Source organism: Oncorhynchus mykiss, chromosome 2 (genome assembly GCF_013265735.2).
Source record: "Oncorhynchus mykiss isolate Arlee chromosome 2, USDA_OmykA_1.1, whole genome shotgun sequence".
Taxonomy (NCBI): domain Eukaryota; kingdom Metazoa; phylum Chordata; class Actinopteri; order Salmoniformes; family Salmonidae; genus Oncorhynchus; species Oncorhynchus mykiss.
In genome coordinates, this window is record NC_048566.1 from 77,885,556 (window position 1) to 77,957,644 (window position 72,089).

Here is a 72,089-nt window from a genome sequence, read left to right on the forward strand (position 1 = left end):
AAATCTCAGCCACAAACCCCTCATAACCTGTCTGTCATTGAGATATCTTCTGCCACAGGACAGAAGTGCCAAAGTCGCACAGAAAATTGTAAACAGATTCTACCCAATATGCCACAGGTTTTTCCACACCCTACCCTACAGTGCTGTCATTTTGGGACATATTTTCCTAAATATTTTGCTATGCTACCTGGAATGTTAATTTGGGAGCACCAGTGCCCCTAGAAAAAAAATTGCCCAAGTAATAATTGTTGTAATTATATCTTTGCTGTCCCATAGCCTCAGTAGTATGCAAACATGGAGATGAGCTTCAGGAGATGAGCTTCAAAGTAAGCTAGGATTCATAGGACCAATGTAAGGCATCAATCTTAAAAATCTATTTTTCTGGTGCTTCTAAACCCTGCATTTTGTAATTGCTGGCAATTCTTATCATTAAAGGAGCACTCTGCAATCACAACATACATTTTGACTTATAAAGAATGATATATTGTAAATCCTTTGATGATTGAAGAGTTTAAGTTATAAGCGCCCCAGAGCTTAGTTCCACTGTCGTACCCCATCAGAAGCCAAAATATAGGGCTCTATTCAACATGTGTTGCTAATGCATTACAGGCTGCGTGATAGAAAGGTAAAGGTAATTTCAGATTGAGCCGACATATGCTGCGTTTACCGTGAAAGCTGTCTCCACTGTAATGCTGAACTTCCGTGATATGGATTGAATATAGCCCATGAGCTTGTTTTTACAATATTTGTCAACAAAGTGAATGTAAACAAACACTGTATAACCTCCAAACATTGTTCAAACTATAATCATGGATGAACAGTTCCTTGCATCCATATGTGGCTCTGTCAATGACTTTGAGTGTGGTTACATTTCTCCAGGCCCTTAACTTTTTACCGAAACAGTGGCGAGGAAAATTGCGGATTGCAGCTTTAATACCTCTAATATTTGTCATTGGGCTCCTAAATTGTTCAACTTAGGAGCAGATGTGTCTCGTAGAGCCCTGCTGTAATAACAGGTCATCTCTCTACATCCTATTGACTATAGAGGAAGTCAGCCCTGTCCATTGCAGATACCCAGTCTAAGGCCAAAGTCTGCCTCGCTCTACCTCACGCCTACCCTACCTACATAACCTCTACCCCCCCCACCCCACACACGCACACACATATGCTGTTAAATCATGTTTCTATATGCTCTAGTTTTTATTGTTAGCTTACAGTAGGCCTATCATGTAATACACAGTGCCTTCAGAAAGTATTCATACCCCTTGACTTATTCCACATTTTGTTGTTACAGCCTGAATTCAAAATGGATGAAATTGATTTGTTTTCTCACACAATACACCATGATGACGAAGTGAAAACGTTTTAGAAATGTTAGCAATGTTATTGAAAGTGAAGTACATAATGAGATCATTTACATAAGTACTCACACCCTTGAGTCAATTTCATGTTAGAATCACCTTTGGCAGTGATTACAGCTGTGAGTCTTTCTGGGTAAGTCTATAAGAGCTTTGAACACCTGGATTGTACAATATTTGACCATTATTATTTAAAAAATTCTTCAAGCTCTGTCATGTCTTGCCATACTGTAACTAGGTCACTCAGGAACATTCAATGTCGTCTTGGTAAGCTCCAGTGTAGATTTGGCCTTGTGTAGATTGGTGTAGATTTGGCCTTGTGTTTTAAGTTATTGTCCTGCTGAAAGGTGAATTCATCTCCCAATGTCTGGTGGAAAGCAGACTGAACCAGGTTTTCCTCTAGGATTTTGCCTGTGTTTATCTCCATACTTTTCTTTTTTATCCTGAAAAACTCCCCAACCCTTAACAATTACAAGTATACCCATTACATGATGCAGCCATCACTATGCTTGGAAATATTGAGAGACGTACTCAGTAATGTGTTGTATTGGATTTGCCCTAAACATAACACTTTGTATTCAGGACAAAAAGTTAATTGCTTTGCCATCTTTTTTTCTGGATTAATTTAGTGCCTTGTTGCAAACAGGATGCATGTTTTTGAATATTTTTATTCTGTACAGGTTTCCATCTTTTTACTCTGTCAATTAGGTTAATATTGTGGAGTAACTACAATGTTGTTGATCCATCTTCAGTTTTCTCCTATCACAGCCACTCTGTAACTGTTTTAAAGTTACCATTGGCTTCATGGTGAAATCCCTGAGCAGTTTCCTTTCTCTCCGGCAACTGAGTTAGGAAGGACGCCTGTATCTTTGTAGTGGCTGGGTGTATTGATACACCATTCAAAGTATATTTAATAACTTCACCATGCTCAAAGGGATATTCAATGTCTGTTTAAAAAATATATATCTACCACTAGCTGCCATTCTTGGTGAGGCATTGGAAAACCCCACTGGTCTTTGTGGTTGAATCTATGTTTGAAATCCACTGCTCGACTGAGGGACCTTACAGTTAATTGTATGTGTGGATTACATAGATGAGGTAGTCATTCCAAAATCATGTTAAATACTATTATTGCACATACATAGAGTGAGTCCATGCATATTATGTGACTTGTTAAGCAAATGTGTACTCCTGAACTCATTTAGGCTTGCCACAATAAAGGGGTTGAATTCTTTATTGACTCAAGACATTTCAGTTTTTAATTTTCAATTAATTTGTAAAAAAAATCTATAAACATAATTCTACTTTGACATTATTGGGCATTTTGTGTAAACCAGTGACACATAAAGTCAAGGGGTGTGAATTATTTCTGAAGGCGCTATATTAATTTGATTAAACAATAATAATGAGCTATTTATGGAAATTCTACTGTAATTTCTAAAGACAACTTTGTAAAATGTAGAACATGTCTGGATCAATTTCAATGGGAATCACCTGGATAAATAAAGAATAATTTTAATCGATAAAATGGATCATGTTCCAGTTGGTTGACAACATTTACTCCTCAGCTAGATTACGTCTCCTTTCCACCATCTGCACTGAACTGGCATGCATTTTCAGATAAGTGCAGATGAGGGACAGGAGACAAGGAAAGGAAACCACTATCCTACAGGTAACTGCCAAAATAAAGGAAACACACCAACATAGTGTCTTATTAGGGTGTTGGGCCACCACGTGCCACTAGAACAGCTTCAATACACCTTGGCATAGATTCTTGAACTCTATTGGAGGAATGCGACACCATTCTTCCACAAAAAAATCTATAATTTTGTGTTTTGTTTGGATAAACCTAAATCACTGTCTCAGGTGCCGCTCCAGAAACTCCCATAGTGTTCAATTGGGTTGAGATCTGGTGACTGAGACACATAACCTTTAAACCCCTTATGCTCCTTTGACTCACCTCTTTAAAAGTCACTAGGTCTTTTCTCTTCGAGCCATGGTAGCAAAAGGAATGGGCAACTGGGCATTTTTATACATGACATTATGTGCGTGAGCATTGCAAAATACATTTACACATACGTTATTCAATCATTTCATCCAAACTGCTTGAGCACGTCAACGAGCGTCTGCATAGCTGGGCGCAAAAATAGAACTTGGTCCTATTTTTGACTCGACGCACTACAAGTCCTGCTTCTCCCATCCTCATTGGTTTTTAGGAGCATATACCCACGTGGGTGATTGGAAGATGAACTGAGGTCCAAACTCCAGTCTAGCTGGTGGTGGTAATGCACCTTAAAGTTGGTTGCCAACCGCCATATAATTTTATTTATTTGACCTTTTATTTAACTAAATATATATTTAATAAATCAATATTTAAATATAAAGTCCAAAGAAGAAGAAAAAGACTGAAGGAGGAGAGATTGTTAGAAACTAACTAGGTTTATCCTTTTATCTGTGGCTTAGTAGTCGGATTAGAGGACCTTGTGCATGCTGACAAGACCTGCCCGGTCTATTCAGCATGCTTGATCAGATGTTAATTTCTTAGTTAACTTGGGAACCACAACTGTGTTGGAGGCACCTGCTTTCAATATACTTTGTATCACTTATTTAATCAAGTGTTTCCTTTATTTTGACAGTTACCTGTATGTACACGCTGATCTGAGAATAGGTACAACCAAATTCAGTAAAGAGGCTTATAGTTTATGCCCTCTGCTGGGCAGACCTTGTATAACAACTGCATTACCTTATTCTGGTGTTGCTTTCTGTCAGGCTGTGCGTAAAGAAATGTGGTAGAAAATTGAGTCTAAACCATGGTTACACCAATCACAATGCTTTGAAATTTACACAGGAGCGTGACCAGATGCAAACTTCAGGGAGAATGTGGAAAATCAGACCGCAGAACAGTAGTAAAACAGATCATTTTGAAGGAGTTTGTTTTCATATTTTTGTTTATTTCTTTACTAACGTTACAAGGGAAGCACATTTATTTATTCACTTATTTGCCTTTACAAACATCTGTATTTCTGGTCTTGTACATCCTTGAAGTAAGGGTTAAAACAAGTCAAACAAATAGCGTAGGTTTCAAATATATATCTCATAATTCAAATGATACTGTAATGACTGTCCTGATGCTAAATAGCCATGGGAAAAGGGTAATGTCCGCTCACTGACCACGTTTACATGTGCCCAGTATTCCTGATAATTAAGCAGAATATCAGCAACTAAGGTCTTACTCAGGATAAGCGGTTTACATGCACCTTGATTATCCTGCTCACGAGTATCCCTGCATTCATGAATAAACAGAATATTTCTTATGGGTTAAATGGAATAGTAACTGAAATCTGAACACTGACTGTGGGCCTATAACCTCTCACATGTATCAGAATATAATATTAACTCCTGCAGAATTATGCATTTCTTGCAGTAAAATTATACAACAAATGTTAATTTTGTCAGCATCTCTTGAGAAAATGCAAATAAACATGTCATGTGTTATCTTTGACACTGTTATGCAAGCAGCAGACAGTTTTTCAACCACACAAAACAAACTGAAGTCTTATATGAAGCTGTGCTTAATCATTTTCTCAGTTTATAACTTCCTTTAAACCAGTCAAACTGATGACATTTGGACATTTTGCACAGGACCAACCTTTCAACTGTTTTGGAGTTATTGCGTTTTATTCCCGGTCCCGAAACAGACTTTACCGGTGTTAGCGAGATCACTCATGCATTCATTACATCAATGTAAGACATTATTCTAGTGAGCACTACTTTATTTAGTTTCTGGTGTAACATGTTGTAGCATATCTAAGACAAACAAATGGCCTACCAAATGTCGGAAATTATAAACAGAAAGTTGTCTAAATTAGGGGTAAGTAGCAAATAGGCTATATGGTCCATTACCGAATATCAGCTAAATAAATTACTATGATGGATCGAATTGCTACTTTTGGAAGTGATTTGTTTGACAATGAGATGACATCATCAAATATGCTAAACAGCCTGCGCAGACCGCGGAAAACAAAAAAATGGGATAAAATGTTTACATGCCACAGTTCCCATCCAAAATCAGCATATCCCAGGCATTTTATCCGTGTTTCAAGCTTTTTCGGGTAATTGTAAACGAGATATGATGTTTACATGTGTTAACTCAAAAATATAATACTTGAGTATCCCAAATATTAACGGGATATTGGTGTGCAGGTAAACGTGGTCACTGATTTCTGCTTTCAACAAGCTTGCAACTCAGTAAACAGTGAGAGCAGACATGACCTTTTTTACTTTGTAACTTTTTGGTCTGCTTCTGTGAAAGTTGCTAATAGACAACATACTATATATATATATATATATATATAGTAAGTATGTGGACACCCATTCAAATTAGTGGATTCGGCTATTTCAGGCACACCCGTTGCTGACAAGTGTATAAAATCGAGCAAATAGCCATGCAATCTCCATAGACAAACACTGACAGTAGAATGGCCATACTGAAGAGCTCAGTAACTTTCAATGTGGCACCGTCATAGGAAGCTACCTTTCCCGAGTGGTGCAGCAGTCTAAGGCACTGCATCTCAGTGCTAGAGGCATCACTACAAACCCTGGTTCGTTCCAAGCTGTATCATTACCGATCGTGATTGAGAGTCCCATAGGGCGACGCACAGTTGGCCCAGTGTCGTCCGGGTTTGGCCGGGGTGGGCAGTCATTGTAAGAACAAATTATTAACCGACTTGCCTAGTTTAATAAAGGTTAAAAAAAAATCTAAAAGTTAGTTCGTCAAATTTCTGCATCGCTAGAGCTGCCCCGGTAAACTGTAAGTGCTGTTATTGTGAAGTGGAAACATCTAGGAGCAACAATGGCTCAGCCGCGAAGTGGTAGGCCACACAAGCTCACAGAACAGGACTGCTAAAGTGCATAGCATGTAAAAATCACCTGTCCTCGGTTGCAATACTCTAAACTGCCTCTGGAAGCAAACAAAGAACTGTTCGTCGAGAGCTTCATGATATGGGTTTTCACGGCTGAGCAGCAGCACACAAGCCTAAATTTACCATGCTCAATCCCAAACGTCGGCTGGAGTGGTGTAAAGCTTGCCGCCATTTGGCTCTGGAGCAGTGGAAACACGTTCTCTAGAGTGATGAATTACCAACGGACAAATCTGGGTTCGGCAGATGCCAGGAGAAAGAACGCAATCTTCCCAAAGGCATAGTACCAACTGTTAAGTTTGGTGGAGGAGGAATAATGGTTTGGGCTAGGCCCCTTAGCTCAAGTGAAGGGAAATCTTAATGCTTCAGCATACAATAGCATTCTAGACAATTCTGTGCTTCCAACTTTGTGGCAACAGTTTGGGGAAGGCCCTTTCCTGTTTCAGCATGACAATGCCCCCATGCACAAAGAGAGGTGCATACAGAAATGGTTTGTCGATATCGGTGTAAAAGAACTTGACCGGCCTGCACAGGGATGAATTGGAACACTGACTGCGAGCCAGACCTGATGTCCCAACATCAGCACCCGACCTCTCAAATGCTTTTGTGGCTGAATGGAAACAAGTCCCTGTAGTAATGTTCCAACATCTAGTGGAAAGCCTTCCCAGAAGAGTGTAAACTATTACAACAGCAAAGGGGGACCAACTCCATATTAATGCCCATGATTTTAGGAATGAGATGTTTGACGAGCAGGTGTCCACATACTTTTGGTCATGTAGTGAAGTTACACACTATGGCTGTGGTAACCACTACAATACACCACAGTGTATGTCTGGTGCCCATGTTATTGAGACAGAGTTATAATGCTAAACCTACAATCATAATGTATGACAATTCTAACTCCAACCATCTCAACACTAAGGCACTAAGACAGTGCATGTTTTTCAACGCAATATTATTTCAAATAAATGTAATTTTCCTGTCTCTTTGACTCTCCTGTTCTTAGTTTAATGGAGGCAAAATACAAATTACAGACAAGTAGCAACAATAGCATCAGAATGTAGGGATGAGGTGGGGGTTCAGTATGTTTTCTGTAACTTCAATCCTGAACCCTAATACGTTAAATATTAATTGTCAACATTATACATTTTACAGTTGTTGCATTTTGTGAAAAGAAAAACAAAGGGATTAACTGAATTGTGATGAAATTCTAATGTTTATGACTAGGATGTCCCCAATGAAAGAGATTGGTTTTCTTAAAGAAATACGGATGATACATCTCTTCTCATCTGACCCAAGACAAGTGGCCAGTACACTTCTGTAACAGGCTTATGTCAGTCTTATCACATGTTATGACAGTGTTTTGAAGCATTCTGACATCTGCTTAGTGCAAAGAGTCCTCGTCATTAAACCAGTAATATGCAACCAGCTCCTTCATTCTAGGACCTAGACCTTTCACTTACATCACTAGTAGCATATTGAATTGATGCACAATGTTAAGAAAATCATAAATAGATCTGTCATGTACAGAATGGACAAGATCCTCTCGTGTGGAACAGACAACCATGACCAATTTCTATATGAAACAATCAGAATGTGACCTATAGGATATTATATAACTAAGCACACAGATGAGGATAGGATATAGAATTGGGCACATTGGGATAGGTTTGGGCACATGTAGTTTACTGTGGCAGGAATGGGACACCCTGTGTAGGTTGATGAGTAGCCTCTTAATGATGACAATTGTAAGAGAGAAAAATCCTGGAGCACTCCCAATGTGCTGCTCCTGAGTTAGTGATCACACAGGCTGAAAACCAAAAACACTGTCTGCTAGCCAGTCTGAGTATGTAGGTGCACTCATCTAGCCTGGATATCAGACAGTGATTTCTGCATTTCTGCTTTAGACCAAATTTACATAAGAACAACGACAAAGGAGTTGGCTACAGCAGAAACAGCCAGACACCCAGGCTAGATGAGTCCACCTGCACACTGCACTGAGAATACAGACAGAGGGGGGTATTTTCATAAGGGAGAGGAGACAGGGATGCAACATGTCTTTGGAGGATCAGATTCAAACCAGGATAAAAAAATAAGTCAACTCAAATGAAAACAAAATGTATTTATCTGTTCACCTTTACAGGATGATAAGCTTTGAAACTAGCTTGATATAGAAGAAATAAAACTATAGATTATAATATGACTCACCACCCAGCACACTAACAAGCCCTAAACTACACATATTATAGTTTAACATAAGCAACAGGCAATAAGGACCTGGTTTGTTCCTTCCCCATGTCACTCCCTATTTCCATCCAACACGTCCCAAGGTAGCCTTCCAACCTCCCAGCCCTGCCCTGCCCCACACAACTACTACTCAATCCAACCCAACCCCTAGATCAGGACTGTCCAGTCTTATCTACAGAGGGCCAGTCGTATGGCTCCAGGCTTCTGTTTCAACCAAGCACTAACACACCTGATTCAACTAATAATAGTCTTCTATGAAGGCAGAAATCCAAACAGGAATGAAACCTGGCCATATACTGGCCCTCAGTGTGGATACGACTGGACACTGCTGACATCTAGATAGAAACCCATCCATCACACAAGGTGTCTTTTCTCTTTTTCTACAGCATATAAACTCAATGTCCTACACAACTTCACTTCTGTATCATGTCACAAGGTACCAAAGGATGCTTGGAGAATCACAAACACTTTCCTAAAACGGAGAGGAGGAAGAGGATAAATAGGAGGAAGAGGAGGGCTAAAAGGAGTGACTGGTGCATGATTATGTGAGTTTGTTTAGTGACAGACAGCTCCTGGAATGACAGTAGTTAGTCTCTGTGGTTCTCTCCTCCAGAGCGACAACAGTGTGTTGTTTCATGTTGTGTTGTGTGTTAGGGTTGTCACCGAGGATGACAAACTACTATGGCTCTAGTAGTCTGGTTCGCTTCCATTTGGGTCAGTTGGGTCTGAAAACATAAGATTGGTTCTCTCTCACACAGACACATCAGAGAACCCCTACCCTCCCTTTGTGAAAACAACAAGTAGCAAGCCTCTGAAGGAGTCACTGAGCAGAGAGGAGAAAAAAGAAAGAGAAAATAAATGATGTTCAGTCCACGTTCAACACCCCTTTCAACTCTGGTGTGAAGAGGTGTGGTAAGGTGTCTCTTGGTTGGTGAGCTGGTGCTCCTGACTACAGGGTAAAAGGCTTGTTTACAGAACAGTTTCTATGACAAACAGGGTGTGGTGGTTGGGTAGGATATACTGGCCTCTGGGGTGAGGCCTGACAGAGAGGTCAATGGCAGCCATATTGGATAGGTCTGGATGAAACCCACTAACTGATCCTTGGGAAGGAGTGATCATGTGGTGGTCCTGATGGTAGCTTCCAACCCCCAAAATGTAGAAAGTCAACAAGTGAAATTGGATCTCAAAGTGCGATTCCTTATTGTGGTAATGACTCCAGAAACAGTGGGCCGTGCACTAGAACCAGAGAGCTTCTCTGAGAGCAAGGGGAGGGTAAAAAGCTGTGCCTGTCAAAACAGTGATTCACACACTTAATCAAATATAGAACAATTCTGAGAATTAAAAATCAAACTAGAGTGGGGGGTGGCCGGGTTACTGAGTATAAACATTCCATCCCTGTCTCCGTCATGACAATGACAGTCTGACACTCTTGTCTTCCCATGGTGCACTGCTCTCTGGTCTCAACCCATCAGTTCTATCAGGGTTGGGTCAAAGGTAACCTAAAGTAGCAGGCGCATGAGCTGAGTCCCCACATCCGTTTTTAAGGGGAAACGGAAGTTCTGTTGAAAATATTGTATCCCTGAAAAACTGAAAAATCCGCTTTCTGCCTACCCCGCGGATAGTGGGTCAACGGTCGATGAGAATACGACCCAGACCACAGCAGAGGGAATTTAGGATCCGGGGAATGCTGCACTCCTTTCTGGGTAAGAGGGGGTAATATTGTGGTTGTGGTGGTGGAGGTAAAGGTGGAAGTGGTGGTAGAGGGGGACTATGACTGAGTTATAAAGAATATCTAGACAAGGGAGACATTTTAACACTTCACACCGCAGCTTCTCATACATATAATCCATAAAAATCCTTGTTTAGTAATAAAAAAATGGCCATGTTTATATGTATATAATAGTCTTTCTGCTCTTTAGGAAATTATAGTCCGTGTGTGTGAGGGGAGTGGGGGTTGTCTCCCCTTCACTACAACTCCATGTCCTGAGCCTCATCCTCGGAGAAGTCTGACATGGAACTCTCAGATGAGGAGTCGCCTCCCTCCTCCTGCTCCTTTAGAGCCTCCTCTGTCGCATACTTCTGGAGATACTCTGGAACAGAGAGAAGGAAGAGAGAGAGGGAGTCAGATGGGACATCTGGTGTGTGTGTGTGTGTGTGTGTGTGTGTGTCTCACCTTTGATCTTGTGTTTGTAGTCCTCTGGTCGGTGCAGGTACATGGCAGCAGCGTCTCCGTTGAGAGGATCGATGGGGTTGGGGTAGGCCAGCAGCTGGGGCAGGAACGCCTCAAAGATGTTGGTCAGGTCTGCAAGGGGAGGAGGGACGACCAGAGTTTTACATTTATGGAGGTGGAGAGGTGATAAAGTGCACCCTACTCAAGGCAAACACTCAATGAGCTGTACTAGGGCTATGGCAGTCGGTGATTGTCATGCAAAAATGCTAATGGTCTCATGGTAATTTACCGTGAATTAACTTAAACACATTTGGCATCTTCTGGCTTCCACACATAGCCTACAAGCCACTGATGCGGACCTTAGGAACATCTACATTTTAAAGTCTAAAACATCAATTTAAATATAGCCTACACCATTACAATAAACCCATTATTTATTTTAGACCGGTCTAAAGAAACATGATATGAAGAAAATGCAGCCAATTTCTGTATAACAGAACAGCATAGCACATTCTGAGATGTGCTTACGTTAGGCCCTGATCTGGCTATTTCAGCAGATAAGATTTGCTTAGAATTCCATGGCATTATTTTCTAGTATTAAGAATTCAACTGCTGAATAAAATAGAAAGGATATTTTCCCCAAACGATTTCAGAGGGAGTGCGCACATGCGGCTATTCTGTGTTGAGCCGTTAACAAAGAAATAGATCCTCCTCTATATGCTTAATTTAGAGTTATTTATGCAACTTTAGTTGTGATACAAAAGTTAGGCTATATGTTTAGATTTTTATACATTCCAAGGCTGCATGATGCAACTCTAATGATGACTTGAAAAAAGTTGCATGAAAGGCATGAGCTCTGCCCTGTTGCTTGCGCAGGCTGTACACATTTCATCAGTCTCTCATTCACAATTTGACAAGCACTTGATAATATTCTCACCTATCAGACTATTCGATTGATTGATTGATTATCTTTTTGGCCTTCCTGTGACATCGAGTGGTGTAGGTGTCCTGGAGGGCAGGTAGTTTGCCCCTGGTGATGCGTTGTGCAGACCTCACTACCCTCTGGAGAGCCTTACGGTTGTGGGCGAAGCAGTTGCCGTACCAGGTCGGTGATACAGCCTGACAGGATGCTCTCGATTGTGCATCTGTAAATGTTTGTGAGTGTTTTTGGTGACAAGCCACATTTCTTCAGCCCCATGAGGTTGAAGAGGCGCTGCTGCGCCTTCTTCACGATGCTGTCTGTGTGGGTGGACCATTTCAGTTTGTCCGTGATGTGTACGCCGAGGAACTTAAAACTTCCCACCTTCTCCACTACTGTTCCATCGATGTGGATAGGGGGCTGCTCCCTCTGCTGTTTCCCGAAGTCCACAATCATCTCCTTTGTTTGTTGACGTTGAGTGAGAGGTTGTTTTCCTGACACCACACCCGAGGGCCCTCACCTCCTCCCTGTAGGCCATCTCGTTGTTGTTGGTAATCAAGCCTACAACTGTAGTGTCGTCTGCAAACTTGATGATTGAGTTGGAGGTGTGCATGGCCACGCAGTCATGGGTGAACAGGGAGTACAGGAGAGGGCTGAGAACGCACCATTGTGGGGCCCCAGTGTTGAGGATCAGTGGTGTGGAGATGTTATTACCTACCCTCACCACCTGGGGGCGGCCCGTCAGGAAGTCCAGGACCCAGTTGCACAGGGTGGGGTCGAGACCCAGGGTCTCGAGCTTAATGACGAGTTTGGAGGGCACTATGGGTGTTAAATGCTGAGCTGTAGTCAATTTAACAGCATTCTTACATAGGTATTCCTCTTGTCCAGATGGGTTAGGGCAGTGTGATTGCGTCGTCTGTGGACCTATTGGGGCGGTAAGCAAATTGGAGTGGGTCTAGAGTGGAGGTGATATGGTCCTTGACTAGTCTCTCAAAGCACTTCATGATGACGGAAGTGAGTGCTACGACGCAATAGTCGTTTAGCTCAGTTACCTTAGCTTTCTTGGAAACAGGAACAATGGTGGCCCTCCTGAAGCATGTGGGAACAGCAGACTGGGATAAGGATTGATTGAATATGTCAGTAAACACACCAGCCAGCTGGTCTGCGCATGCTCCGAGGGCGCGGCTGGGGATGCCGTCTGGGCCTGCAGCCTGGCGAGGGTTAACACGTTTAAATGTTTTACTCACATCGGCTGCAGTGAAGGAGAGCCCACAGGTTTTGGTAGCGGGTCATGTCAGTGGCACTGTATTGTCCTCAAAGCGAGCAAAGAAATTGTTTAATTTGTCTGGGAGCAAGACATCGTGGTCCGCTACGGGGCTGGTTTTCCTTTTGTAGTCCGTGATTGACTGTAGACCCTGCCACATACCTCTCGTGTCTGAGCCATTGAATTGCGACTCTACTTCATCTCTATATGGACGCTTAGCTTGTTTGATTGCCTTGCAGAGGGAATAGCTACACTGTTTGTATTTGGTCATGTTTCCGGTCACCTTGCCCTGATTAAAAGCAGTGGATCGCACTTTCAGTTTTGCGTGAATGCTGCCATCAATACACGGTTTCTGGTTGGGGAATGTTTTAATAGACGCTGTGGGTACAACATCACCGATGCACTTGCTAATAAACTCGCTCACCTAATCAGTGTATTCATCAATGTTGTTGTTTGACGCTATGCGGAACATATCCCAGTCCACGTGATCGAAGCAATCTTGAAGCGTGGAATCAGATTTGGTTGGACCAGCATTGAACAGACCTGAGCACAGGTTCTTCCTGTTTTAGTGTCTGTCTATAGGCTATGAGCAACAAAATTGTGTTGTGGTCAGCTCTTCCGAAAGGGGGATGGGGGAGGGCATTATATGCGTAGCGGAAGTTAGAATAACAATGATCCAGGGTTTTGCCAGCCCAGGTCGCACAATCGATATGTTAATCAAATTTAGGGAGCCTTGTTTTCAGATTAGCCTTGTTAAAATTCCCAGCTACAATAAATGCAGCCTCAGGATATGTGGTTTCCAGTTTACATAGAGTCAAATGAAGTTCTTTCAAGGCCGTGATGTGTCTGCTTGGGGGGGGAACATACACGACTGTGATTATGATCGAAGAGAATTCTCTTGGTAGATAATGAGGTCGGCATTTAATTGTAAGGAATTCTAGGTCAGGTGAACAAAAGTACTTGAGTTCCTGTATGTTGTTATGATCACACCACGTCTCGTTAATCATAAGGCATACACCCCCGCCCTTCTTCTTACCAGAGAGATATTTGTTTCTGTCGGCGTGATGCGTGAAGAAGCCGGGTGGCTGTACCAACTCTGATGACGTATCCCGAGTGAGCCATGTTTCCGTGAAACAAAGAACGTTACAATCTCTGATGTCTCTCTGGAAGGCAACCCTTGCTCGGATTTCGTCTGCCTTGTTGTCAAGAGACTGGACATTGGCGAGTAGTATACTCGGGAGAGGTGCGCGATGTGCCCGTCTACGGAGCCTGACCAGAAGACCGCTTCGTCTGCCCCTTCTGCGGTGCCGTTGTTTTGGGTCGCCGGCTGGGATCCGATCCATTGTCCTGGGTGGTGGACCAAACAGAGGATCTGCTTCGGGATAGTCGTATTCCTGGTCGTAATGCTGGTGAGTTGACGGTGCGCTTATATTCAATAGTTCCTCCTGACTGTATGTAATAAACCCTAAGATTTCCTGGGGTATCAATGTAAGAAATAACACAAAATAATGCATAGTTTCCTAGGAACTCAAAGCGAGGCTACCATCTCTGTCGGCGCCGCTGCTCTGAAGCAGGAAATCGGGCCACAACTCAAACCACAAAGGGTGCTCTGTTCCGATCATGTTGAAACCTATTGACCCTGCTTAAAAGACAAACATACTATTCCCCGTCTGGTATGTCCCACTGACAGTCTTTATAATTGTTGAAACAGAGTACACATTACCGCAGAAAGGTCAATTGTTAGTACAGGTTTTAATGATAGGAACAAACTTCTCTTTGGCAATTAGGGCTGACGCCAATTAGTCGACTAGTTGATTGTTTGGTGGATAGGCTGTCGAGCAGTAGCATATACAGTACCACTCAAAAGTTTGGACACCTACTCATTCAGGGGTTTTTCTTTATTTTTACAATTTTCTAGAATAATAGTGAAGACATCACAACTATGAAATTACACATATGGAATCAGGTAGTAACCAAAATGTTAAACAAATCAAAATATAGTTTATATTTGAAATTCTTCAAAGTAGACAACATTTGCCTTGATGAAAGCTTTGCACACTCTTGAGCTGTGGAGCTTCTCAAAGTAATGTTTTCTTCACCTCAAACAGCAAACAAAGTCTGTTTTTGCATCCATTGAAAATGACAGTTCCTCAATATATTTGAAAATAAATTCCAGCCCTCTCCCTTTTGATAACCACTCGGCGTGGTAAATGACATGCTCTGATCCAGTGGAAAAATCATAAAATAGGCCTACCTGTGTCTGTCTTAAACTCACTGTAGAGGGAAACTGAGAGCCCAGAATTTCTTATAGAACGAGTCAAGCTTGCTAGCACAAGTTAATAGTTGGTACAATGTTTCAGGTTCATTGCAGATAGGCCATGCGTAGCCAATGTGATTTAATCAAACATTTTCTACCTGCAGGCTGCAATATTTATTTTGTCGGCTTTATGTAGGCTATTTCCACATAGTTGGCAATGGCAATAGAAGTTACTTTTTAGGATTGTATTATTTTCATTTAGATTTGGATAGAATTTTGATTACCCACATTACAATCCTTTTGAAATGCGAAGATGTTATTATAAATTACATGAAACAAATGTGCATATTAAAACCAAAACTGACACATATAGATAGAAATGGTGAGATATATTGGCATTCCACATGAGAAAGGTTGCAGACTCCTTGTGTAGCCTATTACCAGCAACTTCAGGAGAGTAACGGAAGAATCTGTGAAAGCCAGAAGGAGGAGGATGGTCGTGTCAGGTTAAGTATTATATTTTTTCTGGATATCTTGAACTCTGGCTCCCCTTTGAGTCATTTGTGTCTTATTTTGTCACACAGTGTGCTTAGACAAGCATCAGACAAGCTAAATGCATATAGTTGATTTTATTCAAACACATACGGTGTGTTTATACATACACCAGTTGTGTTTATGGAAAGATATACGTTTAAAAATGTTGACCCTTAAATTGTTCGAAAGAACAGATGACTTTCAGTTGACCAAGATTTTTGACAATAATGCTCATTTGGGAGCTACGTAAGTTTATACAGACATTCTATACCTGTTTTTCTCGTCTGTCCCTCTTATATCAGCTTGTCACAGCTGCTCCTTACAGTCAACAGTCCAGATTTGATGAGAGAAAAGGTATGTACCCATGTCATGGGAAAAAACCATTCAGTAGGTTTCAAACATTGTCAAACTGAGGTGGTACCATGTCCATTATATATCCAAGTAGACATTTTGGAACTGTTACTCACCGTACAGGGCTGTCCATGTCTGGTTGATGACATCTAGACACACTGTACCTGACCTGAAGGAGAGGGGAGATGAGAGAGAAAGAATAAAGTGATCAAAATTGTGAGAATAATTTTGTGATATAGGCTAACATCAAACAAACATCATGGATAATTGATAATATTGTCTAGGCCTATACATCAACATGCATTAATTGCTAACTACTAAAACGAACTTACGCTTCATCAATATTGGGATGAAAGATTTTATTCATGAATCCTGCGAGGAGAACAATAACAGTCAGTCTGCATAGAAAACCTGTGGCTTGAAAAGGTGTTACTGTCATAATGCTTTCACCAGTTGTGTTTATAATTGTATATTACATAGAGTGTTGTGACCGATGCATTGATACACTGTACCTATAGATGGAGACTTGAAGGGGTATTTGTCCGGTAGGTCTACTCGTACCTTCCATACACCTCCTTCATACGGTGCTAAAAACAACATTTGATTAGAAACACACACACTTGCACATGTTCACACACTGGGAGGAAGACATACAGATCTTGCATTGACACAATTACCCAGTGTGGATGTTTATGAAAACACTTACTTACTATATTAGTGGCCGTGTGGTTAGTGTCCACCCTGAGATTTGAAGGTTGTGAGTTCAATCCCTAGCTGAGTCATTCATTTTATTTAACCTTTATTTAACTAGGCAAGTCAGTTAAGAACAAATTTTTATTTACAATGATGGCCTACCAGGGAACAGTGCCTTGTTCAGGGGAAGAACGACAGATTTGTACCTCGTCAGCTCAGGATTTGATCCAGCAACCTTTCGTTTACTGGCTCAATGCTCTAACCACTAGGCTACCTACTGCCCCGGGATACTAAAGACTATAAAAAATGGGACCTGATGCATCTCTGCTTGGCCCTCAGCATTATGGGGGTATTGCCCTGCGATAGATCCGGTCCAGGGGGTGTACTTGTACATCAAGCTGCCTCGTGCTACAGAAACAGGAGACTCCTGCCCTATGAGCCGTTCTGGCTCAAGGCTACTTACTTCCTTGTGGGCCGTAGAACTTGACCACAAATTCGTTGAGTCCACTGAGGATGGTGACCTCATGCTTGCTCTCGATGCTGAGCATTTGTTAAGGAAAAGACACGACTGAAAATGAACTAACAATGAGAGGGAAACACTACAAACAAATATTGAAATGTCTGTAAACAAGCAAATTAAATGAGCTACAAATAAGATACAATTCGTTGGGAGAAATGGTACTAGTCCAAAGTAGTGCACTAAATAGTGTGACAGTGGTCTGTGTGAGTGAGTGAGTGAGAAAGAAGGGCCATCTACGCCATCAAAAGGAACACAACATTTGACATCCCAATTAAGATCTGGCAAAAAATATACTCCAAATCAGTTATAGAACCCATTGCCCTCTATAGCTGTGAGGTCTGGGGTCCACTCACCAACCAATAATTCACAAAATGGGACAAATACCCAATTGACACTCTACATGCAGAATTCTGCAAAAATATTCTGAGTACAACACAAAACCCCAAATAAGGCATGCAGAGCAGAATTAGGACTATACTCACTAATGATCAAAATCCAGAAGTGACGTTAAATTCCACGACCACCTAAAGGAAAGTGATGCCCAAACCTTCCATCAAAAAGCCCTAACCTGCAAGATGAACCTAGAGAAGAGTCCCCTCAGCCAGTTGGTTATGGGGCTCTTTTCACAAACAGACCCCCGGACAGCAACACAATTTAGACCCAACCAAATGATATATAGATATATATATATAAAAAGAGAACTACTTGACGCATTGGAAAGAATCAAGCAAAAAACTGAGCAAACTGGAATGCTATCTGTCCCTAAACAGAGAGTACACAGTGGCAGAACACCTGAATAATAGCGATGATATTGAGCGAGGTCGCCATAGGCAGATCTGCCTCTCAAGAGTAGACAGAATACTGCCCACAAAATGAGGTGGAAACCAAGCTGCACTTTCTAACCTCCTGCCAAATGTACAACCATATAAGAGACACATATCCCTCAAATTACACAAACCCCAAAGAATTCAAACAAATCACATTGACAAACTCCTGTATGTTAGGCGAAATACTGCAGTGTGCAATCCCAGCAGCAAAATGCGTGACCTGCTGTCAGAAGAAAAGGTCAACCAGTGGATCAGAAACACCAAATATAAATATAACCTAACCAGAACTAACACCCACGACAACCTCAGACTCTACCCAGAACTAACTGCAGCTATAAGCGTCTCTTCTGGGAAGAATAGGAACCAAAACAATAAGAAATGACCAGTGTCCCATCAACTAGGGCTCTGGGAGACCAGGTTCTGGACTGATGAGGATCCCTGCCCTGATGCTACATGCTGGGCATCAATCACTGGGGTTCTGGGGTTTGAGGTAGCCTCTCCAGCCTTATGGATGGAATGACCTTCCACATTCTGACACCTGTGTCCTGGTATTGTTTAGACCAATGAATTGTTACAGCTCAGTTGGCCAATGTTCTAGTTCACCGGGGTTAAGAGATGGCTCAGGGAGGGGAAATAATGGGAAAGAAGAAAAGAAAGAAAGAGAAATAGGAAAACTGAGAATTTGAAAGAGGAGCTGGAGAGGAGGAAGAGCGTTTGACATACAGCAGCAGCTGAACCTCAGAGAGAGAAAGATAGTGAGACGATCAGGATAGAAAGGTTTCCCTTCAGCATCAGAGACATGGCTGACACATGGTTGTGTGTGTGTGTGTGTAGCATCCACTATTGTCCAGTGTGACTACACAGTACAGTATGATCCAGATATTTCCATGTGAAAAAATCTGTCATTCAGACCAAGGGGACTGGAAACAACATGAGAAGGTTCTTCCACTGCCCACCGGTGGTGGTTGGGAGGGAGGTGCTACTGTAGGGAGGATGTGTCATGATTACAGGATGTGTTGGTGACCGAGCAGGAGAATCCAGGGACATGTTGAGTGTGTGACATGAATCCAGACCTTAGTGTGTCTGTTACTCTCACCTGACACACACACACACACACACACACACACACCAGTAGCAACAGCTATTCCCTGTTTCATCATCCTGTCACTTCCTTCCCAATGAAAAAAATGACACGATCTTCTAAACTTCCCTTCTCAATAAGGCAGTCATAGAGCCTATTCCAGCTCACTAGAAGGCAAAAATGCTAGCTTGTTGTGTACTGTAAATGAGTTGATGTATTTTACCTCATGTGCATTACACTCCTCGTGGGGATCTCAAGTCTAATCCAGCTCAAACAGGCTGAAAAGCAAGTTGAAGCAGGAAAGGATTCATCCAACATTCACCTCAGCTGCCGACTTGCCCCTAGGATCTGAAATCTGCCGCTCACACCTGTACTTCTACAGTGGCAAGATAAAGTGTGTGAACCCTTAGGAATTACCTGGATTTCTGCCTAAATTGGTCATTAAATTTGATCTTCATCTAAGTCACAACAATAGACAAACATAGTGTGCTTAAACTAAAAACACACAAATTATTGTATTTCTATTGTCTATATTCAATACATAATTTAAACATTCACATTGTAGGTTGCAAAAAGTATGTGAACCCCTAGGCTAATAACTTCTCTTAAAGCTAATTGGAGTCAAAAGTTAGATAACCTGGAGTCCAATTAACAAGACGAGATTGGAGATGTTGATTAGAGCTGCCTTGCCCTATATAAAAAAACTCACAAAAGTTGAGTTTACTATTCACAAGAAGCATTGCCTGATGTGAACCATGCCTCGAACAGAAAAGAGATCTCAGATCTAAGATGAAGAATGGTTGACTTGCATAAAGCTGGAAAGGGTTACAAAAGTATCTCTAAAAGCCTTGATGTTCATCAGTCCAGGGTAAGACAAATTGTCTATAAATTGAGAAAGTTCAGCACTGTTGCTACTCTACCTAAGAGTGGCCATCCTGCAAAGATGACTGCAAGAGCACAGCGTAGAATGCTCAATGAGGTTAAGAAGAATCCTTGAGTGTCAGCTAAAGACTTGCAGAAATCTCTGGAACATGCTAGCATCTCTGATGAGTCTACGATACGTAAAACACTAAACAAGAATGGTGTTCATGGGAGGACACCAAGGAAGAAGCCACTGCTGTCCAAAAAAAACATGCTGCACATCTGAAGTTTACTAAAGTCTACCTGAATGTTCCACAGCGCTACTGGCAAAATATTCTGTGGATAGATGAAACTACAGTTGAGTTGTTTGGAAGGAGAACACATCACTATTTGTGGAGAAAGAAAGGTACAGCACACCAACATCAAAACCTCATGCCAACTGTAAAGTAAGGTGGAGGGAGCATCGTGGTTTGGGGGCTGCTTTGCTGCCCCAAGGCCTGTACAGCTTGCTCTCGTTGACGGAAAAAGGAAATCAAGTTTATCAAGATATATTGCAGGAGAATGTAAGGCTATCTGTCCGCCAATTGAAGATCAACAGAAGTTGGGTGATGCAACAGGACAACAACCCAAAACACAGAAGTAAATCAACAACAGAATGGCTTCAACAGAAGAAAATACGCCTTCTGGAGTGGCCCAGTCAGAGTCCTGACCTCAACCCGATTGAGATGCTGTGGCATGACCTCAAGAGAGCAGTTCACACCAGAAATCCCAAGAATATTGCTGAACTGAAACAGTTTTGTAAAGAGGAATGGTCCAAAATTACTCCTGACCGCTGTGCAGGTCTGATCCGCAACGACAGAAAACATTTGGTTGAGGTTATTGCTGCCAAAGGAGGGTCAACCAATTATTAAATCCAAGTGTCCACATACTTTTCCCACCCTGCACTGTGAATGTTTACACTGTGTGTTCAATAAGGACATGAAAACTGATAATTATTTGTGTGTTATTAGTATAAGTAGACTGTGTTTGTCTGTTGTTGTGACCTAGAATGAAGATCAGCTAAAATTTTATGACCAATTTATGCAGAAATCCAGGTATTCACATACTTTTTCTTGCCACTGTATATATAAACCTGATAGCTAACTGCCACAGACCTTCTACTGACCTCACTGTTATGGTAATCAGATGCAAACATGAACCCTGAGCCATACTCAGACCTGGAATAACCTGTCTGTTAAACACAGACTCCACCTACAACCAGAGCAGAGGGCCTGGTGAAATAGGTTTACCAAAATGGTGTCTTTTCATGTCAATCAGGAGGACCCACAGTTGGGTTTTACTTAGCTTGTCTTGAGTTGCAGCTAGACTAACACTTAGGTTGTGTGTCTGTGGGTCTAAAGGAAATGTTTATTTTATTGGGTTTAGGAAATTCTAACCTAGAGGATAGGGCAGATGCCACTGATTAGTTGAATCAGGTGGTGTGTTAGTGTTGGGCTGAAACAAAAGCCTGCACACCCTGTGGTCCCTAGAAGCCAGGTTAAAGAACAATGGCCTAGAATAAAGGACAGAGGCAAGGCAGGCAGCGGTGACTGTGACCTACAACAGACAGGACCTATAAATAAGCCTGGTTACAATGATGCAGTTTGGAACGGTGCATCTCGGTCTTGTCTTTCCACAGGGGGTTGCCCTAATAGACCTAGGGTCCAACCTGTTGTGCACACAACACAGGAAGATGCTGAGAGGATGGCTCATAATAAAAGTCCAAAACAGAGCAAATGGAATGGCATCAAACACCTGGAAACACCTGGAAATGTGTTTGATATTTGATACCATTCCACTAATTCTGCTCGATCCATTTCCATGAGCCCAGCATCCACAATTAAGGTGCCACCAGCCTCCTGTGGTGCACCCACAGACATAAGCAAACACTGAAATAACCAGAAGGTGCAAAGGAAGAGACTAGAGCCTGACAAACACAGTCATGTTCTACATTGAGCACATTCTACATTCACAGGTCTTCTGCTGCCTGGAGTAAACACCAGCCAGTCCTCACACTGGGTGGCTGATATCAATGACATGCCACATTTCTCCACTAGTGCTGGGTTAAAAACACTCCATTTACTGTGTGCAGGCTTTTCTACCAGGCTCATCAGATAAGAGAGCTGAGGGCTCAGAGACTAACATACAAGTCCTAATGACTGAGTAAAGGCAACAGACAATGCTGGTTTGGCAAAAAGAAAGGAAGGATTTACCACAATACCCAGACCCCACCTGCTGCTAAGCTTCAGGAACACCCACAAGTGCATAAACATGCATGAAGACACACAAAAACACAGAAAACACAAAATATCCAAATGGCAAAAAACAAACATGCTCAAATATCAAGATGAGAGTATACAGTATCTCCCTTTCCAACAGTCAAAAGTGCTGTGTGTGTGAACCTGCTCCCAGGCATCACAGCGATGGCAGCAAGCTCAGCTCAGGGAGCCCCAGCTGCCTGTTAGATCAGCCAGTCTCCTGCATCTCCAGACAGACCCCTCAGACAGACCCCTGCCCCACTCAATAGGCCACTGCTCATTTAGTTGATACAGCCCAAATCCATCCTTTATTTATCCAACCGATCCAATTGAGATGATTGTCTTGAGAGAACTGCCTGGGAAGGCAGCTAATTACTCATGATATCCATGCATTGATTTCAAACCAGACAGTATACAGTGCATTCAGAAAGTATTCCGACCGCTTCACTTTTTCCACATATTGTTATGTTACAGCCGTATTATAAAATTCAATAAATGTTTTTTCCCCCTCATCAATCTACACACAATAACAAAGATGACAAAGAAAAAACAGGTTATCATTTATAAAACATAAATATCACATTTACATAAGTATTCAGACCCTTTACTCAATACTTTGTTGAAGCACCTTTGGCAGGGATTTACAGCCTCGAGTCTTCTTGGTTATGACGCTACAAGCTTGGCACACCTGTATTTGGGGAGTTTCTCCCATTCTTCTTCGCAGATCCTCTCAAGCTCTGTCAGGTTGGATGGGGAGCGTCACTGCACAGCTATTTTCAGGTCTCTCCAGAGATGTTCGATTGGGTTCAAGTCCGGGCTCTGGCTGGGCCACTCAAGGACATTCACACTTGCGTGTGAATACTTACAGTACCATCGAATGTTTGGACACACCTACTCATTCCAGAGTTGTTCTTTATTTTTTACTATTTTCTACATTGTAGAATAATAATGAAAACATAAACTATGAAATAACAAATATGGAATCATATAGTAACCAAAAAATATATTTGAGATTCTTCAAAGTAGCCACCCTTTGCCTTGATGACAGCTTTGATTCAGACCCTTTGCTTTGAGACTCGAAATTATAGTCAGGTGCATCCTGTTTCCATTGATCATCCTTGAGACGTTTCTAGACCTTGATTGGAGTCCACCTGTTGTAAATTCAATTGATTGGACATGATTTGGAAAGGCCCACACCTGTCTCTATAAGGTCTCACAGTTTACAGTGCATGTCAGAGCAAAAACCAAGCCATGAGGTTGAAGGAATTTCCATAGAGCTCTGAGACAGGATTGTGTCGCGGCACAGATCTGTGGAAGGGTACCAACAACTTTCTGCAGCATTGAAGGTCCCCAAGAACACAGTGGCTTCCATCAATCTTGAATGGAAGAAGTTTGGAACCACCAAGACTCTTCCTAGAGCTGGTCGCCCGGCCAAACTGAGCAATCAGGGGAGAAGGGTCTAGGTCAGGGAGGTGTCCTAGAACCTGATGGTCACACTGACAGAGCTCCAGAGTTCCTCTGTGGAGATGGAAGAACCTTCCAAAAGGAGAACCATCTCTGCAGCACGCCACCAGGCCTTTATGGTAGAGTGGCCAAACAGAAGCCACTCCTCAGTAAAAGACACATGACAGCCCGCCTGGAGTTTGCCAAAAGGCACCTGAAGGACTCTCAGACCATAAGAAACAAGATTGAACAAATTTGCCTGAATGCCAAGCATCACATCTGGAGGAAACCTGGCACCAGAAAATGTGTAAGAATTGAAGGTGCCAACAAATGTGATAGTCATCATAAGAATGTTTTACCATCATATACAGCGGTTGCTCCACTAAAGGTTTTGCGATTATGCTGCGGTACTTAAGAGGTAATTTGTGGTTTAGTATTTTGTGGTTCACTATTTCATTGCTCCAGACCAGCGCAAGGGGGAGATGGATCCAAAAGCATAATCAGTGCTCTTACCGTGTCTCTAACTGACAATGAATGGGCGACATAAACCTAAATAGAAACTGATAAGTGCACAACTATAATAAAAGTTTTTTTTATTATTTTAATGTTAGGATTATTTTGCTCTTACTGTAGTACTGTAGCCCACTCCCGACCAGTCACATTGTACAGTACCTGAGTGGCGCAATGGTCTAAGACACTGCATAGCAGTACAAGCTGTGTTGCTACAGATTTTGTTGCTACAGATGCTGGTTCAATACCTGTGCCGGCCCCAACTGGGAGACTGTAGGTTTTTGGTTTCTCTCCCTCTAAAAACAGAAAGAAACAATTATAGGTAACAAACTGGCTTTATTTACAAATTAGTAATAATGTCTCACCCCATGTTCAGGAATAGCCTTGTTCTCGCTCATTTTACATTATTTGAAAACAAAATCTCCAAAAAACTGTTATTTTTTTAACAAAGCGATTATTATTATTATTAATTTATAATTATATAAAAGCCCCTTGGATATTCTCAGATATATTATTAACCCTGTTAGTAGCAGAACAATATATTTTGGTCATGGCTCCCGAGTGGCGCACAATGGGATTGCCTTGCAGTTCTCCAGCTGTATCTACTGAAAGCTCGCGAAGCTCAATGCACAGAGGGCAGGGGGCACGGGATGGGCCATAGAGCCGCACGACAGAAGACAGACTTAGCCCATGGGGAACGGAGGAGGGAGGGAGTTTGACCCCCACTCCGCCACACTGGGTAGCACAGAGCAACACTAAGGGGCATTGCACTAATAATGGTGCTGACTAAGGAAACGTTCCCGCGGTTGTAGCAGGTAGCTGGACAATAGACTTGCCTAGATGGAGGGTAGGGGGAGAATTATATCATAGCACCGTTTTAGCAATGTTTCACGCTGCTCTGACACAAGCATTGGGACTCGTCTTGATAAATCAATTACATTTTTATTTTGACTGAATCTCCATTTGGGTATTGGTTAGACTAAAAGTATGGAGTAGAAATGTCTAGGCAAGTCAGTTAAGAACAAATTCTTATTTACAAGGACAGCCTACTCCTTCCTCCCTGTTGGGGAATTGAACCCCGGTATCCCGTGTACGACACAGGGATTCTTTAGCTAAATAGCCCAGTACTGTGTAGCCTACTCCCGACCGTCACTTTGTACAGCGCCATATTTTCCATTCCATTCCTAACAGAAACCCAGAGGGTTTTTCGTTTAACTTGGAATATAAATACCATAATATTAATCCAATGAATCCCAAACTCTAAAAGTAATTGGAAAGGTAGATACAAATGATTTGTAACATTGTGGTTACAATAAAGAATGTAAACAAGATGTAAACAATATGCTGTGCTTTTATTTACAGTAGTGATGAACATCTTGCATTTTGAAAATAGGTTTTCAAACACTTGTAGCCCAATTATCAGGACAATAGACTCTTCATAGCCCGGCTAATTTTGGTGTGAACATCACCCTACCTGCAATGTATTCAATGCTTAAGTACTCTGAAGTGTTACATTTCTAACTGAAAACAGTGGTACAGTATTTCTTCATCAACATCTTTATTTTTTCGTTAATAAAATAACTAGAGAAAAGACACTCAAAATGCAGATGGTTATTTAAACTACATTTTAGTTGCAGTTCCACCCTGCTCCACGACCACGGTTAAAACCTTGCTGAGATGATCAATGTATTTTTTTTTTGTAGTATCGTCTCGAATGCCTCAAACGTTTGGACACACCTACTCATTTCAGAGTTTTTCCTTTTCATTTGACTATTTTCTACATTGTAGAACTATAGTTATGACTTCCCAACTATGAAATAACACATGGAATCAGTTAAAAAAAACTTCTTAAGGATATGTGTCTTATATCAGCTGAAAGCTTAAACTGAAAGCTTATATCAGCTGAATGCAGTTATATTAACAAGAATTTAAGCTTTGTCCAATTTACACTAGCTATTACTGCGAAAAAAATGATATGCTATTGTTTAAGGATAGCTCCTAACAACAAAACACTTTTAACACAATAGGTTAGACAAATTCACCTCTGAAGTTGAAATGTGTACTTACATTCTGAAATCTTGCTCTGATTTATCATCCAAAGGGTCCCAGAGATTTTATTAGATAAAATCCTTTTTTCATATCCTAAAAAGATCCCTATAGCATGCACGATCGATTTTGTATTTCCACTCGTTCAATTTCCAAAGAAAGGAATCTGTGAAAATCTAACCCTAAACGTTGTTTGAACGAGTCAAATCATGTTCATATATATTCCTCCGAGATCCTAGAAGGTAACAAGACTTCACTATATCATTAGGGGTGTAGTATATCCTATAGGATACCATATTTGGTCAGAGAGCGCCGCCTTCATGGCACGCCGGTGAACGAATGTATCTTTGTCAAATAAGCACCAATTGGGGTCCAACAAAGCTAGCTAGATAGCCAATGAGCTGGGCTTTACGGGAGTATCGGAAACCATGTAGCTACTAACCTTGTACAACCGCATGCCTTTTCATTTTGGACAAAAATTATAAGAATATTCAGAGTTATTAAGTTATGAAAACGGGTTGTTTGCAAATGTTTAATTTATAATATGGCTACTAATACTTGGAAAGCTAAATCAAAGTCCAAGTATACAGATTTTATGATATTCTTGCAGAAAAATTGAATATGAATGCGAATGTCTCCTTCACGATTTGCCCAAATGTACCTGGGGACTTTACACAAAAATTATTGTAGGTCAGTCATTCTTCAAGTTATCCTTCTGAAACTTTGCACATACACTGCTGCCATCTTGTTGACACTATCGGAAATTACAACCAGAGTGATGGCTAGAACTATGAACTTTCTCTTGTATTTCAAAGACGGTGGTAGAAAAAGACTGGTTGGTTTTTCTTTGTATTTTCTTCTACCAGATCTATTGTGTTATATTATCCTACATTCAATTCATATTTCCACAAACGTCAAAGTGTATCCTTTCAAATGGTACCAAGAATATGCATAACCTTGCTTCAGGGCCTGAGCTACAGGCAGTTAGATTTGGGTATGTCATATAGGCGAAATTTTAAAAAAAGGGTGCTATCCCTAAGACATTTTAAGAACATATTCTTATTTACAAGGACAGCCTACTCCTTTACTCCCCATTGGGGAATTTAACCCCAGTCTCCCACGTGCCCGCGCACGACACAGGGATTCTTTAGCTAAATAGCCCAGCACCATATTTTCCATTCCATCCTAACGGAAACCCAGAGGGTTTTTAATTTTTCTTGGAGTAGAAACACCATAATAATCAAATCAATTAAGCAACATTTCTTAAAATCTGTCCCATATACTATGATCTTACAAAAAAAGATTTTACATTCTCTAGTACAGCCACTATTGAAAGGTATCAAATGCTTCTCAAAGATGCCCTCTGGTGGTCAAACTAGCATTAATGGTACCAGTGGTTGGCACTTAAATAACGTGCCATAGAATTCTGCAGCACAGCTTACACTGCAACTTTTAAAGGACGAACCACTGTACAAGACAATCTGCTCTTACCTCGACGGGGACCCATCAACTTCCCTATTTTCTGCTTAGGCCCACCACCTAAGTGGAAGAGAGGACAGTAGCAGGTAGCTGTGGTTTGTGACTACTATGATTTCCCATTGTAGCCAATTCAATTGCAGCCATTCTGTTACTGATTTTCAGTGAGTTTTAATCACTTAATAATTCATAAACAAACTTATCAGTAAAAACAACTAATTGGTAGGTAAACCTTTACTTGTTACCTCTGAAGTTTTATTATATTCCCTCCTCATGAGGGAGAGAAATTAAAGTATCTTAAATATATGTGGGGTTTTGGTAACAGAATGACAATATTTCTTAAACTTACAGAAGGCAAATATTTTTTACAAAATTAAAGTGCTGATATTAGTTGGCAGGGGTCTTTACTTCAACATTATTGTGTTTTAATGTATTCTTAATACCTTCTAAGACTTTTTCTGGTAGATGTTTTCTTAGACCACTTTTCCATGTGTTTGACCAGAAATCAAAGCCTTTGCTTATTCCTAATTTGTGGGATGGAAAATGGTAGCCTTCATTTCTCTAAAATAAGACTCTTAGCTTTGATTTGGCACCCAATTGGACATGCTTCTATGAATGTATTTTTTACATTGAAATGCTCCTATTCTGACAGAGTGATCATGAATCAGAAAACTCTCTCTCTTACACACGTCATGAGATTAGGACACTATATTTTTTTAAACACCAACTGTCTAACAACAAAATCGAATGGTTTCTCCAAAAATGGCCTATAGTGTCAAATATTACTCAAATATTTAACAGCATGCATTTTACACCAAAATAGAACATATTTTGAAATTAGACAGGGCCATTCTGCAGATTATATACAGAGACAAATAGACACAATGATTAATTTCCACTGGATTGATATCATATCGCAGGTGAGCCCCTCTTTAAGACCGATAGGCCTAGCTACTAACTAGTACATTCGGTCAATTCCCAGCCCCCTCATCCTGTGCAAGCAGGGTTTGTTGTCACTCGATCAGCTGCTTATATAGTCCCGCCCCCTACCAGTTTCCGGGTAGTAACAGGTTGACCAATCGAGGAGCTAGCTCACGCTGCAGGAGCATAAAAACAAAACAATTCAACTCATGCCGTCTGAACCTTTCAGGCAAACTTAAATAACTAGACGTGAGATAAAATATAATGTCTACATTCTGATACCTCGGTGTAAAAGGTTACAATACACGTTTTTAAGAACTAGTGTTAATGAGAGCTTGGATTATATTAGTAATTCAATTACCACTACATCACAGCTTTGTTAGGGAGGAAAACACAAATGCAAAAATATAACAATAATAACTAGTTAGCAACTACAATATTTACTACTTTAAGATGGGAATAGATTTTTACCACAAACATTTCCCCATTGTTTAATATATTTTCCCAATGACTCACGGGTGGAAAACAGAAGTAGGCCTGTCTGTAGCGAACTGGCAAACTTGACAGGGACATGTAAACGACTCGTAAACAAGACTAGGTTAGCTACGCGTGCAATGTCAATACTGATACGATTATATATTGATCAGCTAACGTTACAATGACTGGACTGTCAACCAAAATGACTTTACAAAATCGAGATATCTTAGCTAAATACCCAGACATAAAGCCAAGGAAACATTATTAGATTGTAAAGAAAGACCATTACATTTGGACGGATGACGGATCATAGCTCGCAGAAAATGGTGCTCAACAAGGCCAGCGTCGTTGTTTAGTTTTTTCTAGCCATCGTCGTTTGAAGGATAAAGCTATGTTCATTTTGCATAAAATAAATTATTCATTGTAGAAAACCATCAAGGGCTGTTTTGATGAGAGCTTCACTATTAAGCAAGCCAAAATTACATTGTTTGATAACTGCCCAAATGTCATCCAATAGGCCTACTGGCACCTGTAATTTTCTGATCTGAGCAAACATGCAAAAATGTTTGATCACACATATCTAGCAAATATTACTGTTGGGTAAAATATTGAACCTATATCTGGCAACAATGTAACGTTAACCTTACAGAACTGAAGCGAATCGTGTGATTCCTGATCAAAACAAAAACCAAATCTGCTTTTCTTGTCAGAAAATCTAACAACCATCAGCAGTTATTGTTCCCTTACACAACACGTCAGTTGTCTTTTATCAATAAACAATCAATGCTAGAGACCTGTCACTAACTAGTTAAAATACGACAAAGATTTTTCGCCTGTCTGTTGTTTATGTTCAGAAAAGGATACAGTTTTACCACGTCGGTATCCATTCGCCTCTTGCCTGGACTTGGCGACGACATTGTTGTATTCCTTTGAGAAGTGTCAACGTAATAACGTTAAATCCGATGCTAGCTCAATATTTAAAATATATCGTATCCCTTTCACGTTTGTCCATCGATCTAAATCTGCACTTTCTCTCAACAGTAGCTAACATATGTCGCTCTCTCTCTCTACCTAGTTCGTTTCTGTCCAGTCCTGTCCTGAAACTTTGGGCGCGTTTGAGCAGATTGCTTTTGTTACGCCTTTCAACGTGTGTTGCATTATGGGGATTTAATTATCTGACTTGTGCCTATGTGTGGACTGCATGCACAGAAATCATGTGATCACAGTACACTACGTTTTGCAGTCAGAGAGGAAGAGACAAAACGGCAGGTAGCCTGGTGGGTAGGTGTGTTGGGCCAGGAACTGGAAAATTGCTGGTTTGAATCCCCAAACTGACAAGGTAAACATGTGTCATACTGCCCCTGCACAAGGCAATTAACTCACGGTTCCCCCTGGCGCCAATTGGTTGATTAAGGCAGGCCTCCCTGCCTTGTTTGAATGGTAAGGCAAAAGCAACCAACTGTAGACAAAAGTCGGGGGAAGTGCATCTGGGAAAGCCGAAATTCAGACACTGATGTGGTTTTCCAACAGCAAGAATCAGTGCAACATGGCAGTGTTGCCATTGTTTATAAAAGTTGTTCTTCATAATGAAATATACATGTCTCAAACCCCCATATCACACACTCAAGCTGAAAATATGTGTGTACAATCAATTGGTGAGAGAAAGAGGCTCATAACACATTCATTTGTGCATATCCACTGTATACATGAATTGAGGCAAAGTTGGTTCCTGTTTCAGTCATGTCTTTGATCATGTTGACGTGGGTCAAACAAAAACACCCCCATGATTGGTTGACAATATAGCCTCCCACAATGCAGGTGATTGCTGCAGGATGAAGTTGGTAAAGAGCAACTGCAGAAATTTGAAGTCGACTGCAGACAAAACTTCATGACCTTTGATCACATTATTTTTATAAAGTTCATGCAGTCAACATGTAGGCACAAGTCGGACATTTTTTATCCCCATAATGCAACACACTTTGAAAGGTTGTGATCAAGGTTGGTAAGGGCTTATCAAAAGCGATCTGCTCGAACGTGCCCAGTCTTTGCTGCAGTCCACTGCAAGTTTCTGTAGTTGCTCTTCACCAACTTCCTGGGCACGTTAGAGCAGATCACTCTTGTCAAATCGTAAACCATCGTTGTTTCAAAGTTTATGTGCAATCAGTGAAAGCATTACCATGTTTATCTCTCAATACCAAAAGTATGACGAAAGTGAAGTGTAGTCTAGTGCTGTAGGTTGGTTATATTTTAATGAAGCAGCACTAACATACCAAACACTCAATCAGCCTCCACAGATAGCATTATCAACACTTCAGAAGCCATGGCAATGTTTAGAACTACAGGAAATTTGCTTTAAAACTGAAACATTTTCTCTCACCCTTATAGAAAAATGTGTAGAATAGCAGGACATTTGCTTTAAAAATGCAAAAATGTATCTTAGTCTCATGGCAAAACATGTAGAATGGCATAAAATTATCTGTAAAACTGCAAATGTTTCTCTCTGCCTCATGAAAAAATGTGTAACAGCTGGAGCTCCTACCTAAAAACGTGGACCTCTAGTGGTTTGAATATTGCATTTGATCTCAGGCCCTTTCTATGAACATTTCAACCCAATGAACATCATTTGCCCACAGTTTATTAGCATATCATGTTTCCCATGTTGATGATGTTCATTATGCATTATGTTTGAACCACAAGAAGATAATAAAACAAATATGAAAGTACATGATTATATTTGCCTGTATTTACCCCCAACAAATGAAATGTTAATTAGCTGATAATGTGGCTATCACAAATAACTACAAATGCCATGATGATCTGGACTGAATTGAGGCAAAGGTAAGAATCTCTGGATTGACTATCTAATGTAGCTAAATGCAGTGGAGATTTTAGCATGAAAATCTTGGTGGGGGAAAAAAAAAGTGGTATGCATGCCAGCAAAACCACTATACAACATAACACTAAACAATACATTAATTGCACTATAATGGTGACAAACGGTGCCCACAAACTGTTAGGGCCTACATAAAGCTGCCCCAACAGCAGAGTCCAAACAGCAGTCCCAACACCTTACCACTGCTACACCTTGCTATCAGCAGAGCCTTGTCTGGCAGCGAAACAGTTCATTCAGCTTCATTTATTGCCTTTAAAAAAAACATAGCTGATATGGCTGACTTGTTTAAACAAATGTGGTTTCTACTGACAATTGAGATGTACAAGCTATGGCATAAAGGGGACGACAAGCGGATAAGAGGCAATTTGTAATATCTATTAAGACATTAATGAGCGAGCTAGGACGGATGTAGTCAAATTAACTATTTGTTCAGCACTTTTGAAATGTACAGCGACAGAATTTAGAACATAGGCCATCCTCCCTGTACAAGTCAGGAACCATAGGATAAATAAAGGGGGCATATAAGCAGACAATAAATGCTCTTACAATATTCAATGATTTAATTTCTGACAAATAGGTTATAGGCTACATATGCACCACCAAGTCAGAACAGTAGGCAAAATTAAGAGGTGAAAATAGACCAAATGATTAGGGTGAGGCACATGGGCTACTAACAGCTGACTTACTAAACAACATACACTTAGTATTACTTTCTTAGCTACAGTATACATATCTCCCTCGCATATTACATAATTTACGCAGCAGCATACAAGACATTTTTGGACTCGCCTTGTTGTGCTGTGCTCACTTGAACAGGAAGGTGGCGCGGCGGTCCTTCGTGGGCATATTTTGTCATCAAACTTTGTCTGGAATTCTCTGGATTTACAGTGCTTTCAAGACAAATGGGAACTCTGAAAAAAAAGGTTGAATCATGATGACATCAGGTTGTAGCTCTAGAAAGAGCCCCAAGTTCCCAATTTACAATTCCGATTTGGTTGAAAGCTCTAAACTTATTTTCCCAGTTGTAGCTCAGTACCCAATTGTCATACTTGAGTAAAAGTATAGATACCTTAATAGAAAGTTACTCAAGTAAAAGTCACCCAGTAAAATACTACTTGAGTAAAAGTCTAAAAGTATTTGGTTCTAAATATACTTTTAAGTATCAAAAGTAAAAGTATATGTAATTTCAAATTTCTTCAATTAAGCAAAGCAGGCGGCACAATTTTTCGTTTTAAAAATGTATGGATAGCCAGGAGCACACTCCAACACTCAGACATTATTTACAAAAGATGCATTTGTGTTTAGTGAGTCCGCCAGATCGAAGGCAGAAGGGATGACCATGTGTTGTCTTGATAAGTGTCACGTTCTGATCATAGTTCTTTTGTGTTTTCTTTGTTTTAGTGTTGGTCAGGACGTGAGCTGAGTGGGCATTCTATGTTTTGTGTTTGTGTTTCTATGTTGGGTTTGTTGTTTGGCCTGATATGGTTCTCTGTCAGAGGCAGGTGTTTGTCATTGTCTCTGATTGGGAACCATATTTAGGTAGCCTGTTTTGTGTTGGGTTTTGTGGGTGGTTGTCTTCTGTCTTTGTGTCTATGCACCAGATAGGACTGTTTCGGTTTTCACATTTGTTATTTTGTAGTGTTCTCGTTTATCGTCTATATTAAACATGTTGAACACTAACCACGCTGCATTTTGGTCCTCCTCTCCTTCAACGGAAGAAAACCGTTACAGAACCACCCACCAACCAAGGACCAAGCGGCATGGTAACAGGCAGAAGCAGGAGAGGCAGCACTATTTAGAGAAATGGACTTGGGAGAAGATCCTAGACGGGAAAGGACCCTGGGCACAGCCAGGAGAATATCGCCGCCCCAAAGAAGAGCTGGAGGCAGCGAAGGCGGAGAGGCGCTGGTGAGGAGGCGGCGTGGATGGAAGCCCGAGAGTCAGCCCCAAAAATGTCTTGGGGGGGTGGCACACAGGGAGTGTAGCGAAGCCAGGTAGGAGACCTGCGCCAACTTCCTGTGCTTACCGGTAGGCGAGAGACCGGGCAGGCACCGTGTTATGCTGTGGAGCACACGGTGTCCCCAGTGCGGGTGCATAGCCCGGTGCGGTACATACCAGCTCCTCGTATCGGCCGGGCTAGAGTGGGCATCGAGCCAGGTACCATGAAGCCGGCTCTACGTATCTGGTCTCCAGTGTGTCTCCTTGGGCCGGCGTACATGGCACCAGCCTTACGCATGGTGTCCCCGGTTCGCCTGCACAGCCCATTGCGGGCTATTCCACCTCGCTGCACTGGCAGGGTGACCAGGAGCATTCAACCAGGTAAGGTTGGGCAGGCTCGGTGCTCAAGAGCTCCGGTGCGCCTGCACGGTCCGTTCTATCCAGTACCACCTCCACGCACCAGCCCTCCGGTGGCAGCCCCCGCACCAGGCTTCCTGTGCATGCCCAGAGCCCAGTACTCCCTGTTCTTCCTCCCCGCACTCGCCCTGAGGTGCGTGTTCGCGGCCCAGTACCACCAGTGCCGGCACTACACACCAGGCCTACAGTGCGCCTCATCTGTCCAGAGCTGCTAGAGTCTCCCGCCTGTCCAGAGCTGCTAGAGTCTCCCGCTGTCCAGAGCTGCTAGAGTCTCGTGCCTGCAAGGAGCCGCCAGAGCCGGCAGTCTGCAAGGAGCCGCCAGAGCCGCCAGTCTGCAAGGAGCCGCCATAGCCGCCAGTCTGCAAGTCTGTCTGCAAGGAGCCGCCAGTCTGCAAGGAGCCGCCAGAGCCGCCAGTCTGCAAGGAGCCGCCAGAGCCGCCAGTCTGCAAGGAGCAGCCAGAGCCGCCAGTCTGCAAGGAGCCGCCATAGCCGCCAGTCTGCAAGGAGCCGCCAGAGCCGCCAGTCTGCAAGGAGCTGCCAGAGCCGCCAGTCTGCAAGGAGCCGCCAGAGCCACCAGTCTGCAGGGAGCCGCCAGAGCCGCCAGTCTGCAGGGATTCGCCAGAGCCGCCAGTCTGCCGGGATCCGCCCGAGCCACCAGTCAGCCAGGATCTGCCAGAGCCGTCAGTCAGCCAGAAGCTGCCAGAGCCGTCAACCAGCCTGAGCTACCTCTCAGTCCTGAGCTTACCTCTCAGTCCTGAGCTACCCCTCAGTCCTGAGCTGCCCCTCAGTCCGGAGCTGCCCCTCAGTCCGGAGAGGTTTGTTTAGTCCAGTGGGGCCCTTTAGTAGGGTTGCCAGTCCAAGGTCGGTATTCCTATTTTCTTTAGGAATATAGTGAAGTAAAAGTTGTCAAAAATATAAATAGTAAAGTACAGATACCCCCAAGAAATGACTTAAGTAGTACCTAAAATGATTTTTACTTAAGTACAATTTCCAACTTGTGTAATGTTTATGTCCAATGGTCGGTGAGCACCGATACATTTTATCTATAATTTCTCTATTTCTCTTCATATGACAAGGATTAGAAAGTATTTGCCAGAAGATTGTCGACTTGATTCATGATGATGACTGCTAGCTAACATTTTGAAAGTATGACGTTGACATCAGCCCAATCAAAGCTACTGTAGATATAACATGATTTGACATCATTTTATCTGTTGCCAGTGACCTTGAGCCTTTGTGGATGGGCACTTCTAACGTAACTCTATGGCAGCACCCAAGGGGCTTGACTTTTCAAGCTCTACCATTAGACTTTTCAAGCTCTACCATTAGACTTGGCGGTGACAGTGTCCCCATGAGTGACAGAACAGTGAGCCAATCACGGCACAACGCTCCGTATTTTCTTCTGGCTTGCCCCACCACCATAGAAAGCACTGAGCTAGGCAGGTGGGGCTCTGCCTGTTAAATTCCACGTAAACATTTACTCACAGTAATTAGGCTTCTCCAAACTCTGATTCTGCTGCTGGTCATTAGTAGCCTACCAAACTTGCTACCTGTCAGGTACTCAGCACTCTATTATCCCTCTAATCACTATGACATCAATGCAAATGTAATCGAAATTCTAAACACACACTTCATGAGAGCATGAGGGCATGTTGCGCAACATTTCTATATGCTATGCAACTGCGTGACAAAACAGAGTGATGGCCTCTATTAAAAAGAAGAGGATCACATCAGATTTCTATAGGCTAGGCCTATATTTATTTCTCAACTTTCATAATATTAAGCACATTGCTTCTCTTAACAGGAATATAGCCTACTAGGCTGTCATGAAAATGAACCACAGGGAAGCGTCCTCCATTCGCTATTTAAGTGCATAGATTACATATTTTTCCCCTTTTTTGAGACAGGTGCATGATAATGGTCCATTCTAAATCAAAACAAATTTCACACATACAGTGCCTTGCGAAAGTATTCGGCCCCCTTGAACTTTGCGACCTTTTGCCACATTTCAGGCTTCAAACATAAAGATATAAAACTGTATTTTTTTGTGAAGAATCAACAACAAGTGGGACACAATCATGAAGTGGAACAACATTTATTGGATATTTCAAACGTTTTTAACAAATCAAAAACTGAAAAATTGGGCGTGCAAAATTATTCAGCCCCCTTAAGTTAATACTTTGTAGCGCCACCTTTTGCTGCGATTACAGCTGTAAGTCGCTTGGGGTATGTCTCTATCAGTTTTGCACATCGAGAGACTGACATTTTTTCCCATTCCTCCTTGCAAAACAGCTCGAGCTCAGTGGGGTTGGATGGAGAGCATTTGTGAACAGCAGTTTTCAGTTCCTTCCACAGATTCTCGATTGGATTCAGGTCTGGACTTTGACTTGGCCATTCTAACACCTGGATATGTTTATTTTTGAACCATTCCATTGTAGATTTTGCTTTATGTTTTGGATCATTGTCTTGTTGGAAGACAAATCTCAGTCCCAGTCTCAGGGCTTTTGCAGACATCTTCACTGTCCCTGCTGAAGAAAAGCAGGCCCAAACCATGATGCTGCCACCACCATGTTTGACAGTGGGGATGGTGTGTTCAGCTGTGTTGCTTTTACGCCAAACATAATGTTTTGCATTGTTGCCAAAAAGTTCAATTTTGGTTTCATCTGACCAGAGCACCTTCTTCCACATGTTTGGTGTGTCTCCCAGGTGGCTTGTGGCAAACTTTAAACAACACTTTTTATGGATATCTTTAAGAAATGGCTTTCTTCTTGCCACTCTTCCATAAAGGCCAGATTTGTGCAATATACGACTGATTGTTGTCCTATGGACAGAGTCTCCCACCTCAGCTGTAGATCTCTGCAGTTCATCCAGAGTGATCATGGGCCTCTTGGCTGCATCTCTGATCAGTCTTCTCCTTGTATGAGCTGAAAGTTTAGAGGGACGGCCAGGTCTTGGTAGATTTGCAGTGGTCTGATACTCCTTCCATTTCAATATTATCGCTTGCACGGTGCTCCTTGGGATGTTTAAAGCTTGGGAAATCTTTTTGTATCCAAATCCGGGCTTTAAACTTCTTCACAACAGTATCTCGGACCTGCCTGGTGTGTTCCTTGTTCTTCATGATGCTCTCTGCGCTTTTAACGGACCTCTGAGACTATCACAGTGCAGGTGCATTTATACGGAGACTTGATTACACACAGGTGGATTGTATTTATCATCATTAGTCATTTAGGTCAACATTGGATCATTCAGAGATCCTCACTGAACTTTTGGAGCGAATTTGCTGCACTGAAAGTAAAGGGGCTGAATAATTTTGCACGCCCAATTTTTCAGTTTTTGATTTGTTAAAAACGTTTGAAATATCCAATAAATGTCGTTCCACTTCATGATTGTGTCCCACTTGTTGTTGATTCTTCACAAAAAAAATACAGTTTTATATCTTTATGTTTGAAGCCTGAAATGTGGCAAAAGGTCGCAAAGTTCAAGGGGGCCGAATACTTTCGCAAGGCACTGTATATTATTTAGTATATGTAAAGACAAGATTAAATAAAGAATAGTCTGATGGGTGACAATATTAGCTTATCACTTGTAAATTGTATATTATCACTTGTGAATGATGCCCAGCGTAAGGCAAGAAACAATGCCTTTATTTGTTGTAACTTTTTCAAATCAAAGTCGCACACCTCATCTAGCCTATCCCATAGGCCTATGTTTTGATAAGGTCTGTACCACAACTAAAGTGGCCAAATAACTTTTTAAAATTAAGCACATTAATCCGCTTTACAAGGAGTGTAGAGCCTAACTGGTATACATACGCAGCGTGTGAGTTTCAAGTTTGAGGAAGTTAATTTTCACCATAAAAAAGCACCTTTATAATAAAAGCATTACATGCATAATCCCATTTGCGGTCAATTTTGATAATGGTGTTTCCAGCTAATGGAACATTCGAGCTTATAGTCTACTGCCATGTGCGCATTGCTGCGCTTATAATATGAAGAAATAGCCTAATAGTTTATCAATATTTTAAGCTAAACGTTCTGATCTGTTGCGTCAACCTCATTGCTTTAAAAAAAAAATGTGATGCTAGTAGTTGTATTAATTTGAGATCTATCGCATCCTCGGCGTTGGACCCTGATCTCTCTTTTGACGAACATATCGAGACTGTTTCAAGGACAGCTTTTTTTCCATCTACGTAACATTGTAAAAATCAGAAACTTTCTGTCCAAAAATGATGCAGAAAAATTAATCCATGCTTTTGATACTTCTAGGTTAGACTACTGCAATGCTCTACTTTCCGGCTACACGGATAAAGCACTAAATAAACTTCAGTTAGTGCTAAATACGGCTGCTAGAATCCTGACTAGAACCAAAAAATTTGATCATATTACTCTAGTTCTAGCCTCCCTACACTGGCTTCCTGTCAAGGCAAGGGCTGATTTCAAGGTTTTACTGCTAACCTACAAAGAATTGCATGGGCTTGCTCCTACCTATCTCTCTGATTTGGTCCTGCCGTACATACCTACACGTACGCTACGGTCACAAGACGCAGGCCTCCTAATTGTCCCTAGAATCTCTAAAGCAAACAGCTGGAGGCAGAGCTTTCTCCTATAGAGCTCAATTTTTATGGAATGGTCTGCCTACCCATGTGAGAGACGCAAACTCGGTCTCAACCTTTAAGTCTTTACTGAAGACTCATCTCTTCAGTGGGTCATATGATTGAGTGTAGTCTGGCACTGGAGTGTGAAGGTGAACAACGGAAAGTCTCTGGAGCAACGAACCGCCCTTGTTGTCTCTGCCTGGCAGGTTCCCCTCTTTCCACTGGGATTCTCTGCCTCTAACCCTATTACAGGGGCTGAGTCACTGGCTTACTGGTGCTCTTTCATGCCGTCCCTAGGAGGGGTGCGTCACTTGTATGAATTTACGGTTGGATCAGAATCGCCGTTATAATCATTGGCCAGTACAGAGAATTAAGTCCAAATCCCTATCTCCATCCATGGCTAATTTACAAAAGGGGCAATTTTAGCTAGCTAGCTGGCCACCGGAGGACAACAACACAATGAGATGCAACAATTAACATTTTTCTGTCAATGATATGCTCTCAATGGGATTTGATAGGAGGGATGCCAAAATCCAAGCTGGCTTCCTTTTACTTTTTTTTTGGTGAGCCAAGACCATTCACAGTTGAGCTCGCTCAGTTTAGCTCAATACTGATTGGTTAATTTTGTATACATTTTTTTATCAAGGGAGGCCAAATGCCTTGCCTTCAATGCTACAAGCGGCAACAATGTCATACTTATTTGGACCAGACAGCATCAGATAGATGGCCTACTTGTAGAGAGACAGAGGGACTCTGTGTCACTCGCTTGGGTGCTTTCTCATGTGAGATACATTCAACCTCTTGTGAATTTAATGAAAATCATGAAACACAGAGAGACGAAAGATAAATAATGGTATGTTTTATTTTTATTTTAAACATGCGGCTATTCTGCATCGAGTGGTTAACAAAGAAATAGGTACTCCTATATGCTTAATTTATAGTTATTAATTGTTCTACAAACATTGTGTCACATAATTAGATTTTTAGCACATTGTAAGGTTGCATGATCCGACTCTGCTGCAGGCAGAACAGTTGAAACTGGAGCAGCAGCACGGCCAGATGGACTGGGGACAGCAAGGAGTCATCATGCCAGGTAGTCCTGAGGCATGTTCCTAGGGCTCAGCTCCTCCGAGAGAGTGAAAGAAAGAGAGAAAGAGAGAATTAGAGAGAGCATACTTAAATTCACACAGGACACCGGATAAGACAGGAGAAGTACTATAAATATAACACACTGAACCTAGCCCCCCGACACATAAACTACTGCAACATAAATACTGGAGGCTGAGACAGGAGGGGTCAGGAGACACTGTGGCCCCATCCGATGATACCCCCGGACAGGGCCAAACAGGAAGGATATAACCCCACCCACTTTGCCAAAGCACAGCCCCCATACCACTAGAGGGATATCTTCAACCACCAACTTACCATCCTGAGACAAGGCCGAGTATAGCCCACAAAGATCTCTGCCACGGCACAACCCAAGGGGGGGCGCCAACCCACACAGGAAGATCACGTCAGTGACTCAACCCACTCAAGTGAGTACTGTATGACAGAGTGATAGACCTTTTCATCAACATGAAAGAAAGGAGGACGGCATTGGCGGTACTCTACAAGTAGCATGAGTCAACATGTTTGTCTACTTGCACGAACCCGCACACACACATACAAGCATACAGAAATCAGAACCATGGACAGCCACATAATTTGATGATGTTGAATTTGAAATGGTGCTGGAATAGTGGATGCAGCTCCTGTTTTCTTTGAGACTTGCGGTAACTGTGGTTCTAAATCAATAGTTGTTTATTGGTCCGAATATGTTGGAAACAATAACCTGCTTGACCATGCTGTAGGTCATGTAACTGATTGTTACTGTACATGCAGGGGGGGCACTTCCCCAGGGATTTTATCCACGCACCGCTAGTGAACACATCCCTTATTTTAAGTGTTTCTAAAATCCCCGATGGGAAAAAAATGAATGGTGGAAGAACATTTGGAACCATTTCCCTGTTTGACCGCTAGGTTTTATGGGTATTATGACACCTCCACTGTTGGGCTCTATGATGTATTGCTCTCAATGTGATTGAGGTGAAGCCAAATCCAAACGGGCATACCTTGACACTTCTTTGGGTGTGTCAAGACCATTCACAGTTGAGCTTGGTCAGTTTAGTTAAACGCTGACTGACTATTATTTTATACTTTTTCTATCAAGGGAGGCTAAATACTCATGGGCTTCCCTTGTTTCCAATGTTACTCCAGCATTCAATGCTACGAACGGCAACAATGTCATACCTTTTTGGCCAGACAGCATCAGATAGATGGCCTAAACATACAGAGACAGAGGGGTGCTGTTTAGCTCGCTCGGATGCTTTCTCCAGTGAGATATATTAAGCCTCTTGCTAATTGAAGGAAAGTTATGAAACACAGGGAGACAAAAGATCAATTATTTAATGCATCCTTTTCTTTTTTTCTTTGATTTCTTTTTGGCATTCATGAATACAAGTCACTGCATTTCACTTTCATTTGTGAATAAAACATTGTCAAGTCTGATCACTTTTATACCCAAATAAATGCTGCAGTAGCTGTTTTCAAAAGTATTTCTGCCATTTTGTTTCATAGCTGGTAAATTCATCGCACAAAGTCAAAACTACAAATCCTAGCCTATCCCACCTGGCGCAACAAGTGAAGTGTTGAGTTAATTTGTAGGAGCACTGTGCACAGGCATAAAAGTTGGTCTAATTTACTTGAAACGAAGTCTACGGCCGTGAGACTTTGCCTTTGTTTTTGGCTATTTACATTGTTTTGTTCACAAGTTAGTTTGCTTTTCAATGTTTGAGTTCCAACTGCCAGGAAAGAGAAGACGACATGGCTGCTAGTCACACAAGATATCCACATAGCAAGTTAGGCGCGCTGAAACAACTGAAGCCCATACATTTTCAATGATAGTGTCGAATTTGGTCAACAAAAAAAGAAATTGCGTATTTGATCTAATAAAAGTTTTGTAATGCATAAGTTGTTATGAGTATAAAGATATAAGTAGGACACATGACATCCTGGCAACTGAATTGGCCAACTCCCATTCGTAAAATCTGGTATCATAGCTAGCATACAGAAATCGGTGGTGATAGTCAATGTAGTTTTTAGGATGGTGACATGAACATGGATGGTGACATGAACATGTATTGGGGTCAGAGGCAACCCGTCATTCAGGGCAGGTGAGGCAGAGTACTTCTTACTAGCAAATCATGTACTTTTTTGAAAACATTACAAAGCTGCTCATCTGGGGGGTTTTGTGTTTTGTTGGTGTAATTTTAGCGATTTTATTTGATTTTGGCTGGTAAAAAATCTAAGTGGTTGGTGGACCGAAAAGTTAGTTTCAGGCCCTGGACACACCTCTCGCTGTGTTAATTGGCTGCACTAATTGTACTGTTTGTCTACATAACCTGCTTCAAGCATTTACCATGTAACCCTGAGGAAGGCACTGCATGCTGAAACGTTGGTTGCTACACCAATTAAGTGCTTGGGAGCATTATTAGAGTGTGCAACTTTCTTTCTTTTTATAGTATACTTTCCGTTAGTAAGCTTCTCAAAAATGTTAGCGGGTGTGCATCAGCTTATGCCTTTTACTAAAATGTGTAACAGCAACATTTTCTCTGAGCCTTATGGAGAAGGACACAGATGTCAGTTCAATGTGTAGTTTTGATTTACATTTGGTTGAGTTGTCAATTTACGTGAATTCAACGTCAAATCAACAAAAAAATGTCACTGTGTTATTGGATTTAGGTTCAAAGTTAGGTGAAAAAAGACTAAATTCCTTTAAATTGATTACTTTTTAATAATCCAATAAGTATTCCACGTTGATTCAATGTCATCACATTATTTTTGTTGTTGTTGAAATTACATGGAAACAATGTTGAATCAACCAGTTTTTGCCCAGTGAGATGAGATTAGCTATAAAACAGAACATTTTGATCTTTGGCATATGTTAAAAAGTTAGCTGTTCGCCACTGTGCAGCAGGTAATCAGCAGGTCATTTTTTAAAGTCATCACTTGTATTGAGTTTATATAGGCGACCATTTTTAAATTGATAGGCCACTGTGGAGTGGATTCACAGTGGTTAAAATGGACATGTAAAATCAAAAAGTCAATCAGTCAGCCATTTGTTTACCAATCCCTTAGCTATTCTCAAACTAAGTTAAGACATTTACCATTCCAAATTTGGTGTCCTTTGGTCCTATGGCTCACTAGCATAAGAGTTAAGTATTTTTTTATATTTTAGCATATTAGCGTATGTGCTAATATGAATATACTGGTATAGTGTGGCCATCTTTGAAGGCATCAATGTTATTTTCTCAACTTCTTTAGGGACTTTTGTGATGATGTCACGCCCTGACCTTAGAGATCCTTATTTATTCTCTATGTTTGGTTAGGTCCGGGTGGGACTCGGGTGGGAAAATCTATGTTTTCTATTTCTTTGTTGTTTTGCCAGTGTGGTTCCCAATCAGAGGCAACTGTCTATCGTTGTCTCTGATTGGGGATCATATATAAGTTGTGATTATCCGTTTGGGTTTTGTGGGGTGTCATTTTCTGTTTAGTGTCTGACAGAACTGTTCGCGGTCGTTTTTGGATTAGTTATTTTTGTTTGAGTGTTTCTTGTAAATAAATATCATGAACACTTTCCACGCTGCACTTTGGTCCACTATCCCTACCATCAACGAGAGCCATTACAGATGAGTCCTAAGACCAAATTTGGAGTGAATCTGACTTTTAGTCAGGGCCTGAAATGTACTTTTTGGTTTACCAGCCACTGTGTCAGGTAAATCTACCAGCCACTTAGATTGCTAAAATTACACAAACAAAACACCCAAAAAATGGATTAGCATGATTTGTAATGTTAAAACAATACATGTATTACTAGTAAGAATTCATGTTGTATTTTGTTTCATTTCATTACATTTTTTACCAAAATATCACAGATAAGACAAATATTCCCATTGTGCATGTTTTTAGCTCTGCGATTGAGAGACTGACTAGTAGCCGCTTCATCTTCTCTTCCCTAGCAGTTGAAACTCATGCATTTAAAAAATTGCTTCGCTTGTGAACAAAAATGTAAATAGTGTGGGATCCTGTATTTTACATTATAGCCATTAGTGTATATATATATGATTAAATATTATCTGATGTTGGTTGTGTGAGGTGTCTGCATTTGTGCACTGGAGCATCATAATGAGATTAAACAACTGCTTGCTACTTGCCTGTTTGTGTGTGACAAGAACTGAGTAACATGGTGTGACCTGCATGTTGCAAAACTGTAGATAACAGCCCAGCAGATGCTTTGTCCTTGTGTTTGTATGTAACAATATTGAGCACATGGTGTGACTTGCTGTATCTTACAAAGTTGTTATAGGGAGGGGTGGTCATCATGAGGTTTAACTGAGATGGAAAAATACTGAACAACACAATAGCAGGAACTGAGCAACTGTTATAACTAGGGGGTGCTACCAGAACAGTAAGGATCTATACATCGAAGGAGGGAGGACTCCAAGAAGCACCAGGAGGCGGGGACCCGCCTGAGCGCCTGCGATAGGCTGGGTAGGCCAACAGACGGGTTGGAACTATGTCTATCACAGTATAAAGAATACTGTTTACATACATCCTGTCAGTTCTCTGTTCTGCCCTGCGTGGTATTACAGAGAGCCCGTATATACGAAAGTTGCATTTGCCATTTATTACTTAGCTAATAAAAAATACATAGAATACAATCAGTGACTCATTGTTATATTTATCCTGATACCAGATTTGAATTTACGCAACCCTAACAATTTGGTGGCCCCGACGTGATCTGGTAAAGGACATCGCTGGACATTGGTGTGCCAGCAGATTGGCCAGTACTGTCGTCAGACGGTGTGTCTCACAAATCCTGACCGGTCAACTAAAAAAGGTAAGCAGACACCTGTTGTGAAAAACTAAAGTTCTACACATTGGAGTTATCCAAATTTTGTTTTGTGAGACACCTGTTTGATGTAAGTTACTAAATTTAAACTATTATGATGTGTGAGATTGGAAAATAGTTGAGAAAGTAATATCTCCATTGGCAACAATACTTAATGATGCATTGTGTATGGGATGTACTAGTATGCCTGGCTGGTAGGTGGTAACAGAGAACACTTACTACATGTATGAGTGGTGGGTAACGGGTGACCACCAAAGCGTGAATGGATAGTCTGGGACTACATGTATGATTCATTCTAGTTGATTATAACGCAACAAATAATCTGCTCAACCAAGGAGCATCAAAAGTCGTGCTATAAATTCTCAGACAACCCAAAGATTTCTTGATGCCCTTCCAGACTCCCTCTGCCTACCCAAGGATGTCAGAGGACAAAAATCAGTTAAACACCTGAGGAACTAAATTTAACCTTGCGCAATACCCTAGATGCAGTTGCACCCCTAAAAACTAAAAACATTTGCCATAAGAAACTAGCTCCCTGGTATACAGAAAATACCCAAGCTCTGAAGCAAGCTTCCAGAAAATTGGAACGGAAATGGTGCCACACCAAACTGGGAGTCTTCCGACTATCTTGGAATGACAGTACCGTGCAGTATCGAAGAGCCCTCACTGCTGCTCGATCATCCTATTTTTCCACCTTAATTGAGGAAAATAAGAACAATCCTAAATGTTTTTTTGATACTGTCGCAAAGCTAACTAAAAGGCAGCATTCCCCAAGAGAGGATGGCTTTCACTTCAGCAGTAATAAATTCATGAACTACTTTGAGGAAAATATCATTATCATTAGAAAGCAAATGACAGATTCCTCCAAAGCTCAGGTGTCCTGAGTCTGCACAACTCTGCCAGGACCATAGGATCAAGAGAGACACTCAAGTGTTTTAGTACTATATCTCTTGACACAATGATGAAAATAATCATGGACTCTAAACCTTCAAGCGGCATACTGGACCCTATTCCAACTGAACTACTGAAAGAGCTGCTTCCTGTGCTTGGCCCTCCTATGTTGAACATAATAAATGGCTCTCTATCCACCGGATGTGTACCAAACTCACTAAAAGTGTCAGTAATAAAGCCTCTCTTGAAAAAGCCAAACCTTGACCCAGAAAATATTTTAAAAACTATCGGTCTATATCGAATCTTCCATTCCTCTCAACATTTTTCGAAAAAGCTGTTGCGCAGCAACTCACTGCCTTCCTGAAGACAAACAATGTATACGAAGTGCTTCCGTCTGGTTTTAGACCCCATCATAGCACTGAGACTGCACTTGTGAAGGTGGTAAATTACCTTTTAATGGCATCAGACCGAGGCTCTGCATCTGTCCTCGTGCTCCTAGCCTTAGTGCTGCTTTTGATACCATCGATCACCACATTCTTTTGGAGAGATTGGAAACCCAAATTGGTCTACACAGACAAGTTCTGGCCTGGTTTAGATCTTATCTGTCAGAAAGATATCAGTTTGTCTCTGTGAATGGTTTGTCCTCTGACAAATCAACTTTACATTTTGGTGTTCCTCAAGGTTCTGTTTAAAGACCACTATTGTTTTCACTATATATTTTACCTCTTGGGGATGTCATTCGAAAACATAATGTTAACTTTCACTGCTATGCGGATGACACACAGCTGTACATTTCAATGAAACATGGAGAAGCCCCAAAATTGCCATCGCTAGAAGCCTGTGTTTCAGACATAAAGAAGTGGATGGCTGCAAACGTTCTACTTTTAAACTCAGACAAAACAGAGATGCTTGTTCTATCTCCCAAGAAACAAAGAGAGCTTCTGTTGAATCTGACAATTAATCTTGATGGTTGTACAGTTGTCTCAAATAAAACTGTGTAGGACCTCGGCGTTACTCTGGACCCTCTGAACATATCAAGACTGTTTCAAGGACAGCTTTTTTCCATCTACATAATGTTGCAAAAATCAGAAACTTTCTGTCCAAAAATGCAGAAAAATTAATCCATGCTTTTGTTACTTCTAGGTTAGATTACTGCAATGCTCTACTTTCCGGCTACCCGGATAAAGCACTAAATAAACTTCAGTTAGTGCTAAATACGGCTGCTAGAATCCTGACTAGAACCAAAATAAATTATCATATTACTCCAGTGCTAGCCTCCCTACACTGGCTTCCTGTTAAGGCAAGGGCTGATTTCAAGGTTTTACTGCTAACCCACAAAGCATTACATGGGCTTGCTCCTACCTATCTTTCTGATTTGGTCCTGCTGTACATACCTACACATACGCTACAGTCACAAGACACAGGCCTCCTAATTGTCCCTAGAATTTCTAAGCAAACAGCTGGAGGCAGGGCTTTCTCCTATAGAGCTCAATTTTTATGGAATGGTCTGCCTACCCATGTGAGAGACGCAGACTCGGTCTCAACCTTTAAGTCTTTACTGAAGACTAATCTCTTCAGTGGGTCATATGATTGAGTGTAGTCTGGCCCAGAAGTGTGAAGGTGAACGGAAAGGCTCTGGAGCAACGAACCGCCCTTGCTGTCTCTGCCTGGCCGGTTGCCCTCTCTCCACTGGGATTTTCTGCCTCTAACCCTTTTACAGGGGCTGAGTCACTGGCTTACTGGTGTTCTTCCATGCCGTCCCTAGCAGGGGTGCGTCACTTGAGTGGGTTGAGTCACTGACGTGATCTTCCTGTCTGGGTTGGCGCCCCCCCTTGGGTTGTGCCGTGGCGGAGATCTTTGTGGGCTATACTCGGCCTTGTCTCAGGATGGTAAGTTGGTGGTTGAAGATATCCCTCTAGTGGTATGGGGGCTGTGCTTTGGCAAAGTGGGTGGGGTTATATCCTGCCTATTTGGCCCTGTCAGGGGGTATCATCGGATGGGGCCACAGTGTCTCCTGACCCCTCCTGTCTCAGCCTCTAGTATTTATGCTGCAGTAGTTTGTGTCGGGGGGCTAGGGTCAGTGTGTTATATCTGGAGTACTTCTCCTGTCTTATCTGGTGTCCTGTGTGAATTTAAGTAGGCTCTCTCTAATTCTCTCTTTCTCTCTTTCTTTCTTTCTCTCTCTCGAAGGACCTGAGCCCTAGGACCATGCCTCAGGACTTCCTGGCATGATGACTTCTTGCTGTCCCCAGTCCACCTGGCCGTGCTGCTGCTCCAGTTTAAACTGTTCTGCCTGCGGCTATGGAACCCTGACCTGTTCACCGGACATGCTACCTGTCCCAGACCTACTGTTTACAACTCTCTAGAGACAGCAGGAGCGGTAGAGTTATTCTTAATGATCGGCTATGAAAAGCCAACTGACATGTACTCCTGATGTGCTGACTCATTGCACCCTCGACAACTACTGTGATTATTATTATTTGACCATGCTGGTCATTTATGAACATTTGAACATCTTGGCCATGTTCTGTTATAATCTCCATCACAGCCAGAAGAGTACTGGCCACCCCTCATAGCCTGGTTCCTCTCTAGGTTTCTTCCTAGGTTTTGCCCTTTCTAGGGTGTTTTTCCTAGCCACCGTGCTTCTACACCTGCATTGCTTGCTGTTTGGGGTTTTAGGCTGGGTTTCTGTACAGCACTTTGAGATATCAGCTGATTTAAGAAGGGCTATATAAATACATTTTATTTAATAGATTTACTCACATCGGCTATGGAGAGCTTGATCACACAGTCGTCTGGAACAGCTGATGCTCTCATGCATGCTTTAATGTTGCTTGCCTCGAAGAGAGCATAGAAGTGATTTAGCTCATCTGGTAGGCTTGTGTCACTGGGCAGCTCGTGGCTGTGCTTCCGTTTGTAGTCTGTAATAGTTTGCGAGCCCTGCCACCCCCTACGAGCATCAGAGCCGGTGTATGACGATTCAATCTTAGTCCTGTATTGAAGCTTTGCCTGTTTGTTGGTTCATCTGAGTGCATAGTGGGATTTCTTATAAGCATCCGGGTTAGAGTCCCGCACCTTGAAAGCGGCAGCTCTACCCTTTAGCTCAGTGCGAATGTTGCCTGTAATCCATGGCTTCTGGTTGGGGTATGTACGTACAGTCACTGTGGGGACGACGTCCTCGATGCACTTATTGATAAAGCCAGTGACTGATGTAGTGTACTCCTCAATGCCATCGGAAGAATCCCGGAACATGTTCCAGTCTGTGATAGTAGTTTAGCATCTGCTTCATCTGACCACTTTATAGACCGGAGTGCCAAGTCTAGGACAAAAAGGCTTTTCAACAGTTTTACCCCCAAGCCATAAGACTCCTGAACAGGTAATCAAATGGCTACCAGGACTATTTGCATTGTGTGCCCCCCCCAAACCCTCTGCTACTCTCTGTTTATCATATATGCATAGTTACTTTAACTATACATTCATGTACATACTTCCTCAATTGGACCGACCAACCAGTGCTCCCGCACATTGGCTAACCGGGCTGTCTGCATTGTGTCCCTCCAACCACCACCTGCCAACCTCTCTTTTACGCTACTGCTACTCTCTGTTCATCATATATGCATAGTCACTTTAACCATATCTACAAGTACATACTACCTCAATCAGCCTGACTAACCGGTGTCTGCATGTAGCCTCGCTGCTGTGTATAGCCTGTCTTTTTACTGTTGTTTTATTTCGTTACTTACCTACTGTTCACCTAACACCTTTTTTGCACTATTGGTTAGAGCCTGTAAGTAAGCATTTCACTGTTCACTGTTGTATTCGGCGCACGTGACAAATAAACTTTGATTTGATTTGAGAAGCTTTTTTCGGTCATAAGAGACGGTAGCAGCAACATTATATACAAAATAAATTACAAACAATGCAAAAAAAAATAAAATTTGCACGGTTGGTTAAGAGCCCATAAAACGCCAGCCATCCCCTCGGTGGCGCCATCTTTAGAATGTATCACAGCTGTTGGTTGTGGTTGGTGATGACTGGCAGGCTCTAAGAAGAGAATAAGATGGCTTCAGACTTGGCAGATCTTCTCCCCTATGTGCCCCAACCTCCGCATCCCTAATAGGTTTCTGAAAGAAGGTGGGTAATTGTAACACCCCAAGACAGCAGCCGAGACCTCCTCTCTTCACAGACCAATACTAACGTAACTTTAGTGCATTCAGACTCTGCTAAAGAATGATGGGATTAGATTAAGCTGGCCCGGGTTGAACCAGGTTTTTTAAAATTGTATTTTTATTTAACCTTTATTTAACTAGGCAAGTCAGTTAAGAACAAATTCTTATTTACAATGACGTCCTACCAGAAGGCAAAAGGCCTCCTGCGGGGACTGGGGCTGAGATAAAAATATATATAGATAAAAAAATATATATATAAATATAGGACAAAACACATTATGGCCAGTCACTTGTCCGGGCGAAGCCGGTGAGGGAGGCGCACCCTGCTCAAATTGAACAGTAATCTGTGTCGCTCAGTCATGTTGTCTATAAGGCATCATGATGCATTGTTCAGAAACATACATCTTATTTACATAAAATATGTGTTTCAATTTTCGAAGTAGATTTCATTGGTTATGCAGATAAAGTGTTTTTCTCAAAAGCAATCACTTTTGCATGTAAAAACCGGATCCTACTCATTACCCCACATGCTTATCCTACGTCACTTTTGTTTTCAGCCGATAAGGGAAATCCACCTGTACCCCTCTGCTTCCTCCTCTCTTCCTATCCAAACCACCTCCTTTTCCTTTTCTCTGCCTTGTAATGGTTGTCGGTCAACTCCACCTCTTCTCTTCCTTCCTGTTCTCTTCCATCACTTGAGCTTCAAATCATCCCTCCTAGTAAGAGTCTCTCTTCCTCTGATTGGCCCCGGTTCCTCCTCTCCTCACTCCTCTCCAGCTTTCACTATTGGACCAGGGAGGCTTTCTCTCCTTCAGTGTCTGTCTCTGGGTTTGGAAGTACGTTTGTCATGGAGTGGTGTTCTCTGAGGTCTCGCTTTCTCTGTTCTATTTATCTATGAGTCTGTTATGTGGTGGTTATTGTCATAATCATTATAGGAAACAATAGACCTGTGTGGCCCCCTATTTTCCAGTGTCTGAATTTTTTAATACACCTCGTCATACTGATATGACGGATGGGCAGTTAATCATTACACACAGTAAACTAAACTACCTCCCCATCCACAGTGCAGATGTTACAAAGCATGTCAATAAGAAATAGTTGATTATTCATTTAACCTGGTGACTATTTCCAAATGAACTTGTCGTATAGAGAGCACATTAAACAAATGCTTGCTATTCTGATGTTTACTTCGTGTGTCACGCCCTGACCTTAGAGAGCCTGTTTAATGCTCTATTTGGTTAGGTCAAGGTGTGATTTGGGTGGGGATTCTAGTTTTCTATTTCTTTGTTGGCCGGGTATGGTTCCCAATCAGAGGCTGTCTATCGTTGTCTCTGATTGGGAATCATACTTAGGCAGCCTGTTTTCCACCTGAGTTTGTGGGATCTTGTTTTTGCACAGTTGCTGTCTAGCCCTGCAGAACTTTACGTTCGTATATATTTTGTTGTTTTGGTGACGTTTCAGCATTAAATATCATGAATACTTTCCACGCTGGGATTTGGTCGCATTCATTCAACGACAGACGTAACATCGTGTGATCGCTAGCCCTATTTAGCTAGATTCTTAAACAATCCAAAATATTTAAGCATATGCATCTTAAAAGCTGCCTGCTTGTGTAGGTGTACACAGTGCAGTCATGCTCCTGGTAATCTGTGCAGCAGATTATAGAATTACTAGAGGGATAATGGCTCTGTGTAGAAATCTGCTGGAAACCCACTGGATTACTTCACCGCAGTTTATTATACTAATTTATGTCTCTAGGTCCGCTGTCTATAACACACCAATGCGAAATGACAGAGCCTAGGCCTACACGTCTATGGCTCTCCAGCCCATGCAAATCATGTAGGGGAGGTCAAGTCAACAAGGGTAGAGGTGCAGGATACACATTTTTAGATTGGAATCTAGACAATGTTTCAGAGCTGCATTCCATTCCATAACGATCCCCTCCACTCTATGGTTCCCTCCTGACCTCACTCCCCCTCATGGATATGGCTGGACTAAATCAGTGAAAACAATATGGCAGATCAAAACTAGGTGGCGCTATTGCTTACATCTACATGGTTATCTCCCCCACCTCAGGTTACTGTGCCTTCCTAGCGCGCAGTGGGCACCGGTGTGTGGCAGACAGTGCCAACCTGTATGTTTTTGGAGGGTACAACCCTGATTTTGAGGAGGCATGCGGTACAGGGAGCTGTGGAGATTCCACTTCGCCACGGCTACCTGGCAACAGGTCCACACAGAGGGCAACATGCCCACCGAGCTGGCTTCAATATCGGGAAAGAGTTGGAGATCGTCTGTCTTTCTGTCCATTATATGTACATCTATCCATTACAGAATTAACTTGTTAAACCATTCATTTCAGTCCCTGGTCAGACTAAGAGCAGACAGTTTAACAGTTTTTTTTTCTGTGTCCCAGCTGTCTTACACAGCAACAATCTATTGATGTTTGGGGACACTGGGATTCCTTTTGGAGAAAGCAACGGGAATGACATACGTCTGCAACATTCACAACAAACACTGAAACCTGCTCAATTTCCGAGGGAAGAAACCCATCCAAATCTACGGGCAGGTAAAGAGCTGTCATCTGCTCCCCACTGACACATTGTGTGGTCTGTGGAGAGTTGGCGGTTAGCTACAAACCTGCGCTGTGGTATGTTCCAATGGTCCTGTGTGGCTTCCTTTCCCTATCTCCTTTGCTTTCTGACCTCTGATCTAAAAAGATTGGATTGGTCAAAGTGAATAACTGACACATAATTACCTTGTCAAGTTATTTACTTTGTTACAGTCAAACCTACTACATAGGATGATCACATTGAAAATACTCAAATGTAGGCCTACACACACACACACACACACACACACACATACATACATACATACACACACACACACACACACACACACACACAACCCCTGCAGCACAAAGCAAGCTTATTGAAGCACACCTAGCCTACTTCTTTGCCTCTTGACAAACTTGGTGATCGACTCTGTCAATCACCATATTCTTATCGGCAGACTCAGTAGCCTCGGTTTTTCGGATGACTGCCTTGCCTGGTTCACCAATTACTTTGCAGACAGAGTTCAGTGTGTCAAATCGGAGGGCATGCTGTCCGGTCCTCTGGCAGTCTCTATGGGGGTGCCACAGGGTTCAATTCTCGGGCCGACTCTTTTCTCTGTATACATCAATGATGTTGCTCTTGCTGCGGGCGATTCCCTGATCCACCTCTACGCAGACGACACCATTTTATATACTTTCGGCCCGTCATTGGACACTGTGCTATCTAACCTCCAAACAAGCTTCAATGCCATACAACACTCCTTCCGTGGCCTCCGACTGCTCTTAAACGCTAGTAAAACCAAATGCATGCTTTTCAACCGATCGCTGCCTGCACCCGCATCCCCGCCTAGCATCACCACCCTGGATGGTTCCGACCTAGAATATGTGGACATCTATAAGTACCTAGGTGTCTGGCTAGACTGCAAACTCTCCTTCCAGACTCATATCAAACATCTCCAATCGAAAATCAAATCAAGAGTCGGCTTTCTATTCCGCAACAAAGCCTCCTTCACTCACGCCGCCAAGCTTACCCTAGTAAAACTGACTATCCTACCGATCCTCGACTTCGGCGATGTCATCTACAAAATGGCTTCCAACACTCTACTCAGCAAACTGGATGCAGTCTATCACAGTGCCATCCGTTTTGTCACTAAAGCACCTTATACCACCCACCACTGCGACTTGTATGCTCTAGTCGGCTGGCCCTCGCTACATATTCGTCGCCAGACCCACTGGCTCCAGGTCATCTACAAGTCCATGCTAGGTAAAGCTCCGCCTTATCTCAGCTCACTGGTCACGATGGCAACACCCACCCGTAGCACGCGCTCCAGCAGGTGTATCTCACTGATCATCCCTAAAGCCAACACCTCATTTGGCCGCCTTTCGTTCCAGTACTCTGCTGCCTGTGACTGGAACGAATTGCAAAAATCGCTGAAGTTGGAGACTTTTATCTCCCTCACCAACTTCAAACATCAGCTATCTGAGCAGCTAACCGATCGCTGCAGCTGTACATAGTCTATTGGTAAATAGCCCACCCATTTTCACCTACCTCATCCCATACTGTTTTTATTTATTTATTTTTCTGCTCTTTTGCACACCAATATCTCTACCTGTACATGACCATCTGATCATTTATCACTCCAGTGTTAATCTGCAAAATTGTAATTATTCGCCTACCTCATGCCTTTTGCACACATTGTATATAGACCCCCCCTTTGTTTTGTTTTCTACTGTGTTATTGACTTGTTAATTGTTTACTCCATGTGTAACTCTGTGTTGTCTGCTCATACTGCTATGCTTTATCTTGGCCAGGTCGCAGTTGCAAATGAGAACTTGTTCTCAACTAGCCTACCTGGTTAAATAAAGGTGAAATAAAATAAATAAAAAATGCAGAAACAAGAGACAATGGTTGTCGGAATATCTCAGAATATTTTGCCAAGGAAACATTTTGAGTGGGTCTCAAGGTATGTCAACAGTTAGGGAGACTTTTTCAAATGGGATTGAGTGAAGTAGCAGCAAATATGGTGAATGAGCAACTAACGAGCATAGAGAGCCTCACAAGTTTGACGAAATTACATATATTTTTGTATAATATGTCTCTTGACTTACTTTTGTAGCTCTTCGTTAGAAATGCGCATTTTGTAAGAAGCCTAGTTATCTATCCTTTCCAAGTTGAGCTGGATTCCTTTTGGAGAAAGCAACGGGAATGATGTACATGTCTACAACATTCACTACAAATGCTGGAACCTGCTCAACAGCGAAAGGAAGAAACCCAACCAAATCTACGGGCAGGTAAAGAGCTGTCATCTGCTCCCCACTGACACATTGTGTGGTCTGTGGAGAGTTAGCGGTTAGCTTCAAATCTGGGCTGTGGTATGTTCCAATAGTCCTGTATGGCTTCCTTTCCCTATCTCCTTTCCTTTCTGACCTCTGATCTAAAAAGATTGGTTAAAGTGAATAACTGACACATAATTTACTTTGTTACAGTCAAACCTACTGCAAAGGATAATCACATTGGTGCTGATGCACACCAGAGAGAATATAGTAGACAGTATGTGTCAAAAAGGTATTGACGAGCTATTTCTGTGTCCATGTCCTTTCTGGATGTCCTCATGCTATTTATGGTGTGCTTATGTAACATGATAGTGCAGCTGTTTCTTTGAAGTAAAGCAAATGTTTGTAATTAAAGTAATGGCCTGATGATTGATGTGTGGTGACCTTGTTGAACTGAAAGAAAAATGTGATACAGTTGGGAATTTTTGTTGTGAACTTGTGGAGCTGCTGTACATCTTGTGACCCCTTGTATTGTAAGGACAGACGCAGGACATGAGAAGCAGGTACGGGGCGTCAACATTTAATCAGCAACAAACAGGTAACAAGACAGGCACAGCGTCGGCACATGGGTAAACAAGGACATATGACAATCCATGCTGAAGCAGGGAACAGAGCGGGGAACCATACATATATAGGGAAGGTAATGACGGAGGTGATTGAGTCCAATAATCGCTGATGCTGTTACGGTGCGTGAATGAGGACCCAAAAGCGAATCAACTTAAACAGAGCTTCTTTAATTACCAAACATAGGTAGGCTCAGATGGACCGGCAGATTCCGACAGGACAGGACAAGGTTACAGCAAACATGACGGCAGTCTGGTTCAGGCATGAATGACACAAACAAACAAGAATCCGACAAGGACAGGAGCAGAAACAGAGAGAGATATAGGGACCTAATCAGAGGGAAAAAGGGAACAGGTGGGGAACGGGGTGAATGGGTAGTTAGAGGAGACAAGGGACAGCTGGGGGAAAGCGGGGGAGAAAAGGTAACCTAACACGACCAGCAGAGGGAGACAGGGTGAAGGGAAAGGACAGAGACAAGACAACATGACAGTACATGACAGTACCCCCCCACTCACCGAGCGCCTCCTGGCGCACTCGAGGAGGAAACCTGGCGGCAACGGAGGAAATCATCAATCAGCGCACGGTCCAGCACGTCCCGAGAGGGAACCCAACTCCTCTCCTCAGGACCGTACCCCTCCCAGTCAACTAGGTACTGATGACCACGGCCCCGAGGACGCATGTCCAAGATCTTACGGACCCTGTAGATAGGTGCGCCCTCGACAAGGATGGGGGGGGGGGGGGGAGACGAGCGGGGGCGCGAAGAACGGGCTTAACACAGGAGACATGGAAGACCGGGTGGACGCGACGAAGATATCGCGGAAGAAGAAGTCGCACTGCGACAGGATTAATGACCTGAGAGATACGGAATGGACCAATGAACCGCGGGGTCAACTTGCGAGAAGCCGTCTTAAGGGGAAGGTTCTGAGTGGAGAGCCAAACTCTCTGACCGCGACAATATCTAGGGCTCTTCGTTCTACGCTTATTAGCAGCTCTCACAGTCTGCGCCCTATAACGGCAAAGTGCAGACCTGACCCTCTTCCAGGTGCGCTCGCAACGTTGGACAAAAGCCTGAGCGGAGGGGACGCTGGACTCGGCGAACTGAGATGAGAACAACGGAGGCTGGTACCCGAGGCTACTCTGAAAAGGAGATAGCCCGGTCGCAGACGAAGGAAGCGAGTTGTGGGCGTATTCTGCCCAGGGGAGCTGTTCTGACCAAGACGCAGGGTTGCGAAAAGAAAGACTGCGTAAGATGCGACCAATAGTCTGATTGGCCCGTTCTGCTTGACCGTTAGACTGGGGGTGAAAGCCGGAAGAGAGACTGACGGAAGCCCCAATCAAACGGCAAAACTCCCTCCAAAATTGAGACGTGAATTGCGGACCTCTGTCCGAAACGACGTCTGACGGAAGGCCATGAATTCTGAAAACATTCTCGATGATGATTTGTGCCGTCTCTTTAGCAGAAGGAAGCTTAGCCAGGGGAATGAAATGAGCCGCCTTAGAGAACCTATCGACAACCGTAAGAATAACAGTCTTCCCCGCTGACGAAGGCAGTCCGGTGACAAAATCTAAGGCGATGTGAGACCACGGTCGAGAGGGAATAGGAAGCGGCCTGAGACGGCCGGCAGGAGGAGAGTTACCGGACTTAGTCTGCGCGCAGACCGAACAAGCAGCCACGAAACGACGCGTGTCATGCTCCCGGGTGGGCCACCAGAAACGCTGGCGAATGGAAGCAAGCGTACCCCGAACGCCAGGGTGGCCGGCTAACTTGGCAGAGTGAGCCCACTGAAGAACGGCCAGACGAGTAGGAACGGGAACGAAAAGAAGGTTCCTAGGACAAGCGCGCGGCGACGGAGTTTGAGTGAGTGCTTGCTTTACCTGCCTCTCAATTCCCCAGACAGTCAACCCGACAACACGCCCCTCAGGGAGAATCCCCTCGGGGTCAGTGGAGGCTACTGAAGAACTGAAGAGACGAGACAAAGCATCAGGCTTGGTGTTCTTAGAGCCCGGACGATAAGAAATCACGAACTCGAAACGAGCGAAAAACAGCGCCCAACGCGCCTGACGCGCATTAAGTCGTTTGGCAGAACGGATGTACTCAAGGTTCCTATGGTCAGTCCAAACGACAAAAGGAACGGTCGCCCCCTCCAACCACTGTCGCCATTCGCCTAGGGCTAACCGGATGGCGAGCAGTTCGCGGTTACCCACATCATAGTTACGTTCCGACGGCGACAGGCGATGAGAAAAATACGCGCATGGGTGGACCTTGTCGTCAGAGAGGGAGCGCTGAGAAAGGATGGCTCCCACTCCCACCTCTGACGCGTCAACCTCGACAACGAACTGTCTAGAGACGTCAGGTGTAACAAGGATAGGAGCGGATGTAAAACGATTCTTGAGGAGATCAAAAGCTCCCTGGGCGGAAACGGACCACTTAAAGCACGTCTTGACAGAAGTAAGGGCTGTGAGAGGAGCTGCCACCTGACCGAAATTACGGATGAAACGACGATAGAAGTTCGCGAAGCCGAGAAAGCGCTGCAGCTCGACGCGTGACTTAGGGACGGGCCAATCAATGACAGCTTGGACCTTAGCGGGATCCATCTTAATGCCTTCAGCGGAAATAACAGAACCGAGAAATGTGACGGAGGAGGCATGAAACGTGCACTTCTCAGCCTTCACAAAAAGACAATTCTCTAAAAGGCGCTGGAGGACACGTCGAACGTGCTGAACATGAATCTGGAGTGACGGTGAAAAAATCAGGATATCGTCAAGGTAAACGAAAACAAAGATGTTCAGCATGTCTCTCAGGACATCATTGACTAATGCCTGAAAGACAGCTGGAGCGTTAGCGAGGCCGAAAGGAAGAACCCGGTATTCAAAGTGCCCTAACGGAGTGTTAAACGCCGTCTTCCACTCGTCCCCCTCCCTGATGCGCACGAGATGGTAAGCGTTACGAAGGTCCAACTTAGTGAAAAACCTGGCTCCCTGCAGGATCTCGAAGGCTGAAGACATAAGAGGAAGCGGATAACGATTCTTCACTGTTATGTCATTCAGCCCTCGATAATCTATGCAGGGGCGCAGAGACCCGTCCTTCTTCTTGACAAAAAAAAACCCCGCTCCGGCGGGAGAGGAGGAGGGGACTATGGTACCGGCGTCAAGAGCTACAGACAAATAATCTTTGAGAGCCTTACGTTCGGGAGCCGACAGAGAGTATAGTCTACCCCGGGGGGGGGGTGGTTCCCGGAAGGAGATCAATACTACAATCATACGACCGGTGTGGAGGAAGAGAGGTGGCCCTGGACCGACTGAACACCGTGCGCAGATCGTGATATTCCTCCGGCACCCCTGTCAAATCACCAGGCTCCTCCTGTGAAGAAGAGACAGAGGAAACAGGAGGGATAGCAGACATTAAACATTTCACATGACAAGAGACGTTCCAGGAGAGGATAGAATTACTAGACCAATTAATGGAAGGATTATGACAAACTAGCCAGGGATGGCCCAAAACAACAGGTGTAAAAGGTGAACGAAAAATTAAAAAAGAAATGGTTTCACTATGATTACCAGAAACAGTGAGGGTTAAAGGTAGCGTCTCACGCTGAATCCTGGGGAGAGGACTACCATCCAGGGCGAACAAGGCCGTGGGCTCCTTTAACTGTCTGAGAGGAATGTCATGTTCCCGAGCCCAGGTCTCGTCCATAAAACAGCCCTCCGCCCCAGAGTCTATTAAGGCACTGCAGGAAGCTGACGAACCGGTCCAGCGTAGATGGACCGACAAGGTAGTGCAGGATCTTGAAGGAGAGACAGGAGTAGTAGCGCTCACCAGTAGCCCTCCGCTTACTGACGAGCTCTGGCCTTTTACTGGACATGAAGTGACAAAATGACCAGCGGAACCGCAATAGAGACAGAGGCGGTTGGTGATTCTCCGTTCCCTCTCCTTAGTCGAGATGCGGATACCTCCCAGCTGCATGGGCTCAGCACCCGAGCCGGCAGAGGAAGATGGTAGTGATGCGGAGAGGGAGGCGACGGAGAGCGCGAGCTCCTTTCCACGAGCTCGGTGACGAAGATCAACCCGTCGCTCAATGCGAATAGCGAGTTCAATCAAGGAATCCACGCTGGAAGGAACCTCCCGGGAGAGAATCTCATCCTTTACCTCTGCGCGGAAACCCTCCAGAAGACGAGCGAGCAAGGCCGGCTCGTTCCAGCCACTGGAGACAGCAAGAGTGCGAAACTCAATAGAGTAGTCTGTTATGGATCGATTGCCTTGACATAGGGAAGACAGGGCCCTGGAAGCCTCCTCCCCAAAAACAGATCGATCAAAAACCCGTATCATCTCCTCCTTAAAGTCTTGATACTGGTTAGTACACTCAGCCCTTGCCTCCCAGATTGCCGTGCCCCACTCACGAGCCCGTCCAATAAGGAGAGATATGACGTAGGCGACACGAGCAGTGCTCCTGGAGTAAGTGTTGGGCTGGAGAGAAAACACAATATCACACTGGGTGAGGAACGAGCGGCATTCAGTGGGCTCCCCAGAGTAACACGGCGGGTTATTGATTCTGGGCTCCGGAGATTCGAAAGCCCTGGAAGTGGCCGGTGGATCGAGGCGGAGATGGTGAACCTGTTCTGTGAGGTTGGAGACTTGGGTGGCCAGGGTCTCAACGGCATGTCGAGCAGCAGACAATTCCTGCTTGTGTCTGCCTAGCATCGCTCCCTGGATCTCGACGGCTGAGTGGAGAGGATCCGAAGTCGCTGGGTCCATTCTTGGTCGGATTCTTCTGTTACGGTGCGTGAATGAGGACCCAAAAGCGAATCAACTTAAACAGAGCTTCTTTAATTACCAAACATAGGTAGGCTCAGATGGACCGGCAGATTCCGACAGGACAGGACAAGGTTACAGCAAACATGACGGCAGTCTGGTTCAGGCATGAATGACACAAACAAACAAGAATCCAACAAGGACAGGAGCAGAAACAGAGAGAGATATAGGGACCTAATCAGAGGGAAAAAGGGAACAGGTGGGGAACGGGGTGAATGGGTAGTTAGAGGAGACAAGGGACAGCTGGGGGAAAGCGGGGGAGAAAAGGTAACCTAACACGACCAGCAGAGGGAGACAGGGTGAAGGGAAAGGACAGAGACAAGACAACATGACAGTACATGACAGATGCGCGTGACGGGGGGAAGGCAGGTGTGCGTACTAATGGTGGAAGGAGTACGCAATGCTGGGGATGCCTTCAAGCACCAGGGGGGTAAGAGCGGGAGCGACATGTATATGGAAAAGTAATGTCCGGGGTAGGTCTGCCTGAGTATAAGTAAGTGTTAGACTTGTCTTGTGCCAAGTCTAACACATATAAACTACAGAAAACATGTCTCCTATACCAATTGTAGGTGTATTGTGTGGTCTGGGACACAATGAAAAAAACATCTTAAGCCATTTTCTCCTGCGTTTCTATCAAGTATGAAGGTAAGACCCAGATGCAGACCACGTTGAATAAACAATAGTTTCATTATCCAATAGGGGCAGGCAATAGACAGGTCAAGACAGGCAGGGGTCAGTAAACCAGAGGTGAGGCAACGGTACCGGATGGCAGGCAGGCTCAGGGTAAGCAGAGGTCAAGAATCCAGCCGGGAGCAAAGGTACAGGTCGGTAGGCAGGCTCTGGGTCAGGTGTGGTCATGCAGGCGGGCCTGGAAACAGGAGACAATGGGCTGTGAGACATGGGTTTGACTCTGGACACATGAAAGGTTGGATGGAAATGAAGGATACTGGGCAACAGAAGACAAACAGCAGAGGGGTTATTGATCTTGGAGATTGGGAACGGGCCGATAAACCGGGGGGAGATCCTGGGTGGATAGCCATACCTTCTGCCCGAGACGATACCGGGGGAGAGGAATGAAGTGGGCGGCCTTGGAAAAGCGATCCATCACAGTCAGGATGGCGGTGTTGCTATCAGACGGGGGGAGACCCGTGACAAAGTCCAGGGAGATGTGAGATCAGGGGCGATGGGGGACGGGCAGAGGTTGGAGGAGGCCAGCCAGAGCTTGTCGAGGGGTCTTGTTCCGTGCACAGACCGTGGTGGCAGCGACAAAGGCGGCGACGTCTGGAACCATGGTAGGGCACCAAAAGCGTTGTCGCACGGAGGCCAGGGTCCCACGGGAGCCCGGGTGGCAGGCAAGCCTGGAAGAATGGGCCCACTCCAGGACCGCGGAGTGGACAGCGTCAGGCACGAACATTCGGTTATCTGTGCCCCCCCTGGGTTCGGTTGGGACCGCTGCGTCTCCCGGACCTGTTTCCCGATACCCCAGCTGAGTGCCGTCGCCAGGCACGAGGTGGGAAGAATGGTCTCGAGCTCTGGGGTAATTTGATGTTCTTTTACAAAGAAACATACAGCCATATTTATTTGAGGTGGAATACAATGAAGAGGATTTGAGACAGCGAATACAAATCATTGCGAGACCAGCAAGCAACGGCGGCAGCCTAGACAAACTGGACCAGGACTCAAGAGGGTAAATGACAAACAAGTAAGTTATTTTGTTGTTGGTAGCTAGCTAGTAATATAAGCTCTCTTTTTACAGACGACAGTGTTGTACAGTACAATTTGAAACATTAAAAAGGTCATCCTTTTTAGATAAAACTCTACTAAATATATTCACATCTCATCAATTACTAATTAAAACACACTATTTTGCAATGAATGTCTACAGTAGCCTCAACAGCAGTCTCTGGAGTAGCTCCATGGTATAGCCGGAGGACAGCTATTTTCTGTCCTCCTCTGGGTACATTGACTTCAATACAAAACCTAGGAGGCTCATGGTTCTTACCCCCTTCCATAAACTTACACAGTAATTATGACGACATTTGCAGGATGTCCTCCAACGTATCGGAGGTCTTGTCCACCCAATCAAAGGAACAGATAATTAATCTAGTACTGTAAGCATAAGCTACAGCTAGCTAGCACTGCAGTGCATAACATGTGGTGAGTAGTTGACTCAAAGAGAGAGAAACACAACAGTTGAACGGTTTTGAAGATATTAACTTCTTCAAAAATTAAGGAGAAGCAGTAGAGCGGAGAGAGCTAGCTTTATTTTGTTACATTTTTTTCACTTAAACTTACTTAGCTAGCTAATGCAGGGAGGGTTTTCTGGGTGTGGAATGACCAGTGGGTGAATTTCCCTGTGAGTCCAGTTTTTGTTACACATCTATGGGTTTCTCAACACTAAAGATAACAATTATATCATTAATATAACATTATTTTCTGAAAAACAATGGCAACACTAGCTATTCTCTCTTACCTTAAATCGTCCTATCAAACGTTTCAGCTGACTCCTATCAAGAAACCATATTGCGGAAACTCACAAATAAGGAAATTCTGGAGATTTTGAAATATTCTGACAACGAGTCTGAAAGTCAGGAATCAGATTCTGACAGTGAGGAGCTGCCCCCCAACCTTGTAGCCATTGAGAACCCTGAATCTGAGGATCCCTTGTCCACTGCCGAAGTCCCAGGTCCCTTTGAAGATGCTGGTGGTGATGGAGGCAGACGGACAGTGGATGAAGTACAGGAGTTCTGTGGTAGCTGGAAGGCCGCCAGCCATTTCACCCCTCCCGGCCCTGCTGTTTGCTTTGATGAGTCTCAGTCTGGAGTGCAACATCCCTTGCCATTTCCATCTGAGTGCTTCAAGTTGTTTCTGACAGAGGAGCTGGTATGAGATATAGTAGAGGAGACCAATTGCTATGCCTTGGAGGTACAGGAGAAGAGAGAGCCAGGAGTGGGGGGGAAACTCGCTGAATGTCACCCAAGTAAAAGAAGAAATCCCTAAGAGAATACTGGAGCACAAATCCTATGTTTGCAACTCTCTTCTTTGCCTCTTTTCCCAAGACCGCTTTCTAGTTCTGCTGCGATGCCTGCATTTCGTCAACAATGTTACTGCCATCCTAAATGACCCGTTATACAAAATAAGAAATATCTTACCAGCCTGACATCAGCATTTGGTCGGGTCTTTGTGCCATACAAGGACCTATGCATTGATGAGTCCCTGATGTTATGGAAAGGTAGGCTGGCATTACATCAATATATTCCCTCCAAAAGGCAAAGGTTTGGGGTCAAGTTTTTTGTCATGTGCGACGTGAAGACAGGATTTGTCCAGGACATTATAGTTTACACAGAGTCCACCACTGACATCCAACATTATAAGGGGCTTGAGGTGTCCGGTCCATGGTGATGACCATGCTGGCTCCTCATCTTGGCAAGGGACACACTTTGTATGTGGACAATTGGTACAGCAGTCCCACACTCTTCCAGCATCTGCTCTCCAACAGCACAGGGGCCTGTGGCACAGTCAGGTCGAACAGGAAGGGGATGCCGGCATTCAGATGCAGAGAGGGAAGGTGGAGTTCAAGGAGAATGGTCAACAGCTTGCAGTAAAGGGGCATGACAAACGAGACGTCCATACAGCAACCATGTCGGCCACAGGGAAGGTGGACCACCTGACGGGAGAGAGAAAAATCAAACCAGACTGTGTGCTTGACTATAACCTCAAAACGGGGGCAGTGGATAAGGCGGACATGATAAACAGCTTTGTGGAATGCACTTGGAAAACTACCAAGTGGTATAAGGAGATATTTTTTCCATCTGATCGACACTGCTGCCCTCAACGGCCACATAGTTCACCGCCAACTAACAGGTGAGATGATTACTAAACAAGGTATTTTTTGTAATTGGACGTACAGTTCCATTATGCAATTAGTGACAATATCGCACCCACGTACCCACTGCCTCATCATCATCTCCCTTCCCTGATAGGTAAAGCAATTACCCACCAAAAGTACAGAGAGATCCTCGAGAGAGCTGCTGGAGGAGCACCACACCACTCGGCGCCCATCCATTGGGGGTCGTCCCGCTGCAGACAATCCCCTGCACAGCATTTTCCCTGCAAGTCCCTCAAACTGCTCAAGGTAGTCGCACACGGAGGCACTGCAAAGTCTGCCTGTCTGGCACCAGGAGAAGTAAGCAGAGGAAGTTGACAAAACACATGTGTTTAGCATGTGATACACCTCTATGTATTTCACCATGCTTTGGGGAATATTATATGCTCAAGCACTATTGAGCACATCTGCAGCAATTACTAACTGAATGACCTGACAGGTGACCTGCCATGATACTATGCCTTTAGAGGTGGGGGGTGGAAATGCAGTTGTTCAGTCACTGCAGTTTTTTTTCCTCAGGTAAAGAAAGTTGTTGAACCAACCACCACCAATACTGCAATAAAATAGACGACTATTACATATTGGCCTGTGTGTTCACTAGCATACAAAAGCTGGCCTCAATCTTCAGCTCGAAAGATGTCCAGCTCCAGTTATGATATTGGTAAATACTGTTTGTGGTTTCTGAAAGTGCAGAATAAAGGAATTATTAGTAATTAGAATACAATAAGGATATAGCAATAAAACAATATTACAAAGTAGTAACATAAACACGGCTATAAAAATAGTATATTGCATTGACAAAAATCACAAATTTGAGTTTATACAGTAAGACGGAGGGACAGGAGTCACATAGCGACATCTTTACCTCAGACAGGGTGGTCGAAGACTCTCCTCATCTCCTCCGTGAAGCTGAAGTAGGAGGAGCAGAAGGGGGACTATTTCTCCCACACAGCCTTGGCCCAAGAAAGCACTGTTCCACAGACGCTGCCAATCAGGAAGAAAATCTTGGCCCGCTCGCTAGCATCAGCGTAGGGCTGTTGCTCGTATACCAGTGAACATTATACCAAAAAGGCTCTGCAAGCTCCGAGGTTGCCATTGTAACGCTCGGGGGCTGGAACAAACAGCTCACAGAGCAGATGAGAAGAACTAGGGCCTGGTTGCGAGCTCTGGGCGAAGGTTCGACCCTGCAGGTCCAAAAGGCTCCGCGATGTGCTCCAGAAGGATTTTCAGGGCTTGGTGATGTTGTTCGAGCAGGGCGCCTTGGCTGGCGAGGGTTTGGTGGAGAGGATCTGAGTCTGCTGGGTTCATCTCTTTGGCCAGATCGTACTGTTACGCAGAGCGGAACAGGTGAACACGAGAGCAGTCTCAGATGAGGAGACTGGGATGAAGTAACCAAGGTATTTATTGAAACACATGGGGAAGATGGGGTGCAGGCCAGGGGAAGCTCGGGTGGGTTGCCGGAAACCAGGTGCGGAGGCTGAGCCTGGAGCGAGAGGGGTTGGGACAGGGAAGCAGGTCCGGAAGGGAATAACAGGGAGTAGTAGAGTGGGGTATCCAGGACAGAGTAGCAGGACTGATGAGCGTGGGACTGGAGACAGGGACCAGAGTCAGAGCGGGCAGAACTGTAGCGGAGAGGAAAATGGCGTCAGGCAAGGGAAAACAGGATAACAGGATCTAAACAGAAACAAACGGCAAGAAACGTAGACTGACTGAGCAGAGATTATGATCTGGCAGCGTGGAAGTGGCAGGGCTGAGTATTTGTAGAGGTCTTCATTATGGAACAGGTTGCAGCTATTGGGGATTTGCTCTGACTCCAGCACACCTGTCAGATTGATGAGGGGGGAAAAACGATTTAATCCATATTAGAATAAGGCTGTAATGTAACTAAATGTGGAAAGAGTTAAGGGGTCTGAATACTTTCCGAATGCACTGTACATTGGTGGGCCAAATATGTTGACAGTGCTAATTTGGCACCCTTGCCCCTTTCTTAAATAATTCCATATTTCTTCTAAAATAAATTGATATTGAAAAAAACTTTTGGACATATTGTAATTGGATTGTCAATCTTGCACATGTTCAAGGCCCCCCAGTACCAGAGGCAGCAAAACAACTCCACAGCATTATCAAACCGCCCCCATCAACAAATAGCTGCCTGTTAGCTCTTATTTGAATGAGCCTAATACTTTAAATCTCGTAGGGTGCTTGGGATAATGCACCTTTAATATGCAAAGTGTGATTTCAAAAATCAGCAAATTGACATTTGGATACAGGACTCATGTCCTGACATTCAGGTTCTCTCAGAAACATGGTCAAATGTTTCTGTCTCTGATAAAGGCTTGAAGTAAATGATTACAATGCATTTAAATTTGTCAATTATTATAGAAAGGGGGAGGAGTGGCCATTCATGTAAAAATCTAATTTCATCGGAATCCCAATCTTTAAATATTTATGTTTCCAAGAAATTTGAGCCCTTGGTTGTAGATGTGTCCATAAACCAGAATACACATGTATTTCTTGTTGGGATCTACCTCACCCCTGCTGCCATGGCAGATGGTTTTATATCAGATGGTTTTATATGCTATATCGGTGTTTAACACACTGTCCTCGGAGTTGGTAATTTTAGGGGATTTGAATCTGTATTGTTTATCCCAGGATTCAGATCAATTTAGGAGTATTTGCATTGATTTTAATCTTACACAACTGATCTCAAAACCCTCCCTGGCTAAATGTGAAAAACCTGTTAACTCTTCATTGATTCATTTTACTCTGACTAATAACCACCATAAATCAAATGAAAATCTATGATTATTACTCACATGTGCCAACAGGTTTCACCTTACTGTGATGCTTACTTACAAGCCCTTAACCAACAATGTTTAGGGGTGTGTGTCTGCAACCTGTCCTCCTGAACGCATCTACGTCCCCATGGAGGGGGATCGGCTGTTGACCTGGTCACACACATCCCTCGCCGCTGGACACCAAGGTATCACCCGCACTAGTCAATCCATCTCCGCTAAGTACTGGTTTCCCAATTTGGCACAGGACGTCGCCCGTTATTTGAATTCATGCTCTGTCTGTGCCCAAACAAAATATCCCTGGCACACTCCAACAGGGAAACCCCACCCCCTTCCCATGCCTCAGAGGCCTTGGTCCCATCTGTCCATAGATTTTGTCACGGATCTTCCTCCATCTGTTGTTTTCATCACTATTATGGTTGTTGTGGACAGATTTTCTAAATCCTGCAGTTTTTCCCTCTCTCTGATCTCCCTACCGCTCTCCAGGTCATGGAGGCACTGTTCCATCAGGTCTTCCGACACTATGGCCTTTCAGAGGGCATTGTCTCCGACCATGGCCCCCAATTCATGTCATGGGTGTGGAGGGCTTTCATGGAGAAGCTGGTGCTCACGGCCAGCCTCACTTCCGGGTACCGGCCTCAGTTTAAGGGGCAGGTGGAGATGAACCAGGAGCTGGGGAGGTTCCTGAGGGGTCACATCCAGGACCGGCAGGTAGTGGGCCGATTCCTTCCCTGGGCGGAGTACGACCAGAATTCATTATGTCACTCCTCCACCGGACTGATTCCCTTCCAGTGTATTCTGCCAGCCCTGGCTCCGTGGACACAGATCCAGACCGAAGCTCCTACGAGTGGTTTGGGCATGCAAAAGAGGTCTGGAACGAATACTCAACACCAGGAACCTCCCACTCCGCCTTCCCTGTAATAAGCTGAGTCCCTGATTTGTGGGGCCATTCAAGGTCTTCCGGAGGGTCAATGAGGTGACATATAGATTACAGCTCCCCACTAACTACCGGATCTCACCCTCTTTTCATGTTTCCCTCCTCAGGCCGGTGGTTCCTGGTCCCCTGGTTGAGGCTGTCCCCCACGACACACCTCCACATCGACGGAAGCCCTGCCTATGCTGTCAGATCCCTCCTGGACTCCCAACGTCGTGTGGGTTGGCTCCAGTACCTGGTGGACTGGGAGGGGTATGGTCCAAAGGAGCATTGTTGGGTTCCGGTGGATGACATTCTAGATCCCATCATCATCCGAGATTTCCACCTTCGCCTTCCGGACTGGCCCGCTCCTCGCCCTCCCTGCCATCCCCCTGGCAGTGAATTTCAAACACAAATTCAACCATGAAGACCAGGGAGGTTTTCCAATGACTCTCAAAGAAGGTCACCTATTGGTACTCCACAATACTAACCTAACTGGCAGAGGAGAAAAGAAGGAAGCCTGTACAGAATACAAATATTCCAAAACATCCATCCTGTTTGCAACAAGGCACTAAAGTAATTCTGCAAAAACTGTGCCAAGCAATACACTTTTTGTCATAAATATAACGTGTTATGTTTGGGACAAATCCAATACAACACATTACTGAGTACAGTTCTCCATATTTTATATTGGGGGGCTGCATCATGTTATGGCTATGCTTGTAATCGTTAAGGACTTGGGAGTTTTTCAAGTTAAAAAATAAGCAAATTACTAGAGGAAAACCTGGTTCAGCTTTCCACCAGACACTGGGAGATAATTCCAGCAGGAATATAACCTAAAAGACAAGGCCAAATCTCAAATCAAATTTTATTTGTCAAATACACGTGGTTAGCAGATATTAATGCGAGTGTAGCGAAATGGTTGTGCTTCTGGTTCCGACAGTGCAGTAATCTAACAGTTCTCCAACAGCTACCTAATACCCACAAATTTAAAAGGGGTAAATGAGAATATGTACAAATAAATATATGGATGAGCGATGGCCGAGCGGCATAGGCAAAGTTCAATAGATGGTATAAAATACAGTATATACATGTGATATGAGTAATGTAAGACATGTAAACATTATTAAAGTGGCGTTATTTAAAGTGACGAGTGATCCATTTAAAATCAAAGTCAAATCAAATCAAAGTTTATTTGTCACGTGCGCCAAATGCAACTATACAACCTTACAGTGAAATGCTTACTTACAGGCCCTAACCAACAGTGCAATTTTAAAGTAAAAAATAAGAATTAGGGGAACAATAGATAAGTAAGGAAATAAAAAATAACAGTGAAAAGACAGTGAATAATAACAGTAGCGAGGCTATATACAGTAGCGAGGCTAAAACAGTAGCAAGGCTATATACAGGCACCGGTTAGTCGGGCTAATTGAGGTAGTATGTACATGTAGGTATGGTTAAAGTGACTATGCATATATGATGAACAGAGAGTAGCAGTAGCGTAAAAGAGGGGTTGGCGAGTGGTGGATGGTTTGGACACAATGCAGATAGTCCGGGTAGCGGGGGCACCGGTTAGTCAGGCTAATTGAGATAGTATGTACATGACTGTATAGTTAAGGTGACTATGCATATATGGTAAACAGAGAGTACCAGCAGTGTAAAGAGGGGTTGGGGGGACAATGCAAATAGTCCAGGGAGCCATTTGATTACCTGTTCAAGAGTCTTATGGCTTGGGGGTAAAAGCTCTTGAGAAGCCTTTTGGTCCTGGACTGCTCCGGTACCGCTTGCCATGCGGTAGTAGAGAGAACAGTCTATGACTGAGGTGGGTGGGGTCATTGACAATTTTTAGGGCCTTCCTCTGACACCACCTGGAATAAAGTTCCTGGATGGCAGGCAGCTTAGCCCCAGTGATGTACTGGGCCGTACGCACTACCCTCTGTATTGCCTTGCGGTCAGAGGCTGAGCAGTTATTGTACCAGGCAGTGATGCAACTGTAGAACCTTTTGAGGATCTGAGGACCCATGCCAAATCCTTTTAGTTTCCTGAGGGTGAATAGGCTTTGTCGTGCCCCCTTCACGTCTGTCTTGGTGTGTTTGGAACATTCTAGTTGGTTGGTGATGTGGACACCAAGGAACTTGAAGCTTTCAACCTGCTCCACTACAGCCCCGTCGATGAGAATGGGGCGTGCTCTGCCCTCCTTTTCCTGTAGTCCACAATCATCTCCTTAATCTTGGTTACGTTGAGGGAGAGGTTGTTATTCTGGCACCACCCGGTCAGGTCTCTGACCTCCTCCCATATAGGCTGTCTCATCGTTGTTGGTGATCAGGCCTACCACTGTTGTGTCGTCTGCAAACTTAATGATGGTGTTGGAGTTGTACCTGGCCATGCAGTCGTGGGTGAACAAAGAGTACAGGAGGGGACTGAGCACGTACCACTGAGGGGCCTATGTGTTAAGGTTCAGCGTGGCAGATGTGTTGTTACCTACCCTCACCACCTGGGGGCGGTCCAGGATCCAGTTGCAGAGGGAGGTGTTTAGTCCCAGGATCCTTAGCTCAGTGATGAGCTTTGAGGGCACTATGGTGTTGAACGATGAGCTGTTTTCAATGAATAGCATTCTCACATAAGTGTTTGTTTCATCCAGGTGGGAAACGGCAGTGTTAAGTGCAGTAGAGATTGCATCATCTGTGAATCTGTTTGGGTAGTATGCAAATTGGACTGGGTCTAGGGTTTCTGGGATAATGGTGTTGATGTGAGCTGACCAGCCATTCAAAGTACTTCATGGCTACGGACGTGAGTGCTACAGGTCTGTAGTAATTTAGGCAGGTTGTCTTAGTGTTCTTGGGCACAGGGACTATCGTGGTCTGCTTGAAACATGTTGGTATTACAGACTCAATCAAGGACATGTTGAAAATGTCAGTGAAGACACCTGCCAGTTGGTCAGCACATGCCCGGAGCACACGTCCTGGTAATCCGTCTGGCCCCGCGGCCTTGTGAATGTTGGCCCCGCGGCCTTGTGAATGTTGACCTGTTTAAAGGTCTCACTCACGTTGGCTACGGAGAGCGTGATCACACAGTCGTCCGGAACAGCTGATGCTCTCATGCATGCCTCAGTGTTGATTGCCTCGAAGCGAACATAGAAGTGATTTAGCTCGTCTGGTAGGCTTGTGTCACTGGGCAGCTCGTGGCTGTGCCACCCTTTGTGGCCTGTAAGAGTTTGCAAGCCCCACATAAGACGAGCTTCGGAGCCTGTGTAGTACGATTCAATCTTAGCCCTGTATTGGCGCGTTGCCTGTTTGATGGTTCGTCAGAGGGCATAGCAGGATTTCTTATAAGCTTCCTTGAAAGCGGCAGCTCTACCCTTTATCTCAGTGCAAATGTTGCCTGTAATCCATGCTTCTGGTTGGGGTATGTACGTGCAATCACTGTGGGGACGAAGTCCTCGATGTACTTATTGATAAAGTCAGTGACTAATGTGGTGTACTCCTCAATGCCATTGGAAAGATCCCAGAACATGTTCCAGTCTGTGATAGCAAAACAGTCCTGTAGTTTAGCATCTGCTTCATCTGACCACTTTTTTTATAGACTGAGTCACTGGTGCTTCCTGCTTTCATTTTTTGCTTGTAAGCAGGAATCAAGAGGATAGAATTGTGGTCAGATTTCCCAAATGGAGGGCGAGTGAGAGCTTTGTACGCGTCTCTGTGTGTGGAGTACAGGTGATCGAGAATTGTTTTCCCTCTGGTTGTGCATTTAACATGTTGATAGAAATGAGGTCAAACTAATTTAAGTTTCCCTGCATTAAAGTCCCCGGCCACTAGGAGCGCCGCCTCTGGGTCAGCGTTTTCCTGTTTGCTTATTTCTTTTTACAGCTGACTGAGTGCGGTCTTAGTGCCTGAATCTGTCTGTGGCGGTAAATAAACAGCCACGAAAAGTATAGATAAAAACTGTCTTGGCAAATAGTGTGGTCTACAGTTTATCACAAGATACTCTACTTCAGACGAGCAACATCTAGAGACTACCTTAGATATCGTGCACCGGCTGTTGTTTACAAATATACACAGACCCCCCACCCCCCTCATCTTACCAGAGTATGCGGTTCTATCTAGCCGGTGCAGCATATATCTGCTAGCTGAATATCCATGTCATCAGTCAGCCACAATTCCGTGAAATAATAGAATTTACAGTTTTTGATGTCCTGTTGGAAGGATATTCA

The 72,089-nt window shown here is 43.5% G+C and overlaps 1 protein-coding gene across 1 annotated transcript; it reads right to left on the reverse strand.

Annotated features, from left to right (window-relative positions):
* Window positions 1-7,267: 7,267 nt before the first annotated feature.
* LOC110496780 (ubiquitin-conjugating enzyme E2 H) lies at window positions 7,268-30,429 on the reverse strand. Its single transcript, XM_021572816.2, has 7 exons — window positions 30,036-30,429; window positions 17,176-17,252; window positions 16,532-16,606; window positions 16,352-16,391; window positions 16,136-16,188; window positions 10,698-10,826; window positions 7,268-10,614 (listed from the first exon to the last, which is right to left on the reverse strand). The coding sequence occupies exons 1-7, from the start codon at window positions 30,086-30,088 to the stop codon at window positions 10,493-10,495; spliced, it is 549 nt and encodes a 182-aa protein (XP_021428491.1). The 5' UTR covers window positions 30,089-30,429; the 3' UTR covers window positions 7,268-10,492.
* Between the last annotated feature and the right edge of the window lie 41,660 nt (window positions 30,430-72,089).

Excerpts from the sequence above, each read along its gene's own strand:
- LOC110496780 (XM_021572816.2), bottom strand. The coding sequence starts at position 30,088 with ATGTCGTCGCCAAGTCCAGGCAAGAGGCGAATGGATACCGACGTGGTA. Across the intron at positions 16,392-16,531 it reads CTTCAAGTCTCCATCTATAG|GATTCATGAATAAAATCTTT; the intron begins GTACAGTGTATC and ends TTCTCCTCGCAG. Across the intron at positions 10,615-10,697 it reads CTACAAACACAAGATCAAAG|AGTATCTCCAGAAGTATGCG; the intron begins GTGAGACACACA and ends TCTCTGTTCCAG.